This window comes from Lissotriton vulgaris, unplaced genomic scaffold (genome assembly GCF_964263255.1).
Source record: "Lissotriton vulgaris unplaced genomic scaffold, aLisVul1.2 SCAFFOLD_1202, whole genome shotgun sequence".
NCBI lineage: Eukaryota > Metazoa > Chordata > Amphibia > Caudata > Salamandridae > Lissotriton > Lissotriton vulgaris.
Genome location: NW_028251361.1, coordinates 514883 through 586971, shown reverse-complemented (window position 1 = coordinate 586971; position 72089 = coordinate 514883). Strand labels below are relative to the sequence as shown.

General features: G+C 45.4%; 1 protein-coding gene across 1 annotated transcript; it reads left to right on the top strand.

Moving 5' to 3' along the window:
• Nucleotides 1-37291: 37291 nt before the first annotated feature.
• LOC147662939 (transcription factor Sox-9-B-like) lies at nt 37292-46160 on the top strand. The gene is made up of 3 exons (XM_086950782.1): nt 37292-38205; nt 41247-41500; nt 43474-46160. The coding sequence occupies exons 1-3, from the start codon at nt 37772-37774 to the stop codon at nt 44223-44225; spliced, it is 1440 nt and encodes a 479-aa protein (XP_086806908.1). The 5' UTR covers nt 37292-37771; the 3' UTR covers nt 44226-46160.
• The last annotated feature ends 25929 nt before the right edge of the window (nt 46161-72089 follow it).

The window sequence follows — 72089 nt, the reverse complement described above, 5'->3', positions numbered from 1 at the left end:
TAATATGCATTACCAGGAACCGCTGTCACTGAGGTTCCTGGCAATGTTTTTATAAATGACCACCTGCTTGGCGGACATTTATAAATTGTGCCTTTGGTGTTGAAATGATTCTCATTGGTTCTCTGTAACTTTAGCAACCTTGATCCTTCTTCAATGCTCTATTTCTTAACCAGTATTTGAAGCTCTGAAAGGGTGTAATAAATGATATTGACATGAGTATGCCAATGACGCTCAGTTGTACCATGAGATTACCTGTCTTGAATCATGTCCTTTCTTTCAAAATGCCTAGAAAAAATTACACTGTGGTTGTTACTATAACATTAGAAAACTCAGCCTCAGTCTCCAAACATTAATTTTTACTAATAGCTTTTTCTTAGGATAACTCCAAGACAAAAGCTGCCTACTGGTCCACTCTCAGCTGAGATAATGACTAAACATAATGCTATTATCCTCTTCCAACTAGAACGTTACTAGAAACGATGGATGTTGGTTCACTGTAAACAAATATTCCACAGAAGGCTGGGGCAAAGGCTTGCAGAAATTACTTAGAAACTTCGAACTTTTTCACTGATACCGCAGAAAAGTGCATGGAATTCATCTTCACCCACAAGTATATCATGTTAAGAAATAACCCACACTACAAAATGCCTGGCACTGTTCATTTTCAACTATGTTCATAGCACAACTGGAGACCGAGCTCATTGTCACCTATTAGTACTAGGCCTGAATAAAATGTAAAATAAACTTGTAGGGTTTTTTTTTTTGGGCTACAATTTTGAATAATTGCACAAATCTGCATACCCTAGTTATTACAGAGGATTACGGTATTAGTACTACATTGATTATATTATCTTGATTTGGATTCATGTAGTTCCACTGAAGATTTAATTCATTTCAATCAACCATTGATCTTTAAACTTGTCTACTCTTCAGAAAAAGGGCATTTCCTGGACACCACCAACATAATAAAAGATAACTGGCTTCACACTACAATATATCATAAACTAACATTCCAAGCCAGATATCTGAGGAGCGACAGCTTTCACAAAAGCATAGAAAGCATTCCACAATGTTCAGCCTTGCTCTACGATACATTCAGACACATCAGTTGGGCGAGAAAATAGGGGTAAGTGGAAATCGCGGAGTTTCACTCGGTGGAATTCGGCGGAGTTACATGAAAACTTTGTGAGATTTTGTGAGGATCCGCGATCGGATGGAATTTGGCACGTGTCGCTGTTCGTGCTGATTTTTAGAGCTGGGAATTTCTTTCACGTCGTAAAATCTGGGCAAACTACGCCACGCGGTGCGCCAATGTTGGCTCCTTCTTTCTGCGACTCGGTTAGATTTACTATGGCAGGTCGCAAATGGTCGCAACACCCCGTGTTGAGAAATCTGGCTGGGAGGTGTTATAGCAACTGAAAATCATGATAGAGGATGCAAAATCTTGTTCATTAACTTAACATTGGCAATCAGTGCATGAGTTATGCCCGAACTCTGCATTACAAATGTTAGGCGTAGTGGGCAAAACACCAAAAATTTCTGCCCGCAGTGGAATTAATTTGCCCACCCCAATGAAAAACATAACACATTTGAGATTTGAATTCATAAATAGTGAGTACAGTCATAGTCACAGATAGCCAAATTCACAGAACAACCAGGATCCCCCTGAACAATATCTTAGAGTAGAAATTAAAAGACACTCAAGATAGTTCTCACTTGTCATCACATAAAATGCGCAGTTAAAAACTGATGCAAATTTACCAGGGAGTTACTACTCATTTAACAGAAAAAGGAAAAATTGCAGGAGATCTTCTAGGATATGCCCCTTTTTGCATTCCCTCAACCTCCCAATCTCATAAAATTGATAGTAAGAAGCAAATTACATGACTATGCAATGGCGAATAGAACAAAGTCATGTACAATTTAGAGGTGTCTAACCTATCAGCACATCCATACATGAAAAAAAACACGATCCTGGATACAGAGACATATTACAGAATAAAAGAGATTCACATATGTCTCAGAATTGTGACACACTTAATCATGTGCAGGAACTGCTCAGCAATCTCCATAAGCAGAGCCTCAAGACACCAGACAAGGAGAGTATTGTGTGTGAACATTTTTTGCATGGAACCACAGCATTCAAGATCTAAAGATTGCAATACCCAAAAGTAATTCCAAGACAGCTATGGAAAAGAAGGCTTATGAACATAAATGTATGCCGCTGTTCAATACACTCAGAGATGGGTTGAACAGGCATTGCAACTTTGAGTCACTACCCTGACTGGAAAATGTTCACCCTTTTCAGTCCCTCAAAGATGCACAGGTTGCAACATTCTGGCCTAACATCTCAAATCCTTCTCTGGAGCACTCATCTGACATGTGAATGCCCTTACTCCAGACACTACAACCAGAGGTGGCTCCTCTGTAATGGTGAAGGGGTATCGCTCCACAATCTAGCGCCAGCAGATGATAAATAAAATTATAATAACACAATGTTATTATCATTTTATTTATGCTGCCTGAGCCGGGCACTGGGAATTGGGTTGGGTGGAGATGGGCATTGCAGGATGGAGGAGTAGAGTGCACTAATAGGTGCTCATGTTGGTTTTGTCAACCATCCTAGGCCGGCCAAAGAGATATACGCACTTATGTTTCCCAACCCAGCTGTGCTGTAGAAATGCCACAGGCTCCAATGCACTGTCTGAGTGGCAAATGAGGCCGCTCAGACCAATCCTGATAGCATGAGAGCAGCATCTGGATTGGGTGGGGGAGCCTGTTCCCTAAGGGCCTATCCCTTTCCGGCCCGATGAGAGGAGCAGCGAAGCAGCTGGCTGCAGGAGAGGAGCGGCTGGTGAGTCTTTTTTATTTTATTATTTCTCCCCACTACCCACCCCACCACTGTGTCCACCATACCACTTTAGATAGGTGGCGGCCACCACTGACTACACCCCATGGTGGCACTGACCGTAAATGTAACTGGTGCCATCAAGCCCATCTTGCAGAGACTCCAGCTTCACATGCTACTGACTAATCCCAAGCTCGGTCAGCAATCCAAAAGCATTGAGCTGCCTTTCTGATAACTTTACACAAGTTCATCCCCCTTAGCTACACACACTTTGATCCCATATACTACTGACCCCCACTCTAGCTCCATCAACAATCACTTGTCAAAGGCTGGACCATACCTGACTATGTCTAGTCTTGATTAGCTCTTTGAGTCACCAATCTAACATGTTACTAACATTTACCTCGCTCTACCCTTTTCTCTGTAACATCAACTAGCTATTTGGATGACTGCATCCCATGTCTTATGCATCTAGAGAGGCAGTGGACTACCATATAATTGTGCCCCAGCCCTACTATGTTACTGACTTAGCTGTAGCCCCTCTGACCGCCCAGAGACACTCTCTCACCCTTGGACAAACCAGACTTACATGCGCCCACATACAAACGCTCCTGACACCCGGGACTCATAGGTGAACCTAGAATGCAACAAACTCTGTCCTATCCCTGCCTACCTTCCAGGGGAACTGATCAGTCTTGACTGGTTCCTCCTCAGACTTGCAAGCCTTTTTGGGGCCAAAAGTTCTGGCTTGTCACCTGACTGAAGGGGCACAAATTGTTGGGGTCCCTCTGAGACATCAGTTTGTAATGTTTTCTTTGATACAGACAGGATAGCTTCTTGGTAACCTGGAGGGATATGGATGACTTAACCCAATCTCTAAAAACGTAAAATTGCTACCTCTTAACTTCATGTCTCCACTTGAGTGTGGCAGACTTAGAGGACACTCAGCAGGTGTGTACAAAACATGAGTATGTTCATGCATGCGGGTATTTATTAATGTAACTCAAAGCTGGTGGTAGAACAGATGTTAAACTAGCTGTACAAACTCTCATTTGGGAACAGCCTACAGAAGTGCAATACTTTTAGGAAAGCTTGCAAATAAAATGACTTTTTAGCCTAAATAAGTTTTTTTTTTTTTTTACTTAGGGTGAATTCACTTTTTCTTCGATTGGCTAACACGAATCACAGAACTCCCAAACCACTTTCACAGCTTTTTACCTTTGTCAAGGGTATTAGGTTTATGCAGCCTGGAGGACTAAATTATTCGGCAAGGGTATCTCAGTTATGTGGCAACGTGAAATAAATGGCACTTTCTCTGGAAGTATTATTTTCATCCAGTTGAGCTACAAACATTTTTGTGAAATCAACAAATTACGTGGTAAAATATTTGAGAAATGGGATAAATCCATAATTATACTGTAAACACTGAGGCCATAGAATTGCATAAAATCACCCCCTCTCTTCATTATCCATTATTTTGCCAACGTTTATTCATAAAAGCTAAACATGACCTAAACATCCTGATCAGTGCCCATTGTTGGCTGCACTTTGAAAAAACTAACAATTTTTAAGCTAACTATTCCAAAGTAAATATGAAATATAAAAAATACATAATGGTTTCTGGTGACATTAACAAAGCCCTTGGCCTTTGGCCTCGTGGTTTATCATCACAAGAAATTCCTTATAGTTATATTGGACCATGTGTAAGGGTAACCCATTATGTACTCTGTGTGTGTGTATTTATGTAGAGAGATACAATGTATACATGTAAATGATATGCAATAAATTCGTTTCTGTCATAGGGAAGAAATTAATTAAAATGCAATATATTACACCTTTATATATGGATATTTGTGGCTCCAGTGCGCTCGGGCTAAATTCATGTTTATTATGCAGTGGCAGAAAAAGGTGAAATTGTAAAATAAATAAAACCAAAGTCAATAAACCCCCCACCTTTAGCAAACTCAAGTGATCCCAGAGCAAGCTTTTCTATTTTGCAAATAAACCACTGCTTCAAATTAACCCCGGTCTGGCAGATAGGGTTTCCAAGTGATTCAGCATTTGTGAGACATGGTCCTAGAATGGGAGGGGCTAGGGCATAACCCAAACAAACAATTTTACGAGTTCCAGAAGTTAACGTTTTTGTCTTTTTTTAATTCGGACAAGTGGGAGGGGGCTGTGCCCCCTGCCCGTAGGAAGCCATGAGGGGCCCAGGGGCATCTGCAAGGGATTAGCAGCAGATTGCAGGTAGCTCATTGGAACACGTGCTCTGTACAACTTCGCTTCTCCAAATAAACAAATCGGGCGCCTCGTGCAAACGCACGGCCCTGGAAAAACAGGCCCGAAGAATGGCACATTTATTTCAAGCTGAAACGAGGACGATTTCCTGCGCTCTTTTACTAGAGCAGTAATTCCAGCTCGTTCTTACAAAACATTAGCAAGCGGCTCAATGTTGCATTAATGAGAGGCTCTGTTTGTTACACCCACCTTTCTGATGAAATGGACCCGCCGAGAAAATGTCATAGGAAAGAAAGAAATGTGCATTTTCTTGTGTAGTGCACTCTACACACTGAATTACACCTTTGGGTCCAATATTTAAGGCAGACGAAGATACGGCCGTGGGGAAATATTGTCAAATGCCAGAGATCACTCGATTTGGTTGGGCCATGAGCCGGGATTAAAGTCTGCACTTTAACCACATGATCACGCCTGTCTCAAATCGCGTCTATGGAGCTTCCGTCAACGTTTTAGCAGTTTTAAAACAAACCTGTAAAAACGTGTTATTTTAAAGCAATCTAAATTATACTTGTTTAATCCACTGTGGTATAAAGAAAACCGGGGTCGTTCCTCCCGAAACTCGAACATGTGACCTGCAGATTCTGCTGAAATCCCCATTCTCTTAAGCTTCCCAGCACTGGTTTTGCATTTGTGCTGTCTGGTGCAATGTGGCAAAACGTTACCTCTTTAAAATGATAAACATGAAAACGGACAACTCGTCTTCATCAATGTCGATGCATTGAGGAGCAGCTGAACTCTTGTTTTTCACTCCTTAGTGGCATGGGTTTCTTCTCTGTAACTGGCAGTGCCACAGAAAATAAGCATAAAATAAAGCAGGTCTGACAGTACCAGTGGCTTCGAACACCAACATTACTTCCAGTTCTAATCTGCCATTTCTAATGAGATTTTTAGTTTCCAAGGGCTTCTTAGATGTGACAGATGCCAAAGCTTGGACTTGGGGTGGGGTCTGGTCTGGTCTGCCAGTCTGCTCACAAACCTCCCCTGCAGCTCCCCCGGGCCCCTCACAGGTGAACACTGACCCAGTGTGGGAAATGTATTGGAAGATGCCAACTGCCTCACAATTGCACAGCCATTCTCAAAAGCCCATCCAGCATGTCTCGAAGCAGATATCATGAAACCAGAACCCAACATTCAAAAATCCAGGCCCCGCTTCTAGACCCCTGAGGCTAGTGGTACCTGCTCCTAAGCAATACCAAGAAGGGCCTTGAGTCGGGCTCTGTCCCCACCACTCTATCCGTTAGGGCCACACCATCCTGCAAAAGGCCATGCCAGCCCTTGGAAATTGGGGCTGGTGTCTTATGGGAAGACCAGCTGTGCAGGTTTCCTTTTGTAAACTTGCCTTAATATCTCAAAAGAAATCAAAAACATCCTTTTGGCGTTGCTAATGCTTATTTTATTCTGTCACAGGTTTTTGTTGTGGAAGCTGCTAAAATTACTAAAACTAAAATAGTTTTTGACTACAAAAGCATACAATGCCATATTAGTCCCTGGTACTTAAGAGTGCTACTTTGTGTTGACGTGGTCCTTGTGAAAGGGAAGAATGCCATCACTCAAAGCGGTTAGCCAATGGCCGAAGTGGGCTGACTCGCTGCCTTATTCTGTATGCTATTGTGGGAGGAAGAAACATACGACTGGCACGATGACAGACCAATGGATGAAGAGGGCTTACTGAACGCTCCTGTAAGCAAGTTTACTCTCCATACAATTTTAGTAAAATCAAAAGGTCTTGGCTAAAGCCAGGCTTAAAAATTTAGAAAGGCAAGCAGAAGTGGGTATCGGAGGTAATGGTTCCTTGAAGTTGTTAAAAGCACATATGACGAACACTTCTTACACCCCTTACTTTCCCCACCATCCTCTGTTTAGTTGCTGCAATTTCATAAATTGTAATAATTTTTATGTATTTATTTGGTATCATTTTAAAAAATATATTATCTTTAAGGACCTGGAGCATCTGTGCACTTTACAGAGGAAAGGGAGTGCTCATACAAGACAACGATAGACACAAGGGGAACAATAGTAGGGCCAAAACAAAGCAATACAAGGAGAACACAAAATGTTTAATGTGTGGGGTGATGACATAATTCAAAACCAGAGTATTACAGTTGGCCCCAGAGTATAAGCAATGAGACTGTCTGGGCAACATGAAATCAAGGACAGAAACAAACCTGGCTCTTTATACTGGCAAAGACCGCATGAGTGAAGGAGGACTGACAGTGCAGATTCTGTTGGTTCGATGAAGAGTGGGGGAAATATTGATGATCAAGATAGTATAGTTGAATAGTGATTGGTAAAATCTGAAATGGATGCACCAGGAGCAAGAAGGAGGACGAAAATGGACTACCATTCGCAAACATGCTGGGTCATGCTGCTGCGCAGTCGGGTAGTAATGCTGATGGGTGAAAAATTACAATCAAGAGCTTCTTTTTTACTGGCAATTAAATGTGTTATATGAGTAAAAACACCTCTTTCAAATTCACAATTCAGTGACACTTTGAAATTAGTTTATTAAAATATACCCGAGGTTACCCCTGCCCTTCTCAGCCACAGAAGAGGTGTCCGAGGGTGGGATGGACAGTAAAAGAGTGAGTTATCTCACCTGTTGAGATTGATGGGTGCGGGGTGGGGAAATGGTGCTTTTCAAAAGGCAAGTATAGATGAAATGAGAAGTTTGCTTGGCTTTTTTTGGGGTGGGGATCCACTTTGCCAGTTCCTACGATTTCATGTTCTTTGTTCTCAGGTCAAGCGGACTGTTTCAGTTTCAGTGGTGGCTGCAGAAGTGGTGGGACTGACGTTCCCCAATGCATTCTGTGTGGGTAAATGGAAAAGTGGCTTGCATGGGTCTATCGATCTGAACTTTTGTAATTTGGGATGTAAATTTAGCAGCTAAAAAGTATTTCTGTGCAGTGGTGTGATTTCTTCCGGTGGTTGCAAGAATTTTAAGTAGAAAGTCATGACCAGTCATGAAGAGTCGTGAGTTGAGCCCTAGAAGAGTCCATGAGGGGTTTGTTGGGTCTACAATTTACCCCAAAATGTCACTGCTAATAGGATGACTCAATCCAGAGTATGTACAATGTTATGAGTTTAGCTCACCCTTGCAAGCCATCATGCCTCGTGGAGCTTTTTTCAAATATTAGCCCAGGGGAACCCCAGGCTGCTAGAAGCACAGCTGATGGGCATTCAGCCTCTATAGATTAAGTGGAGTTTTAACACAATTATTCAAACTTCAAAGTTTTCCTTTAAATTTTACTCATAAACGTTAGTCATAAGAAATACGTTTGCACATGTTTCAAAAACATTCATCATTAATGTCAAAAATATGAGCACATGAAAATATTAACAAAACATATTTTCAATACATGTCAAATAATGTAAATGATTCATCAGTATTTGAGGGTCAAAAAATAATAATAATAGTAGCCAACGTCCCAATGCATTTCGGGTTACAAACAGAACCCTTCTTCAGGGGATAAGTAATATACGGTGAAAAGTTCAATCTTCTTTAAGTGCTTGGTTTCTCAAAGTGCAAATTCGACAGGATCTAAAAAACAACAGCAAACCAAACTCTATTGAGTTGTCTCATATATACCATACTATATCAATAAAGAGCGTTCTGGAGTAAACACTGAGGAAAAAACCAAAGTACACGCCACCAAGAGGATGTCACCCATGTGTTGTAAGACATTTGGGAAGTGTGATATCAAGAATCACCAAACAGACCAGTTCATACAAAGAAATACAATTAAATGTGCTTCACTCTCGCAAGTGAAAAAACGAGACTCAAAAGTACCATAGTAAGCTCATGCACGTGATGAAAACACCAAAGGTCTTTCTAATGTTAGAGTGTCTGCCTTAATGCGCAAATACATACATCCGTTCCAACAGCTTCACGTTCTTCCGGTGTTGTATCCAACGTGAATAATCCCTTTTTTTGCGAGAGCCTACATGACAAAATGGTGAGAGCCTATTACTATTCCAGGCTAACGTGTGGTGAATGCCCTCAGCAGTATAACTTTAAAACGAGTCTTACCGCCTCTTTGGAGATGGGAAAGTGCGCTGCTCGCTCAGGTCGCCCAGCCAGAATCTATATATTAAAGAAAAACTCGTGTTGAGTTCGAATTCATCGGACGAGCCGTCCTGCCCAAAAGGAACAACTGTTCCCGTGCGGAATTACTAACCTGCCGCTTCCTGCTACGGAGTCCTGAATCAGTCCCTCGGAACGGGTCCGCCCTCGCGATCACGTGGTGCGGAACTCGCCCGAGACATATTGCGTTGATCGACACAGAAGAGGGACAGTGGTCACTCGACTGTGTGAGTCTCCTCTAATCATGGCGGCCGAAAAGCGCCGGCATCTTCGGCATAAACAACATTAGGTGCCTATGTGTAGAAAACCAGTTTAGAAGGTGCTTAAAGAATCTGGTTTTTGCTCCGTTGTCCCAGGAGGAGTTAAAGGGATAGGAATAAAAGAATTCGCTGGAATGTAATGTAGTACACGTATATAGCGTGAAACAGTCTAAAAGTTCACATATATCATCCTAACAAGAGCTATTTATATATTCCTTCACTTAGTGCAGTTTTTATAAAGGAAAAAATAAATAAAATAAAATGAGATAAAAGTAAGTGGAAAAAGTACAAACTGTCTTGTGACACACTAAAATGAGTTATGGAAGAATTAGAAAACAGAATAAGTTAAAGAAAAAGAAAAAGTGAATGTGAATACCAAGACTCAGTGTTCCCCCTTACAATCTAAGATACGTGATCATGTGAAGTTCAGAGAAAGCACAAAAGTTCATAATGATCATTTAAACCATTAGGATCAACAGTTCCTAAGAATTTTATCCAGTGTGTTTCCCTTCTTGCTAGAAGTGTGTGCAAATCCAATCCTGGGGAGCGTTCTATACGTTCTAGGACTGTGTACCTGAGTTGTGGAATTGTGTGATTGGCTTCTACCCAGTGTCTGGCCAATGGAGAAGTTGTAGTGTGATTCCTAATTCGACTTTTGTGCTCTATTATTCGAGTCTTTATTTTTCGACTAGTACGTCCCACGTAGACTAATCCACAGGGACACTTAATTGCATATACAACTCCTTCCGTGTTACAGTCAGCGTTATGTCTTAGTTTGATATTCACTCCTGAGTGTGGGTGAGTGAATTGATCACCGGTGATGACGTTCCCGCATTGTCCGCAGTTATAGCATTTCATCATACCCCTCTCTCTTTGTCTAGCTGTTTGCTTTTGAGGTTTTAGAAATTCCCTTAAGTTCTTAGTTCTGGTGTGTGCAAAAAGGGGACTACCTTGAAATACTGTTGTGAAATCAGGTTCACTTTCAATAAGTTCCCAACGTTTCCTGATTATTGTCTTGATCTGTGTGGCTTGTGTAGAGTTCTTGAGAACAAATACCTCACGGTGCGTGGGTGTTTTCTCTTTTGGTGTCAAGAGTTCATCACGGGTTTTTGTCGACGTGATCTGAGCAGCTTCTTTGAGTATTTGGTCTGGGTACCCTCGTTCTTTGTATTGTTGCATCTGTTTTGTGATTTCTTCTTGACTTCGCACATCATCTGATGTAATCCTCTTGATTCGCATCATCTGCGAAATAGGTAAATGTTTTTTTAAACTGTACGGATGTGCGCTCGTGAACAGTAATGCATTGTTAACATCTGTTGGCTTCCTATATACCGATGTAGATAGCCCGTGGGGAGTTTTACTTATTTCAATGTCTAAGAAATGAATCTTCTGTTTTTCAATATTATGGGTAAACTGGATGCGAGGGTTCTGTTCATTTAGTTTGCCAATACTCTCTTCCAATTCATCTCTGGTGCCTGTCCAGATGACTAGAATGTCATCAATGTACCTCAGGAACACAGCTGCATGTCTTATCCACATCATGTCTGACAGTATATGTTGATCCTCGAAACGAGCCATGTAGGTATTGGCGTATGATGGCGCTCCGGGAAAACCCATAGCTGTCCCCGTACGTTGTATGAAAAAATTGTCCTTCCACACAAAGTAATTGTTGTACAGAGCAAAATGTAGTAGTTCTAAAAGAAAAACTGCTTTATTGTGATCAATTTCTGACTGTAACAGTCGCCATTCTATTGCCTCTAGTCCTTCTTCATGTGCTATTGAGGTGTGTAGTGCGACTACATCAATTGTACATAGCCAGATGTCATTCAAGAAGAGATGTTTTTGTGATTCCAATTTCAGTAAACAGTCAGTGGTGTCTTTAACGTATGTCTTCCAGGATTGGACCAACGGTTGTAGATAGAAGTCAAGGTAGTATCCCAGAGACTCGTGGATCGATCCGCACCCTGCTACTATGGGCCGAAATGGTGGTTTGGTTTTGTGTTTATGCACCTTTGGTAGCATGTATAGGTTCGGAGTTTTAGGTGAGGAGTTGAAGAGGAATTTCTTTGTGTTCTCATCTATGATACCGGAGTCTAGGGCTTTAGTCAGAAATTCATCCAGTAGTCTCAGTAGTTCATTTGTTGGATCTTGTTCTAAAGGAAGGTAAGTGTCTCTATCTTGAATGTGTTCCATAACACTCTTGTTGTAAAAGTCGGTGTCAAGCACCACTAAAGCTCCTCCTTTATCTGCTGGATGAAATGTTACTGAGGAGTCTTGTCTCAGCTTGTTGAGAATGCGTCGTTCCTTAGGATTCAAGTTTTGATGTTGTATTGAACCGTATTTGATTGTCTCTAAGTCCTTTTTGACCAAAGACTCAAAGGTGTCAAGAGTCTTGTGCGAAATTGGTGATAAAAATTTGCTCTTAGGTTTGAATTTTTTCTGTTCCATCGTAAGTTCTTGTTGACTGGGGTTGATAGAAAAGAACCACCTTAACCTTAGTTTTCGCATGAATTTAAAAAAGGCTACCTCCGTCTCTAGTGCATTGGACGTATAGGATGGAACAAAAGAGGTTCCTTTGTTGAGTACCTTAATCTCTTCCGTGGTTAACTGTCTCGATGAGATGTTGATTACCAGTGAGTTTACTTCTTCACTGTTCTCTGTGGCCTTCCTTGCTCTTTTTGCACCTTTGGTTTTTCCGCGCCTTGTGTTTCGTCTTGTGGTGTCGACGTTTTGTCTGGTGGAATTTTGGTCAAGGGGCCCTCCCCTAAAAAAGGTCCACTGCTTGTTGAGGTGGTCGCTGTCGTTTCCAAATTAGGTGCTGTAAGATGTGTCACAGTGGCGGGAGGTCTCTGCATCGTTAAGTCCTCGTCTTGTACTATGCTCTCTTCCGACGATGCCGCATCTGGTTTTTTAAAGACCCTCTTTTGTGCATATTTTTCGGCCCAGGTATAAACTTCGTCCAGTTTATAATCGATCGTGTCCCTACGGAACTTTCGTATCTTCCTTTCATGTACTTCCTTTGCATGCGTGTCAAGGTTCTTGTTTATCTTCTCAAGTACTTGATTCCAGTACTCTTTCTCCATCTGATTACTTATTTCATTTTTTAATTTGTTGATGTCAAACAATAGTTCTCCTAGTAGTGACGAGATTTCTTCTATTATAAGCAAAATCAAATCGAGACTCAATAGAGTTTGGTTTGCTGTTGTTTTTTAGATCCTGTCGAATTTGCACTTTGAGAAACCAAGCACTTAAAGAAGATTGAACTTTTCACCGTATATTACTTATCCCCTGAAGAAGGGTTCTGTTTGTAACCCGAAATGCATTGGGACGTTGGCTACTATTATTATTATTTTTTGACCCTCAAATACTGATGAATCATTTACATTATTTGACATGTATTGAAAATATGTTTTGTTAATATTTTCATGTGCTCATATTTTTGACATTAATGATGAATGTTTTTGAAACATGTGCAAACGTATTTCTTATGACTAACGTTTATGAGTAAAATTTAAAGGAAAACTTTGAAGTTTGAATAATTGTGTTAAAACTCCACTTAATCTATAGAGGCTGAATGCCCATCAGCTGTGCTTCTAGCAGCCTGGGGTTCCCCTGGGCTAATATTTGAAAGACTGTTACTTAGGAGGGAGTTAGGCACAAAACCCTCACACTAGTAAGCACGCTAAGATTTTTCAAAAATCCACATATTCCAACTTTACAATTGACGACCGGTGTGCAGATCCACTCCACATAAGAAATTCTTTACCCACAGTGCCAACTTGTGGATCAGCACCCAAGAGCAACCATGTCCTGGCAGGACATTTCAAATTTGACTACGAATCAGGCTGAAACAAAAGTTTACTCACCAGAAGAAGCTGAAACCATTTACGCTTTAGTGAAGGGGGTGAGGGAATTCGGAACATCCACAGGAACTACGACGCAGCAACTCAAACAATTGGAATACTTAATGAGAAAAGAAGTGAATCAAAGACTACACGCAACCACGTTGATAGAATATCATAAAGTCAAGCGTATACCTCGAGGCTTAAGGGTCGCCCTACGCCCAATGCTTTTCAAATATAATAAATCTTTTATGGCCCGCTGGAATGCAATTTTGAATAAATGCTCGCTCGATTTGATTTTGCTTATAATAGAAGAAATCTCGTCACTACTAGGAGAACTATTGTTTGACATCAACAAATTAAAAAATGAAATAAGTAATCAGATGGAGAAAGAGTACTGGAATCAAGTACTTGAGAAGATAAACAAGAACCTTGACACGCATGCAAAGGAAGTACATGAAAGGAAGATACGAAAGTTCCGTAGGGACACGATCGATTATAAACTGGACGAAGTTTATACCTGGGCCGAAAAATATGCACAAAAGAGGGTCTTTAAAAAACCAGATGCGGCATCGTCGGAAGAGAGCATAGTACAAGACGAGGACTTAACGATGCAGAGACCTCCCGCCACTGTGACACATCTTACAGCACCTAATTTGGAAACGACAGCGACCACCTCAACAAGCAGTGGACCTTTTTTAGGGGAGGGCCCCTTGACCAAAATTCCACCAGACAAAACGTCGACACCACAAGACGAAACACAAGGCGCGGAAAAACCAAAGGTGCAAAAAGAGCAAGGAAGGCCACAGAGAACAGTGAAGAAGTAAACTCACTGGTAATCAACATCTCATCGAGACAGTTAACCACGGAAGAGATTAAGGTACTCAACAAAGGAACCTCTTTTGTTCCATCCTATACGTCCAATGCACTAGAGACGGAGGTAGCCTTTTTTAAATTCATGCGAAAACTAAGGTTAAGGTGGTTCTTTTCTATCAACCCCAGTCAACAAGAACTTACGATGGAACAGAAAAAATTCAAACCTAAGAGCAAATTTTTATCACCAATTTCGCACAAGACTCTTGACACCTTTGAGTCTTTGGTCAAAAAGGACTTAGAGACAATCAAATACGGTTCAATACAACATCAAAACTTGAATCCTAAGGAACGACGCATTCTCAACAAGCTGAGACAAGACTCCTCAGTAACATTTCATCCAGCAGATAAAGGAGGAGCTTTAGTGGTGCTTGACACCGACTTTTACAACAAGAGTGTTATGGAACACATTCAAGATAGAGACACTTACCTTCCTTTAGAACAAGATCCAACAAATGAACTACTGAGACTACTGGATGAATTTCTGACTAAAGCCCTAGACTCCGGTATCATAGATGAGAACACAAAGAAATTCCTCTTCAACTCCTCACCTAAAACTCCGAACCTATACATGCTACCAAAGGTGCATAAACACAAAACCAAACCACCATTTCGGCCCATAGTAGCAGGGTGCGGATCGATCCACGAGTCTCTGGGATACTACCTTGACTTCTATCTACAACCGTTGGTCCAATCCTGGAAGACATACGTTAAAGACACCACTGACTGTTTACTGAAATTGGAATCACAAAAACATCTCTTCTTGAATGACATCTGGCTATGTACAATTGATGTAGTCGCACTATACACCTCAATAGCACATGAAGAAGGACTAGAGGCAATAGAATGGCGACTGTTACAGTCAGAAATTGATCACAATAAAGCAGTTTTTCTTTTAGAACTACTACATTTTGCTCTGTACAACAATTACTTTGTGTGGAAGGACAATTTTTTCATACAACGTACGGGGACAGCTATGGGTTTTCCCGGAGCGCCATCATACGCCAATACCTACATGGCTCGTTTCGAGGATCAACATATACTGTCAGACATGATGTGGATAAGACATGCAGCTGTGTTCCTGAGGTACATTGATGACATTCTAGTCATCTGGACAGGCACCAGAGATGAATTGGAAGAGAGTATTGGCAAACTAAATGAACAGAACCCTCGCATCCAGTTTACCCATAATATTGAAAAACAGAAGATTCATTTCTTAGACATTGAAATAAGTAAAACTCCCCACGGGCTATCTACATCGGTATATAGGAAGCCAACAGATGTTAACAATGCATTACTGTTCACGAGCGCACATCCGTACAGTTTAAAAAAACATTTACCTATTTCGCAGATGATGCGAATCAAGAGGATTACATCAGATGATGTGCGAAGTCAAGAAGAAATCACAAAACAGATGCAACAATACAAAGAACGAGGGTACCCAGACCAAATACTCAAAGAAGCTGCTCAGATCACGTCGACAAAAACCCGTGATGAACTCTTGACACCAAAAGAGAAAACACCCACGCACCGTGAGGTATTTGTTCTCAAGAACTCTACACAAGCCACACAGATCAAGACAATAATCAGGAAACGTTGGGAACTTATTGAAAGTGAACCTGATTTCACAACAGTATTTCAAGGTAGTCCCCTTTTTGCACACACCAGAACTAAGAACTTAAGGGAATTTCTAAAACCTCAAAAGCAAACAGCTAGACAAAGAGAGAGGGGTATGATGAAATGCTATAACTGCGGACAATGCGGGAACGTCATCACCGGTGATCAATTTACTCACCCACACTCAGGAGTGAATATCAAACTAAGACATAACGCTGACTGTAACACGGAAGGAGTTGTATATGCAATTAAGTGTCCCTGTGGATTAGTCTACGTGGGACGTACTAGTCGAAAAATAAAGACTCGAATAATAGAGCACAAAAGTCGAATTAGGAATCACACTACAACTTCTCCATTGGCCAGACACTGGGTAGAAGCCAATCACACAATTCCACAACTCAGGTACACAGTCCTAGAACGTATAGAACGCTCCCCAGGATTGGATTTGCACACACTTCTAGCAAGAAGGGAAACACACTGGATAAAATTCTTAGGAACTGTTGATCCTAATGGTTTAAATGATCATTATGAACTTTTGTGCTTTCTCTGAACTTCACATGATCACGTATCTTAGATTGTAAGGGGGAACACTGAGTCTTGGTATTCACATTCACTTTTTCTTTTTCTTTAACTTATTCTGTTTTCTAATTCTTCCATAACTCATTTTAGTGTGTCACAAGACAGTTTGTACTTTTTCCACTTACTTTTATCTCATTTTATTTTATTTATTTTTTCCTTTATAAAAACTGCACTAAGTGAAGGAATATATAAATAGCTCTTGTTAGGATGATATATGTGAACTTTTAGACTGTTTCACGCTATATACGTGTACTACATTACATTCCAGCGAATTCTTTTATTCCTATCCCTTTAACTCCTCCTGGGACAACGGAGCAAAAACCAGATTCTTTAAGCACCTTCTAAACTGGTTTTCTACACATAGGCACCTAATGTTGTTTATGCCGAAGATGCCGGCGCTTTTCGGCCGCCATGATTAGAGGAGACTCACACAGTCGAGTGACCACTGTCCCTCTTCTGTGTCGATCAACGCAATATGTCTCGGGCGAGTTCCGCACCACGTGATCGCGAGGGCGGACCCGTTCCGAGGGACTGATTCAGGACTCCGTAGCAGGAAGCGGCAGGTTAGTAATTCCGCACGGGAACAGTTGTTCCTTTTGGGCAGGACGGCTCGTCCGATGAATTCGAACTCAACACGAGTTTTTCTTTAATATATAGATTCTGGCTGGGCGACCTGAGCGAGCAGCGCACTTTCCCATCTCCAAAGAGGCGGTAAGACTCGTTTTAAAGTTATACTGCTAAGGGCATTCACCACACGTTAGCCTGGAATAGTAATAGGCTCTCACCATTTTGTCATGTAGGCTCTCGCAAAAAAAGGGATTATTCACGTTGGATACAACACCGGAAGAACGTGAAGCTGTTGGAACGGATGTATGTATTTGCGCATTAAGGCAGACACTCTAACATTAGAAAGACCTTTGGTGTTTTCATCACGTGCATGAGCTTACTATGGTACTTTTGAGTCTCGTTTTTTCACTTGCGAGAGTGAAGCACATTTAATTGTATTTCTTTGTATGAACTGGTCTGTTTGGTGATTCTTGATATCACACTTCCCAAATGTCTTACAACACATGGGTGACATCCTCTTGGTGGCGTGTACTTTGGTTTTTTCCTCAGTGTTTACTCCAGAACGCTCTTTATTGATATAGTATGGTATATATGAGACAACTCAATAGAGTTTGGTTTGCTGTTGTTTTTTAGATCCTGTCGCATTTGCACTTTGAGAAACCAAGCACTTAAAGAAGATTGAACTTTTCACCGTATATTACTTATCCCCTGAAGAAGGGTTCTGTTTGTAACCCGAAATGCATTGGGACGTTGGCTACTATTATTATTATTTTTTGACCCTCAAATACTGATGAATCATTTACATTATTTGACATGTATTGAAAATATGTTTTGTTAATATTTTCATGTGCTCATATTTTTGACATTAATGATGAATGTTTTTGAAACATGTGCAAACGTATTTCTTATGACTAACGTTTATGAGTAAAATTTAAAGGAAAACTTTGAAGTTTGAATAATTGTGTTAAAACTCCACTTAATCTATAGAGGCTGAATGCCCATCAGCTGTGCTTCTAGCAGCCTGGGGTTCCCCTGGGCTAATATTTGAAAGACTGTTACTTAGGAGGGAGTTAGGCACAAAACCCTCACACTAGTAAGCACGCTAAGATTTTTCAAAAATCCACATATTCCAACTTTACAATTGACGACCGGTGTGCAGATCCACTCCACATAAGAAATTCTTTACCCACTCGTGGAGCTTTTTGGCAGACCAGTGGGTGTAAAGACTGCTAGGTTGAATCTCCGCCCACCACTCTTACACCCAGGCCTTCACATTTTTGCTGTTGATAGATACACAATTTGAATAGCTAAGCACTTCTACTCTACATACATTTCCTAAACCATATTTACACACTGTGACACATATGTGTTGCCATAGAAAACAAACCCATAAACATACTCATCAACTTATAAGTTATCTATATATCAACCAACTTATAGATGACGTGGATAGCTCTTCTCATGCCTCTACTCTGATTCATCCTAAACCTCTTTCAAACTATGTCCCTACCTTCACTCTACGGCTCATCCCAAACCTCTCATACTACTATGAACTCTTAAGTAACACTCTCCAAAGTGTTACCTCCTTTAGCCTATTCATCCAACCAACAGGCACACACAAACCCACCACTTCCAGTAACAATTTACATTTGCCTCCACCAGTCCACCAAAACAGTTTATCCCTTCTAAACTATACACGCATCACACGAAATGGCAATAAGTCATTACTTAACACAATTTTCATCTCTAAACCCAAAGAAGAAAAAACGTTTTACTAATCTACTAACGCCAAAACTCTAACCTTGCTTTCCAGAGTAGGGGCTTCTTGTGGAAAAGCACTTTGACGCCTCATCAGGGATAGAAAGCTCTATATAAATACAATGAAGAATTACCTGCACATGCTCCCAAACAGCAAGTGGAACACCTGGACCTGGAAGAAGAGACTGTTGCTAGACACCGAGGGTACAGGGCCAGACTGGCCATTGTGGACATGGGGCATTTCCCGGGAGACTGGAAGGGTGGGGGGCAATTTTGGAGCAATGGGGGGCAGTTTTGTTACTGGTGGCTGGTCTTGCAGCAGTGCTGCAATATCAGCCCCCAGTGACAAAACCAGCAGCCACGTGGGCTGGTTTAGTTAAGCAGCAGTGCTTCACATTTTATTTATTTATTTAATGTGATTTTATATAGCGCAAACATTACCCGAAGGTGTCAGAGTGCTTTACAAAAGAATCTGTTGTGTTACATAAGGATTTTGGATTACATGAGTTACATAAGAGATACAAACAGAAAACATTGCAAATGTACAAGTTGTAGTCACTCAAGGAAGAGATATAAACAGAGAAAAGTTGCAAATGTACAAGTTGTAAACTCACTCAAGGAAGAGGTATAAACTCTAAAAACACATGGGAATGACAGTAAGTACAAAGGTCTACTACATATACTAGTGGTTAGAGTACCATATATACAAATAGTAAATTCACTATTACACAGGAACATAAAAAACATTACACAGTTTCATGCCACAAGATAGGTGGGGTAAAGAGTGGGGTAGAGGGGGAAACTAAAAGGGTCGGATTGAGAAGCGGAGCAGGAGGAACAGGTAAGGGTGAAAAAAGAAACTTAAAGGGAAACCAAAAGTCGGGGTCAATATCAGAAAAACCGGTTGGGGACCCACAAACAAAAAGACCAAAGTCGGGTTCAGATTTTGCAATAAAATCATTATGGACAAGGAAAGGGTTAGAGGGGTGGGTGGGTACAAGGTGCATTCCAGGGTCACCATTGTCCAGTAAGTCCATTTAAGCCAGAAAGACCGTCAAGACAAAGGATCTCCACCCCCCCCCCCCCCCATCCCAACCCCCGCAGGTCCGATAGAAATGCCAGGGCTGCATTGTGCTCTCATCCAGCCCTGCAAGGGTACCAGAGTCAGACGGAGCAGCGGGGAGACTGGGAGGTTATCCCGCAAGATAGCACCTCTAGAGGCCAAGAGGGACGTTGTTGGCATCTCACACACGCCATTAACTCTTCGGTATATACCTCGCCGTCCTCTATCACTGACCGCTTTGGTAAACGTAGAGGACATCAATCTACAGCAGTGCCCAGAAATAGTGCGTGTTGCGTTTTGAAGCTGTAAAACGTTCTCTAATCACGCACTCGTTCCATTGAGTGCTTCAGTGTTGATTGTCGCACGCGCCTTCTAGCCGAGTAGTCTCTGGCGGCATTGAACCCTTTCACGCGCAAGTTGCACACAGATCTCTGCAGAATCAACCCATCCCAGAGAGGAACCTTCAGTGCTTTCCCTGCTTAAAAGGATGTGGCGCAGCGGGCAGAACTGCCGCATTTGGAGTTGGGGAATCAGGCATGACTCTCGGCGACGGCTCAATATCCTGTGATTCCGGGTAAATCGCTTAACCTCCCAGTGCTGACCAAAAATAAAATGGATGTGCCCTTAGGCAATGTAACTGGTGCTCGTGTAAAGCGCTGAAATACCTTCAGATCAAGTTCTCGCTACATTTACTGCACACAAAAAACAGAATAATACATAGGGAAGACAAGTCCACCCACGCACGCGTGATGAGCATACTTAGGTTTCTTATGGTGAAACAGTTTTAACGCTGACCTTAGAATTGACCTGTGTGCAAGTGAGAAAAGGAGAGGGCAGCCCGTGGGAAGGGGGATTACGGGGAGGTTGAGTGGGGGTCGCTTGGCGGCCCTTGTCTGTTTGCAATTTCTTCGTGAATCACGGGTTGGCAGTTGACATTTCTGTGAGGTACGCGCCCTGTTTAATCATTAGGAGCAGGTAGGACAGCTTAGTGGGTCAAGGCACGTCATGCAGACATCGCTGCGCTGATACCCGATACACAATGAACACATCGGGTCGGGTTAATAGTACGGCCTGTTAGCTGCAGTCAATGCCCGCATGGGCCGATGAAAACTGTCCTAGCAAGTTCGGTGCAAAATTGCAAAGATACAAAACGTAAGTAAATGTTAACTGCCATTTTTAATTTAATTTCTTATTTTACATTTAGCAAATCTGCGCAAAGGTACAGCATGAGACAATCGGCTTCGTAAAAGCAGTACAGCAAAGAGAGGGAGGGTGGCAGGTAGAAGCCACGTGAACGCACGGCTCGTTATGGGCTCGAAGTACCAGCAGGACCTAAGCTGAAGTAGAGCAGGCTTCAGGCTCGAGCCTGGCTCAAGCTTTCAGTGGCTCAGTCACCTCTAATTACTTCAAAGCTGTCTCCTCCTGCCACCAAAGACCCGCTTGCAGCAGAGCTCCTGCGTTTCCCATATTCTGTGGGAGGTTATCATCCAATCGAAGTTTGTATTCGCTGCATTCTAGAGCTCATAGTCCTTATTTCACACTGGGATCTACTTCAAATCCCAAAACGCGCAGGAAACACATTTTGAGACCTATTGGCTTTGCCACTGGCCTTGCTGAACAGAATCCCCAACTGAGCAGTATGGCTAAAGAAAACACACAAAAAGGCACTATCGAGTGGTGGCCAAGTCATTTTGAAGGCATGTGCACCACAAATGTATGTGGCTACAAAATGATGCAAGCACTTTTTTTTATTTACCAAGCTGGATCAATAAATAAAAAATAAGAAGTGCAAAATGTTTTTTTTAAGTGAGGGTAGGGCAGCAACACGGGGCGTGGGTGGGGAAACCATCACTAAGTATACGGGTAGGGGAAGGATCACAAAGGACATGGGTGGAGGAAACAAAACAGAGGGCGTGAGTGGTGGAAGCATCATGGAGGGATAAATGGGGGACATTCAGTGGGTGAGAGAGGGAAAACATGGAGTGGGCAGGAAAGAGCAGGCAAGCGGTGGGGAAGAAGCGAATATGTCGGAAAGCAAAAAAGGGTGGAAATTACACAAAGACAAGAGCAAGAAGGAGAAGGAAGCAGGAGAAGCACAAGTGCAACAGAGAGCAACACAGAGTCTGCCAGGAGGAGTGAAGTCCACAAGTGAGACAGCTGGAAAACATATGCACTGTCATGTAGTTCTGAACCCAAAAGAAATAATGCTTGAAAGGGAAACTGCCTTTTCAACGTGCGCAGAGCCACATGTGAGATTTCTCCACAAGCGCAATCATGCATGCCTTAAACACGCATATGCCTTAACCAGGCAGTGTGTGGTCTAAATACACAGATGGGCGGGCACAGGAAGAGGAAGGATCGGGAGAGAACGTGGACTGGTAAGTGTGGCAGGGGCCGGGTTTTGGGTGGATTGGGTCGTTTTTAAGAGTTGGGGTCGTTTTTAGATATCAGGGTTTCGGTGTCGTTTTTAGGGCTTTGGGGGTCGGGATTGTTTTTAGGGCTGGGGGGTCAGGTAGTGTTTGCCGCCGCCACATATCAGTGCTCACCGCATTACACTTTGTAGAAATAAGCAGGACACCCACTGGAATAGCCATGAGAGGTGCAGTGTTAGAGCTCGTGGACAACCGAGGTGCAGTGTTACAGCTCTTGGACAACCGAGGTGCAGTGCAAGAGCTCTTAGACAACCGAGGTGCTGTGTTAGAGCTCTTGGACAACCAAGGGGCAGTGTAAGAGCTCGTAGACAACCAAGGTGCAGTGTAAGAGCTCTTGGACAACCGAGGTGCAGTGCAAGAGCTCTTAGACAACTGAGGTGCAGTGCAAGAGCTTTTATACAACTGAGGTGCAGTGTTAGAGTTCTTGGACAATCGAGGTGCAGTTTAAGAGCTCTAGGACAACCGAGGTGCACTGTGTAAGAGCTCCTGGACAACCGAGATGCAGTTTAATAGCTCTAGGACAACCGAGGTGCACTGTGTAAGAGCTCCTGGACAACCGAGATGCAGTTTAAGATCTCTAGGACAACCGAGGTGCACTGTGTAAGAGCTCCTGGACAACCGAGGTGGAGTTTAAGAGCTCTAGGACAGCCAAGGTGCACTTTGTAAGAGCTCATAGACAACCGAGGTGCTGTGTAGGAGCTCCTGGACAACCGAGGTGCAGTGCAAGAGCTCTTAGACAACCGAGGGGCAGTGTTAGAGCTCTTGGACGGCTGAGGTGCAGTGCAAGAGCTTTTATAAACTGAGGTGCGGTGTTAGAGTTCTTGGACAATCGACGTGCAGTTTAAGAGCTCTAGGACAGCCAAGGTGAACTTTGTAAGAGCTCGTAGACAACCAAGGTGCTGTGTAGGAGCTCCTGGACAACCGAGGCGCAGTGTAAGAGCTCTTGGACAACCAAGGTGTAGTGTAAGAGCTTTTAGACAACCGAGGTGCAGTGTAAGAGCTCGTAGTCAACCGAGGTGCTGTGTAGGAGCTCCTGGACAACCGAGGTGTAGTGTAAGAGCTCTTGGATAACCCAGGTGCAGTGTAAGAGCTCTTGGACAACAAAGGTGCACTGTGTAAGAGCTCGTAAACAACCGCGGTACCGTGTAAGAGCTCCTGGACAACCGAGGTGCAGTTTAAGAGCTCATAGACAACTGAGGTGCACTGTGTAAGAGCTCGTAGACAACCGAGATGCTGTGCAGGAGCCCCCTGGACAACCGAGGTGCAGTGCAAGAGCTCTTGGAAAACCGAAATGCAGTGCAATCTTGGATAACCGAGGTGCAGTGAAAGAGCTCTTGGACAACCAAGGTGCACTGTGTAAGAGCTCGTAGACAACCGAGGTACACCATGTAAGAGGTCGTAGACAACCGAGGTGAAGTAAAAACTCTTAGACAATTGAGGTGCTGTGTAAGAGCTCCTGGACAACTGAGGTGTAGTTTAAGAGCTCATAGACAACTGAGATGCCGTGCAAGAGCTCTTAGAAAACCGAGGCGCAGTGTAAGAGCTCTTGGACAACCGAGGTGCAGTGCAAGAGCTCTTATACAACAGAGGTGCAGTGTAAGAGCTCTTGGACTACCGAGCTCTTAGACAACCGAGGCGTAGTATAACAGCTCTTAGATAACCGAGGTACAGTGCAAGAGCTCTTAGACAACCAAGCTGCCTTACAAGCGCTCTAAGATAACTGAAGTGCAGAGTAAGAGCTCTTCGACAACCGAGGTGCAGTGTAAGAGCTCTTAGACAACCGAGGCACAGAGTAAGAGCTCTTAGACCACTGAGGCACAGTGTAAGAGCTCTTAGACAACTGAGGTGCAGTGTAAGAGCTCTTAGACAACCGAGGTGCAGTTCAAGAGATCTTAGACAACAGAGGTGCAGTGTAAGAGCTCTTGGACTACCGAGCTCTTAGACAACCGAGGCGTAGTATAAGAGCTCTTAGACAACCAAGGCACAGTGCAAGAGCTCTTAGACAACCGAGCTGCAGTACAAGCGCTCTAAGATAACCGAAGTGCCGAGTAAGAGCTCTTGGACAACCGAGGTGCAGTGCAAGAGCTCTTAGACAACAGAGGTGCAGTGTAAGAGCTCTTAGACTACCGAGCTCTTAGACAACCGAGGCATAGTGTAAGAGCTCTTAGAAAACCGAGGCACAGTGCAAGAGCTCTTAGATAACCGACCTGCAGTACAAGCGCTCTAAGATAACCGAAGTGCAGAGTAAGAGCTCTTGGACAACCGAGGTGCAGTGTAAGAGCTCTTAGACAACCGAGGCACAGAGTAAGAGCTCTTAGACCACTGAGGTGCAGTGTAAGAGCTCTTGGCAACCGAGGTGCAGTTCAAGAACTCTTAGACAAACAAGGTGCAGTGTAAGAGCTCTTGGACTACTGTGGTACAGTGTACAAGATCTTAGACAAGTAAAGTGCAGTGCAAGAGCTCTTGGACGACTGAGGTGCAGTGTAAGATCTCTTGGACAACTGAGGTGGGGTGTAAGTACTCTTGGTCAACCGAGGTGCAGTTTAAGAGCTCTTGGACGACCGAGGTGCAGTGTACGCGCTTTTAGACAACTGAGGTGCAGTGTAAGCCCTTTTAGACAACTGAGGTGCCGTGTAAGAGCTCTTGGATGACAGAGGTGCAGTGTAAGCACTCTTAGACAGCCTGCGTCCATGTCCAGCCAGGGTCAGGTCATGGTGATTGGCTGCACTGCATTGATGCATCTTTTTACAGCCTCACAGATTGCAACATACAGTCACATTAGAGAGGAAAGCATTGTTTTACCTAAGCCTTACAACTCTAGGACATCTTAAGGGTTTTGGGGGGAGGGGGTTAGGTCAAACGTATTTTGGGGGCCCTGTTCAAACCAGTTTTTGAATTTATGAGCCATTTTCAGTTCTTTCATGCCCTCTTTAGCCAGGTCACTCACTGACAGTGCACTAACACACTCATCCAACTTCTAAATATATTTACGTCTAATATTCCGGGATAGTGATGTGTGCTTTCAATATTGTAGCACAGCAGCAGCTCACTAATATTACTGTAAATAATCTCTGTGACACCGTCCCATTTCTCATATGTGAGGTCCTGTTTTGATCAGTAAAAAACTTTTTTAATCGATGTTGCATAAAACATAAACACAACATTTCTCTGCAAAATGTCTGTAATCGACTTGCACGCCACCCAAATTAAAAATAAATTAAAGGAAAACAGTATTTAAAACAATCTGTATAAGAATTATTCAAGATCAACAGGGCAAGACTCTCTGCAGAGCAGAGCTGGCTCTTTCAGGGGGCCCCTTGAAAGGCTGAGGCCCTGGGCCAGAGCCCACTTTGTCCATGTCTTAAAGCCTCTCTGTTACAACTACTACATATGAAAAGCAGCACAGCGTTCTTCATAGACAGAGATACACCAAATGTAGCAGGCTGGTTATCACCATTGTCGAGGGAGGAGCGGGCTAACAGCATTTCCCTTTACTCTGTAGAAAGATACAGGACACCTACTGGAGTAACCATGAGATGCGCAATGTAAAAGCTCCTAGGTAACTTAGAACAGTGTCATGACGTTGGGGTGAACTTCATTGGTGAGTATTGTGAAATGTTATGTTATGTTATGTTATGTTATGTTATGTTAAAATGGGACTTTTATAGCGCAACGGCTACTCCAAAGGAGTGTCCCGGCGCTTTGTGCTCCAGACCAAAGAAAAAGCTGGAAAACATAACAGTAAAAGAACAGGGGCCTGAAAGAGGGGACGGACTATCCAGAAAACAGCCAAGTTTTTAAGTCTTTCCTGAAGACAAGCAGGTTCGCGGTATTCCGCAGAGACACCGGTAAGGAATTCCATAGCCGAGGAGCAAGGAATCTAAAGGACCGGCCGCCTATTCGAGCCCTTTTGATACGTGGTACCCGAGCCAGAGCCAATGTTTCTGACCTGAGGGATCGTGTAGGTCGGTAGAAATCCAACCTCTTCTGAAGATATTTAGCACCATTGCCATGCAAGGCCTTATGGGCAAGGGTCATGGCCTTGAACAGTATCCTCTTCCGCACCGGAAGCCAGTGGAGGGATACAAGGAGGTTAGAGGCACTGGTGCGGCGGTGCAGGCCAAAAATTGCACGAGCTGCAGCATTCTGGGTAACCTGCAGACGCTGGAGGAGATATTCTGGCAGACCCAGATATAGGACATTTGCATAGTCCAATCTGGATCCTATAAGTGCCTGAACAGTGATCCTCCTATGTTCCTCCGAGAGAAGGGGAAAGAACTTGCGTAGCATTCTGAGGATCCCAAAGCATGTTCCCGTGAGAGTCGAAACCTGGGATTTGAGCGAAAGCTCGTTGTCAATTTTAACTCCCAGGTTCTTAGCCCACTTAGAGGACTGAGTGGGAGGGAACATGTCAGCAGGCCACCATCCATGCCAATCTGGTTCCGATGGGCATCCGAAGAATAGTATTTCGGATTTGTCTGAGTTGCACTTGAGGCTGTTATGATGAAACCAATTAAAAACAGCCCCAAGGCACTCGCGGATCCTTTCTCCATCGAACTCTTCGCTCTTACGGCAAGTGAACAGAAGCTGGGTGTCGTCAGCATAAGAGACGATCCGGGCCCCATAGGACTCCGCCAGTGTCGCCAGAGGGGTCATAAGGATGTTAAATAGAGTAGGGCTCAGTACAGAGCCCTGAGGCACTCCGACTCCCAATGGCGGCATCTCGGCGGACCCAGGTGGGACCCAGACCGTCTGCCGGCGGTTGGCAAGAAAGGAACGAAACCAGTTGCGCACCGTCCCCCCTAGGCCGATGTCATGAAGTCTAGTGAGGAGATCCTCATGGGGGACGGTGTCAAACGCCGCCGACAGGTCTAACATGACTAACATCACCCTGCCCCCGGTATCCAGCACCTCCTTAACGATCTCAGAAACTTCCAGGAGCGCCGTCTCGGTGCTTAAGTTGGAACGAAAGCCCGATTGGGATTCATGAAGTAACTCATTAGACTCCAGGAAGTTAGAAAGCACGCTATGCACGTGTTTCTCCAGGATCTTGGTCAGTGCTGGAAGGAGCGAGATTGGCCTATAGTTGGAAGGCACCTCTGGGTCAAGATTAGGCTTTTTGATGAGGGGGATGACCATGGCCTGCTTCCAGGCCTGGGGCAGAAATCCCTGACTCAGGGAGAGATTAGGATGGGATTAGCTATGGGGTTAACGGCGTCTGCCATTCTCGCTAAGAATTTTGCTGGGCATGGATCTAACGGTGAGCCCGATTTAAGGTTCCTCATCAAGGCTAAGGATGCGACAACCGGAAGGGGCGGAAAGTCTAGCAGAACAGGGCCAGAAGGCGACAGGAGAGCTGTCTCAGTCGGCATAGTAGACAGGTTATCTATAGATCTCAAAGGGAAAGAATCCTGAATTTGCCTGATTTTGGTGGTGAAAAAATCAGCAATAGTGTTGGCCCAGGTCTCCACCGGAGCGTCCTGAGTAGAGATTGACCGGGGACTGGTGAATTCACGCACAATTGAAAAAATCTCCTTACAGGAGTTAGCCGCGTCTTCAATCCTTTTGGCAAAGTAACATTTCTTGCCCTGAAGAATTAAATCATGATATGACTTCATCATGATTTTATACCGTTGTTTAGCCTCAGGTTCATACTGGGCTCTCCAAGCCCGCTCTGCAACTTTACATTGCCTACGGGCATGGGCCAGTTCCTCCGTGAACCAGGGGGCAGAGACCCGTTGGGCAGCAGACCTGGGTGGCTGTAAAGGAGCGAGCTCATTTAATCTGGCAATAAGCCAGGATTGCAGGCTCTCCAGATCTTTCTCCAAGTCGCCCATACAAGACATGGGGTGATCTACGGAGTCACCCGATAGAGTGCCCTATAGCTGCTACCCTGCTGCCTCATGGCACTAGCCGGAGAAATCGTAATAGATGGTATTTCGAAATGGGCAAGATAATGATCAGACCATACGACTGGCAGAAGTGTTACAGCCATAATAGGTGAGGTGGAAAAAACCTGATCAAGTGTGTGGCCTTTGTCATGGGTCGGACCAGAGAGATAAGGGGAAAGGCCTAAAGTAGATGCAATATCCAGCAATTTGATGGCGTCCTGGTCTTGGTGGTCGTCCATGTGAAAGTTAAAATCTCCCGCCAATATACACCGCTCCGATCTAAGGACAAGGACCGACATAGCCTGCTGGAGATCATCAAAAAAGGATCCCACTGGGCCCGGAGGTCTGTAAACAATCAGACCCTTCAGCGCTTGTTGCGGCGATAGGGAGATGGTAAAGGCTAAGGAGTCAGCCCCAGCGATGGTATGTGCATGCGTGACCGTGCACGGAAGAGATTTTTTCACAACCAGGGCCACTCCTCCCCCCCTGCCCTTGTCTCTATCCTGTCGATGGATGGTATAGTCAATGGGGATGGCTGCCGCAATGTCCGGGTGGGAGGAATCATTGAGCCATGTCTCCGTGAGCATCAAACAGGTAGGACTGGTCGTCAAGAGGAGATCAAAAATCTCTTGAGTGTGTCGGTGCAACGACCTCGTATTAAGGAGGAGACAAAGGTGTTTTATGCTACAATCCTTAGTAGGGATAGGGGAAGGGAGGGAGCGTACAGGGTGCCATTGACAGGCAGGGCACTTATGTTTACCCCTATATCCTCCAGGAAAGACTGAGTGACAAGACGCATTCCAGTCACGCAGAGAGTAGAGCTCTTGAGCGGAATAGGAAAGCATAGGGCCAGAAGTACCTGCCACGCCGAACGCCGACGGGCGCAGACGGGCAGGACTCTGGCACGACTCCGGCGCAGATCCGGCGCGACCGCTGATCGCGTCCGCTGTGTGGAGGGAGGGGAGAGCTTTTATAGCGCTGCTAGAGCGCGAGGGCGAAGAGTTCTACCCCCAAGATGGCGGCCAAAATGAGATCCCAGCCCTCGGCGTCAACACTCAGCCGAGGGCGGTCTCACAGTCCCAGGCAAGGGAGGGGAGAATCAATCAATCAATCAGTGACACTTATAGAGCGCGCTACATACCCGTAGGGTCTCAAGGGCGAAGCGCTTACAAGCGCTGGGAAGTCTAATGGCAAGCAGCGCTGTGCTCAGACACGCTTATAACACAAGCGCGAGCACGAGCTGCACAAAGCAAAGAATTAAAAATAACAGCATGAAAGTCTGACACGCTAGGTTTAAAAGCCAAAGAATAGTGAGGAGATCTCCCGGCTTCCGCCTCAGGAGGGAAAAGGTAGGTAGCAGTTGGTAATCTGGTGTTTAAGACAATTGTGTTGTGTGCCTTTCAATAAAAATGAAAGTGGCAAAAGGAAGTATGTTTTTGGTACAAGAGCATGAATAAACATATGTTCACCCATTTATTATGTAATGCAAAGGGCATAGACTATGTTACCATCATAACACATTCAAGAGCATGCAAAACATGTTTTGCTTATAGCCTCACAGTGCGGCCCCCCTGGGGACAGCAGCACTAGGCTTCTGTTTAATCGACCGTTCACTTACATTAAAAAGATGCTAAATAAACAGGCAAACCTTTATTTAAAGGTTATTTGAAGCTAAAGAAAGGAAGGAACTAAGATGTCCTGCACTGCTTAACTGTAGGAACACTTTTTTTCTGTGAGTTTTATATAGCGCAAACTAGACCAAAAGGTATCAGAGCGCTTTACAAGAGCACCAGTTGTGTTACAGATGGACACATTCATTTCTATTAGTCATGGGGAGATTAAGTGATTTGCACAGATTCACAGGATGTTGAGCGTCCCTGCTGAGACTCGAACCAGGTTCCCCAGCTCCGAGATCGACCACTCTAGCCGTTAGGCCACATCCTTTCACCATAATATTTAAAGACCATTTGTGAAAAAAATGATGGTCTCTTCAAAGTTCAAAAAGTGTATTTCATTAACATGCAGAAGTGTTGAGCCTTAGTACATCAGTTTATAGCAGTGAATTTAGAAGTATTTTTAAAGTTATAGTTTGTAAACATGAGTTTAGGACCATTCATCCTTCCACTCACCCTGACAACAATGCCAATAGTAAATTAAGAGTCAAGTCTCTTGTTATCTGCACCCTTTGGGTGGCCTGGGTTACTATTTTAAATGAATGATATTATAGATTATTTAATCAAGCACAGGAGAAGGTTTTTTAAAGTGCACATCCTGAAGTCATGTATTTTGGAGCCACTTATATCTGATAATGAAAAAAAGGATGAAAGTGAAATAAAAACAACTGCAGAGGATCACACAATTTGGTTAAATGGCGAAGTTAGGATTGATCCCAGGTTTTTCTGGTTTCCTATGATGCAATTCAGCCACTGAACATAGATGCTTTGCTTCCCTGCACCCAGCTTAGCCAACACCCCACCCCAAACAACCAACCTGCTGGCATCAGTGTTGCCCTCGATCACCCCACAAACTAAAATGTTTGGCCCCTGTGAAAATATTTGTGTGTTCCCATGATCTAGACCTTGATACGGAGAATGAGGTGAATGATGATTCAGAGGAAAAGTTGATAGAATGCCGCGCTATTGTAGTAATGAGAGGAAACATGAGAACCTCCAAGAAAAGGTTTTTGCCTTGGCTAAGCTGAACTGTGTTAATACTATTACATTTGACCTGTCCACTGTAATAACACCAGTGTGAATCTCAGTGGTGTCACCAAGGTGGGGCCAACAGGAGCTCATGCTCCCGCTGGATTTGAACCTAGCCCCACTACCATCACCATATGCAAATTGGCCAAAGAATTTATAGGAAAAGCAGAAAGCAGAGCTTGCACTGTTTAGCAAGGTCTTACAGCAAACAAATGATGGACGGAATACCGACAATGCAAACATTCTCCCACAGTCAAAAGATTTGGGTTACATCCATCAGTTTTTTAGCTCACTTTGCCACCTCAGGTCAGACACAGCTATATGCAAATCAGTCTCGACCCTGTGCCTCATGGGAACAGTCCACTGAACTGCCAGGCCAGGTCCTCCCTGGACCGGAAACAAACATCCTCGAACCGGGTTCAGGGTATATCACCCATCTTCAGCCAGGCTAGCTTGAATCCAGTGGCACGGTCAGCAAGGGACCCACGTCTGGGCATACCCATCCCACTTAGGGCGAAGGTGTTACAGCAAGCAAATGATGGACGGAATGCTGACAATGCAAACATTCTCCCCCAGCTAAGAGATCTGGATTAAATCAATTGTTGTTTTGCCCACAACACCACCCCCGTTTGGACCCAGCCATATACAAATCAGTCTTGACCCTGTGCCTCATGGGAACAGTCCAGACCAAACTGCCAGGCCAGGTCCTCGCTGGACGAGAAACAAGACTTCTGGGACCGGTTTCAGGGTACGTCACCCTTCTTCGGCCAGGCTAGCTTGAATCCAGTGGCTCAGTGAACAAGAGACCCACGTCTGGGCAGACCCATCTTTTTGCTTTTTGCGTTTAGCAAGGGCTGCAGGAGGAGTCCAGGTTCAAGTGGAAGAACCAGAAGGAAAACATAAGATGTAAAGAAAGTGGAATTGTAATATTAATTAAAAATATGAGGAGGAATAGGAATAGAAATGACAGAAAAGAGAAATGAAAAAGACAAAGGGAAAGCAATAAGGAAGAATGAGTACATGAATAACTGGAAAGTAGTGTTAACATTTATCTAAATATGTGTGTTCGGAAGCTCTCCAGCGTGCCTCCCATAAGTGACTCTACCAGTTTTATCTGTGGGCCCTTTGTGACTCCTTAAACATGAGTACTGGGAATTCCACCGGTGAAACTGCCTTTATTGATACACATGTTCCAAATAACTTGTCTTAGTCACAATTATTTGTACAGGAAGGTACAGACGGGCCTGCAGATAAACAGGGCAGCTGCGCAAGCAGTTAGCCAGCCCGTAGGTAGGCATTTAGATGGACAAACTGTCAGGCAGACAGACAGATGATAGATAGATAGATAGATAGATAGATAGATAGATAGATAGATAGATAGATAGATAGATAGATAGATAGATAGATAGATAATCTTGAGTTTTTAGTTCATAAATACAAATGTCCCTCTTTCTTTAGTTAAGACATAAGTACCTAGTGGTTTTTTAATTGACCCCGCATAGCGCCACTCACCTGCATCTTTTACTTGGGCACTGCTTGCTCCCTGGCCTCGAAATACCTGAGCTAGCACGGGGGCAGCTGTAGCCTGGGCTCCCGACCCCTGTACACCACGGGAGCTGATACCACTTGGCTCCAATAAATATTAGCAGGCTCTGGGGGCGAGTGGTCCCGCTCCCTGCGCCTCAGTGGTCCTGCTCCCGGCGCTCACGGGCTTCCACCCTGCCGAGCCCTCCCCTCTGTGCTTTAGTGACTTTTTCCCGTTTTTTCAAGCTTTGTTTCTTAAGATATTGAGCGCCCAGGTGGGGATTTGCGTTTCTTCTCTGTTGGCAGGGCTTGGCAGCGATAATCCGTACTTTATCGCTCTGCATTAATTTTACTGCAGTGTAGTATTAAATGTGCTAAAAGACGCCGCTCTTTGCATTGTGACACAAACCGGCCAAGTGCATCCAAAGCAGAGAATGGAAAGTGCGTGCACGCGCGCGTGTGTTGTGAGGAACCGCGGTACGACCCGGTCCATGCTGGATTTTTTTAAAGCTCAGTAAGAAATTGTATATTGTAAGGTATTGTTTGCTTTCCTTTTAACTATCTTCTCGATCCTTAAATTAAAAATATGGAAAATTATTAAGAGGTACATTTTATATATAAACAAAAATAAACAACGTTGTACCTCGAATTTTAACCGAGAAATTGTATTATTTCTGGAAGATTTCACTAGTGTTTGAATTTGTTTAATGATGCTTGAAACTGCGAAAAGCAGGTACTGCACATGCCTGGCCTTTGTTTTATTAGCGCATTTAGAAAGTGCGGGATGCTACTTAAAAAAAGAATTCTGTTCAACTAGGATATGAAATAAATACATATTTAATATCTGTATAAATCATAAGAAACAACTAAACCTTCGAAGGAGCGGACGGCTGTCTTGTAACTAACTGTGCGAACGCAACGCACACTTGTTTTCGTTGGTTTAACGCGTGGACATTGTTTTGTTGTATTCCAATTTTGTAACAACTCGTGAAAATAAGTTGTTATAGTTCTTGCGGGGTCCGAGCATTTTTCCTGAAATAAATGTAGGTAGCGATAGAAAACCTGAGTACCGGTGTATAGCTGCCTCGCTGTGTTTTTTTAATCCCAAAACAGCGCAGTGCACAGGCATCGGTTTGCTATCTTTGAAAAAAAACGTTCTAGAGATGGAGAAAAGCAGAGGCACTCGCGAGGCGCGAGCGGATGAGCAAACAACTGTTTTGATACCTGGGAATCGGCGTGCGTTATCTAAGTTTATGAATACCCTTTAATTTCGATAGTGTAGTGTAAATAGCGAACGTAACGGACCAAAATAAATGGACACACCAATTGGCATCACGCCTTTGTCCTTAAAGGGGATTTAATCAAACAGTATTAAGTAAAATAAAGTGTCACAACATAGCATAATTCAACGAAATTTAAAAAAGAGGAAATATAACCATACGACCCACTAAACCATAAAATGACAGCATAATGCAATATAACAAAAAAAAGCAGACTTGTATTTTCTATATTTTTTATTTTATGAGTTTATGAGGAACACGTGGGCGTCCAGTGGAGGGATGGAGTTATATTATCCATCACTTCGATTATGTCCTGTCTAGGTTTTAAAGTTAACCAGTGTTTCGAAATTGTATCGGAACGAGAATGCGCACTTCTTCACTTGCTCCTGCTCAGGTGTTGCTGTGTTTTGAGGAGCGCTACAACCAACAAACACATCGAGCCTACAATGATTCAAACGTTACCTTACATCCAAATAACTATTTAATTTCGGAGTTGCTGTTTGCAGAGCTGGCGCGTGTGTAGGTCCTTCGATGCGCTTTATTTTAAAGAACGCGGGAAGAAAGCACGCAGGTCTGCACAGACTGCGGCAGCTCCTCACAGGCACGTACTGGATAAAAACAATCATCACACACTGAACATACAGACGACTTGTGACTCGGGGACCGCAGGACAGGCGGCAAAACGCACGATACAAACGTAAATAACAATTCTACAAAGGGGGCCATTGCTTTCTAATCATCGCGCCGCCCCACCAGCTGATAAGGGGCTGGGGCTCTGCGTGTGATTTGTCTGCCGACTGCCCGTGCTTTATTTTATACGGGCGTTGTATTCTCAAGCATGAGGTTGCTTCGTGTTTGTGTGAACAAGCCGAAAAGGGCGCTCTAAAAATTAGGCACAAAGGATCAAATATTAATATAGCAACGTATTCACTTGTGCTGAGATATATCCCGCATTTACAAACCCGACAAAAAGGTAGTTTCTGAAAGGTGTGTTTGTGGTTATCAATGCTGTAGCAGAAGTGTCACCATTTAACCGAAAAGCATTATCTGTTGCGCGGTAAATATTTATTTACCTCAACAGCTACATGGTCAGAACAATAGATCCTGTCTATGCACATAAATTCCATGAAAGTGACATTAAATTGCTTAAAACCTCATCACTTTTATTGAATATATTTTCTCACCATTTGAGCTAAAATAGCCTGGGAGCAAAGAAAAACTCTTCATTTTTGAGGAGAATGTTTAGTCTTCTAGCGCCCTCTCTGGACAAGTGGTGGTATTGCCCGTCGTGTATTTAGTTAGTGCACAGCACACAGATGTATGGTTGGTTTACAAATGATCTGATGCTTATAAAGCCCTGGATCTGCAGACTAGGACTCGCAACATAATAAATAGGCACAGATATTTTAGAAGAGCCGTTAATACAACAGATAGAAGAAAAGTTAGGTAGGGAACTAGGGCTCAACCAAGTGGCGGGAGAACAGTTCTTAAGACTTTCTTGAAAAAGTAGTTTATTTAGAAAGACCAGTCTCAATTTGAGGATTTAGAAAACAGAGAAACGCGCGTTCTCGCTTTCAATCGGTCCACGTGAAGCGATCGGTCCCGATGTTTATATATAGACTGTGCGGTGAAAGTTTTTTTCCCACAAGGTCTGTGTGCGTGGACTTTTTGCGCTCAGCTTCTGGCCTCCGCCGAATCCTTATCACGTCAGAATTAGAGCGGATTCCACTTCCTGACCCTGACTCTTAATGTCAATATAACATGGCAGGGTGTGGGATAGGTAGTTCTAAAGACATTTCAGGACTCTGTGAAGAATTGAGTAATAATATATAAAGCTCGTGATTTAATTCGAAGACGGAAGGACCTGCCTTTCGTCCTTCAGAAGACGATATATTGAGTAGCATACAGATGACTAACAGCAGCACTCGTTAACCACAGCGCCAGGAATCCCCAAAACTGACAGCAAGAAGGGTGTGACAATAAAATAGATTAAACATATATCGATGCTCGCCTCAGCGGCTGATGCCTGGGCTGTGATGTGTATCTATGCCCAGGATTGCCGTGTGTGAGTTGAGTAAGTCAACAACTCAAGCCGAGCTGTCCGACAGAGTGCGCGGCAGCATTCTTGCGGCAAGTGCAGCTGGGGATGCGGGTAGGTTGTCAATGAGTTCCACATTTTATCCCTGCAGGATGTGCACGCCGCACAGCTGTTCCTAATCGGGAAGTGTCGCTTTAATTCAAAATTCCTGACAGTCAGGGCTTCACGGCCGCTAAGGAATGTCTTCGAGTCAGGGCAGCAGTGGAAACACGCCCCCTGCTGTCAGTGTCACGGGAGGGTACGCTGCCCCAGTCACATCGGACGGGCCTTGAAAGAGGCGCGTGTTTTATGACACTGGCGGAGACACACGCACCTTCCCCGCCTCATTGCTCGGCGTGGTAGGTGGGTGGGGTGGGCGATAACCAGCCACTGGGTGCAGGAGCTCGCCGCCCAGAGGCAGAGCGTTACCAGCAGCGTCAGCGGCCTGCAGCCGCCTTCCTGGGTGGCTGGCAGTAGGGCAAGGCTGACAAACACCCGCGCGTGGTGTTTCGCAACCTAAATTGCGCCCTATTCAGCGAACACAAACAAAAATATGCATTGGTTACTTTATACGCAGGTATAAAAAGAGACGGCCGGGAAGCATAAATCTGTAATTCGGGCCAGGGCAGGAGATGCGTTCTTTGAACCCACACTGAAAGCCCTTCAATTTCAAGAGTTTTCATTTCACAACTTCTCTTCTTCCCATAATCTCTGTCGAATGTTGCTTCGGACGTACCATGTTACCTCGATATTCTATAGGTCAGCCTCCATCTATGGGTGCCCTTGATCAGACCCAAGGGGTTTGTCTGTGTATCCGTGAGTGTTTTATGCATCTGCATTTCCACCCCTCATGGCCCACCCTGTATCCACCTCAGTATCTCCATGCCCTTTGGGTTTTGTGTATTTATTTGGAAGGTTTTATATAGCGCGGACATTACCGAACTGTGATAGAGCGCTTTACATTAGAAATAAGACATCACTTTAGAATTATATATTACATCCCTCATAAACGTAAACCGGTAAAATGCTAAAGAAAGTATCACGCATTAATATCCATGTGCGCAGATGAGGCAGGCGCAGCCTCTGACAGGCCCGTATAAAGCAGTGGACAGCTCCTTGGAGCATGTAGTAAACACTTCGTGGAAGTGTCGTGTGCAAAGCCTGTCCCCGTGTACGAGCTGCCGCGAGGTGCTACCAGAGCCCCGGCCCCCTCCGTCTCCAGGGAGCGCTGCTGGCTGCAGCACCCGCAGGCAGGCACCTCTGTCTAGGGCAGCAGGGCCTCTGCAGCCGAAGGAGCTCGGTTCACTGCCCCCCGCCCCCCAGCTCTCACATCACCCCACCTCCGCTGCACTCCAGAGATCCTGGGCCTCCCACCACCCCACCTTCCCTCATTTCGTAGCTCCCGGTCCGCCTCCAGTCCCACCTCTCCTCGCAGAGCCCCAGCCCTCCTCCTACGACACCTCCCCTCTGCTCCAAGTCCCCCTCATCTCCGAAAGGAAACCCGCACCCAATGAGCAGCGTGCCAGCCTTCGAAGCCCTGCCCCGATTGGCCGAGAGCTCATTTTGGAGGCTTGATATAAGAAGCGGGTGCTGGCTGCAGAGGGAGAGCTGCGGAGCAGAACTTCTGAGGAGAGTCGGAGGAGCCAGAGGCACAGCCAGGGATTTCTGTCCTCAGCAGCTGCAGAAGTGACGCGCGCATCAAGTGGCCCTTTGCAGAACTTAGATAAGAGAAGGTGACAGCGGCGCTGGGGCCGACGGTGCGCTCTTGGTTGCTGATACTGCGCCCCCATCACGCCCCTGCACCCCTTCTCAACAGAGACTGCTGGGCGAAGACCTTTCACTGAGCTGAGCCCTCGCTATATTTAACTGGGGCCCAGGTCCCCCTCCTCTTGCGGTTCCTGAGCTCACCTGTGCTTGCACCCGTCTTCGCTGCCAGGCATTGCATCTGCATGCCTGTGCAGACCCTCGCCAGAGACTGTCGCGTGCAGAGGTTGTGCAGGGCAGAGCAGCGCTCCACTCTACTATAGACGCTTCTCGCCGCTGTTCCTGGGCGCACGCCGCTTTCCTCCTACCCCTCGCATGAATCTGCTCGACCCCTTCATGAACATGACCGAGGAGCAGGAGAAGTGTCTGTCCGGAGCCCCCAGCCCCTCCATGTCCGAGGACTCGGCGGGCTCGCCCTGCCCCTCGGGCTCCAGCTCGGACGCCGAGAACACCCGGCCCCTGGAGAACGGCTTCCCGAAGGGCGAGCTGCAGGAGCTGAAGAAGGAGAACGAGGAGGACAAGTTCCCCGTCTGCATCCGCGAGGCGGTCAGCCAGGTGCTGAAGGGCTACGACTGGACGCTGGTGCCCATGCCCGTGCGGGTGAACGGCTCCAGCAAGAACAAGCCGCACGTCAAGCGGCCCATGAACGCCTTCATGGTGTGGGCGCAGGCGGCGCGCAGGAAGCTGGCCGACCAGTACCCGCACCTGCACAACGCCGAGCTCAGCAAGACCCTGGGCAAGCTCTGGAGGTGAGCGCGCGAGCGAGCGGCTGTGTGTGCGTCACGCGCGCTGAGGCGGAGCGCTGTGGCTGGCTGTGCATCTGGGCGCGTGCGGAGCTGCTGGGCTCTCGAGATGCTTCTGTGCGCGTGCGGCTTCTGGGCGCGTAAGGAGCTTCTGTGCGCTCGCGGTGCTTCTGGGCGCTCGCGATGCTTCTGGGCGCTGTTCATCAGAGAGAAAAGTCTCGTGGAAGAGTTTGCATTGCATGGTTGAGTGTATCGAATCCCGGGACTGCTTTCCGAGGTGTTAGTGACAAACTAGCAGTAGACTGGAGCGCTGACTGCCCTAGAGCTCTGCAGAAAGGGGACTAGGCAGGGGGAAGTGATGCATAGAGCGTACTTCTGCGCAAGCGGTAGTCCCAAGGGTGGGCAAGGGGTTGTCCTTGACATGGCGCGCTGGCGAGAGGCGCTGGGGGCATGGGCATGGGTACACTGTGTCCTGCTGACTTGCCCTGGGCGGTAAATGCACGAGGAATGGGGGCAAGGATCAAGGGGCCGCCGCCCGGAGTACTTACCTCTGGCCAACGGGCTTAGGCTATGCTATGTGTTGCTGGTTATCACTGTGGGGCAAAGGTTTCAATTGAAGGTTTTGTCTACCTGAAGTGTGGGTTATCCGTGATCAGTGTGCATGTGTGATGTGGCGAACGCACTCAAGGGCATACGGAATTTTTAGTATAAGGTCGCACGGTATATTTCACCGTTGGTAAATGAGTTTTGTAAATGTTGCACGAAGACAGATAGATATGTATCACTTATCAGAGGTGTCCGGGAGTCAGAGCTGGGTGACAGTAACGATATTACACCAGACGGGTTGAATGGCTGAATACACACATGCATAGAGAAGGGGCGAGGACTTGGAAACGAGCTATACCAGACGTTCACTATGCTTGCATGGTTACTTGAAGAAAAGTGACGTCACGTAACCTCTGCTGGAAGCAGGGATTGTATTTTATGGGAAGGGGGTCTGGTTTCCAGAAAACCTCCAGTGCGGTTGGGTGAACTTGATTCTCACCCTCGCTGCTAGGCCAGTTTCTCGCAGGACTGGTTGGTGGTTACATCTGTTTCAGGGGAGGGTGGAATAAACTTCCTGCGGATTCTGGTCCCAGTAAAAGGCGGGGGACATTACTGCCGGGACGAGATGCAACCTCGCTTTCTAGGCTGCCTGGGGCAGTTGGTGATTGTGTTTAAAAGACTTTGTTTAGGTCACAATGATGACGTTTTTGTGCCACATGGTCACTGTCCCACGAAGTGCTATTCGGCACTAGCGAGCCCCTCTGCCACAGTCCGGTCAGCCCGTGAGGGCGCTGAAGCAGCGAGGTGGGAGGGGGTGCGTCCATGGAGGAGAGAGTCTGCCCCCTGGATTCTACTTGTGTCTTTGAGTTGGCGGGATATGTCGGGCCGCCGAGAGGCGCCCTCTCTCTCCCAGAGTGATTCTCACATGGTAAACGCGGGGCTGCTTCCGCGCTGCTGACGTGAGAATGCAGCTGGCAGGGCCCTGACGCGAAACTGCTGCCACAGGGCTCTCGTTTGTGCGCGCCTTACTTGTGCTTGCAGTGGAACCCCTTTGTATGTAATCTCATATGAGAGATACTCGGGTCACAAGCACAATGCAGTCACTTGCAGGCATTACAATGCAAAGCAATGCACACTGCCACCACACTTCTGTTGTCTGCGCTCAAGCCCACTCTGCAAACATATGTGTGGCGTGGGTTACTAATCACGTTCAATGCACCCAACCCCGTGCAAAGATGTCTTAACGTCACTGTACCAGCCCTCTCTGTGCCGCCCTGTCACTGCAAACCTCGTGTGTGCACTATGCGTGCTGCTGGTGCACACAAACCTCGTGTAGATATTACTGCAAGGTCAACACTGTGTGGGTGTCAGTCGTGCATATGTATGCATCCATACCGTCGTTTGTGTGTGTCTTGGTTAGTCCTGTCTGGTTTTTGCTGTCTGTGGGTGTCATGTGTGTTTCAGCCATGTATTTGCGTGCTAACTATGCATTTGTGTATGTATACCAGACGTGCATTTGTTTCAGTGCACTAGAGCTCCGGCAGTACCCCCGGGTTAAAGACAGCCGGAGTGACATCACTTTAGAGCTAGACTTGCTTCACTTTAGGGCAGAGTTTTGGAGTTTGCGTGTGGCTGTGTATGAGTCAGCTGCGCTTCTTTTTGGGGTATACCTGTTATACTCTCGGAACTGTGCGAGTGCGATACATGAGCAGCGGCACTGTAAAGGCAGACGCTCAGCCACAGCCAGGCATTGGCTCAGGCTCAGTGTGTAGGAGGGGGGGGGGGGGGGGGTCGTGGCGGAGGTAGGCAGTCCGCACTTCTCGTGCATATATTAATTAAGAACTCAGCACTAAGAATGGAAGAAGCGCACGCCCTGTCTTACGCTGCAGACTTGTATGTGACGAGGGTCTCCAGGGCGAGCGGAGACCGAGCGTAGTGCTTCGAAACCACACCTCCCGCTGCCAACCCCGCACTTGCGACTCAACGGCTTCCTCGTGGTTACTTTTATGGCATTGTTTTGAATGCCCCCTCCACTCCCTGCAAAGCGGTGGAGGCGCCGTTCAGCCTTTAAACGGGTTTTACGGCACCATTGCAAAATACTTCCCTGTGGAGTTTGAAAGATAAATACTAGAACGAAGTCGGCGCGCGTGCACGTGTGTGTCGGAAGGATTAAGGGGCATTTGTGTTCGAGGGTGCAGATAGAATTAAAATAACAAACACTGGGAACAAACAGCCTTCAAAAGTTACCCTTGTTTCATGTAAGTTAGCCGTGCAGCGCTGCATGCTGACGAGGCTGTTTCAAGGCGCCGGAGAACAGAGCATGTAATAATGTCTGTGTAACTATGGGCAAGCGGGCAGTGGGGGAGCATGTTCTAACTCGTCTGCGTTTGCTATCTGGAGTGTCCTTGGAGCTCTCGTACCACGGACAGTGATGCTTTGCTTGCTTTTGTAGCGCCCACCAGCGGTCAGCTGACCGGTCCGCTCTTCTTGTTTTCCCTCAGGTTACTGAATGAGGGGGAGAAGCGCCCCTTTGTGGAGGAAGCCGAGAGGCTTCGAGTCCAGCACAAGAAGGACCACCCGGACTACAAGTACCAACCCCGCAGGCGGAAGTCTGTCAAGAACGGCCAGTCGGAGCAGGAGGAGGGCTCCGAGCAGACGCACATCTCTCCCAACGCCATCTTCAAGGCGCTGCAGGCCGACTCGCCGCACTCCTCTTCCGGCATGAGCGAAGTGCACTCGCCCGGGGAGCATTCTGGTAAGGAAGACTCCTGCTTCATACATGTTCACGTCTCTTATGTGTCCCCACAGAGGTTCCCCATCGCTTCCAAGTCATTCACAAACTTAGACGCACCGCCCACCCTTCAGACGCTTCTCCTGAAAACGTCCTGACTATTTGAGTTCCAAGTTTGTTTTAGTCTTCCATCTTATTTTAAAGGGCATTCAACAATATTCCTTGTGCTTCCTGAATAGTTCCTTATTTCTAGCCACGCACCACTGCGTGAACAGTGGCTCAAACATCATAAAGAAAAGCCACAAAAGCTTCATTTGCATGCTTGTCGGCATTCGCCGTCGTTCTTTAAACATTGCTAACCCTTATCCTCCCTTCCCAAACGTTTTTCTAATTCCTCAGCTTATTATACGGTTGTCCAAGCTTTGACATTACTTCTCAATAGTTCCAAACGTTTCCCAAAAGTTTCCAAGCTTCTCCCATTTTTTTTCAAGCCTTCACAAGCTCATCCCAAATCCTCACAGCTGAAGTTGCTTTGGGTATTATTTTTAGGTCATATCTAAGGCCCATTAAAGTAGGCGTGGAGGTGCGTCCGTTTGTAGATGGCCTGGGGATCTCTGACACTTGTGGGGCCCTGAAAGCCGGGCTCCTCTGCACACCTTCAACCCCCTGTGGCGAAATAACAAATCGCCCTATTAACCCTTGACCCAGTTGATACCCGCCCTCTTGGACACCTCTGTCACTGAGCCCGATTTACATTCCAGCGAATGGGCCGCAGTGGTTTGATAACGCCTCGTTTCCAGAACGTGACTAGCTCACAGTTCACCTCGTGCAATTATGGTTTTCCAGATATTTCAGTGCCTTTTTAAAATTAATATGAAGGAGCACATCTGTTTTCGTATGCTTAATGGCATTGTATACCTTGCAGAGAGTGTGTTGTATATGTGGGGTGGGCAAAACCAATCGGAAGATCACGAAAGAACAGCTGTTGAATGTCTAAATTCTTGGCAGCTCACATCCCCTCCCTAGCCCCAGTAACACATCTACCCTCTCAACCCACCCTTACAGTGATTCCGCAGGTGGTACCCTTCTTCTCCACTCATCTCCATGATACACCCCGTGTCCCTCATCCTTTCGTCTCCCTTTACGTCCAACACTCTGCTTGTGTCCCCCAATGCCCTTTCATTGCCACCCGCCCGAGCCACACCACGCCGTTCCTCGTGGGTCCACCTCTACCTGCACACATTTGACTCCTGTCCCAACTTGTTGCCCCTTCTGCAAACACCTTTGTTTGCCTCCCCTCCACATTTTTAACCCCTCACCTCCCCCTACACCCCACTACTTCTCTTCTCATGTTTACTCCTATCCCTCGTGGTGCCCCTCCTCCCTCACATTTGTTTGCGCCCCCCTCCCCCCTGCGTCCCGCTAGCCCTCTCACCCGTTCTGCCTCCTCCACCATCTTGAGATCCACACCTCTCCATCATGTTCCCCACTTTCCACCTTTACTCCTGTCCCTCATCTACTTCAATCGCCCCTTTCGCCTCCCTTGCTCCTTTCCTACTCCCCTCATCACTGGATCGATACTTTTCCACTCCCCTCACCACTGGATCGATACACTAATTTCTCGACATGCCCACCTCCCCATGCCCTATCTTTAGTTCCACCCCTCTCTTTGTGCCCCCAAAGCTTCCTCTCGCCATCTTTAGGTCCACCCCTCTTGCCATACCCCTCACCACCCCCTTCACACCTCTGCCCCCGTCTTTCCTCCCGTGTCTCCCCCTACCTTCAGTGACTAAATGTGATCTCCATCCAGTACAGAAAAAAACAAAAAGGAAGAATTATTTTTAAAAAAATGTTCACAAATGAATATATATTTTCTCTTGGGGGCCGAGGCCATTATGTTAAAGTAGCAAAAACAATAATACGTACTGAAGCAAATTATTGTATTATAGAAATAAGCAGTCGTGCTTAATTATGTTTTTTGTTGTTGTTTCTCTTAGGCCAGTCCCAAGGCCCACCTACACCACCCACAACCCCAAAAACCGACGTGCAACCTGGGAAGCCAGACCTGAAGCGAGAAGGGCGCCCCCTCCAGGAGGAAGGGAGGCAGCCTCCCCACATTGACTTTGGGGATGTGGACATCTCGGTGCTGAGCAGTGACGTCATCTCCAACTTCACTCCCATCGACATCCAGGAGTTCGATCAATACCTTCCGCCCAACAGCCACCCAGGCGTGCCCGCGACTCACGGGCCGGCGGGACCAGGTACCTACACCAATAGCTATGGGGCTGGCAACACAGCTGCTCCCCAGCCTGGTGGTCCAGCCCATGCCTGGCTGGCCAAACAGCAACAGCAGCACACGTTGACCACACTGGGAAGCGAGCAGAGCCAGGCACAGCAGAGGACACACATCAAGACGGAACAACTCAGCCCCACACACTACAGCGAGCAGCAGCAGCACTCACCCCAGCAGCTGAGCTACAGCCCTTTCAACCTGCAGCACTACAACTCTACCTACCCTACTATTACACGTGCTCAGTATGACTACACCGACCACCAGAGCTCCAACACCTACTACAGCCATGCTGCTGGCCAGAGCTCCAATCTCTACTCCACCTTCTCCTACATGAACCCCACGCAGCGTCCTATGTATACCCCTATTGCTGACACCACAGGGGTCCCCTCCATTCCACAGACCCACAGCCCCCAGCACTGGGAGCAGCCAGTCTACACACAGCTCACCCGGCCTTAGATGCCTCAGACTCCTCCCAAGACTAATGAGACATGGAAGGGGCCATCGTGGTTGAGAACCATGTTGGAAGGTCCAAGAACTTGTCCTCTGCACTACAGCTTGGGCTCAGAAGAGTGGTCAGACGAGCATTCGAAGGGGATTGTTGCCCCCTCAGGATCAGGTGGACTTGGTACATTCCAAGGGACATCTCAGAAGTGAACTGTGACCTTTGGTCAGAAGAAGACTGGAACGGAAGAAAATGATGAGTTGGGATCAATAGCTCATTTTCAAGCGTTTTGTTGGCCTTATAGAACTTTTTTGTAATTATTTTTTATATAACAGCAACTAAGGAAATCAAAAGAGAAAATCCTCTGTGAGGAATAATTTCCATTTGAATGCCATGGGTGTAATTCTGCAGACAAAAGTCAAAACTGCTGCAGGAGAAAAGTATCAGGCTCTGTCTCTGAACCCAGCCTACTTGCAGCCTCAGGCCCAGCCTTGCTTCTGCTGAAACGGCCTTTGTGTGCAGAATTAAATCCACACATTGTAGTATATACTGTGTATGTTTCATCACTTTTTTTGTGAAGAATTCTACATTATTTTTGGGAAATTCTTTTAAAATGCTCTTATTGCTCTCCCTCAATACAGCTAAACTCTTTCCTCCTGGTGCTGTATACCCAGCTTTCATGCAATCGAAGGTATTTTGTACAACTCTTTGCATTACCTGAAAAAGCTAACCTTTGTTTTGTTTAGCTTTTGTTCATTCTGTATCTTGTGACGCTGAATGGGATATTGCCTTGAGAAAGAACTTTTGGATGTAGCTTGTTGGTTTCTGGCCAGCTCTGGCACAGTAAAGCCGCAAAGAGTATATAGCTATAGAAATATATTTTCTAAAAACAAATCTCTAAACACCAGTAGCCTTATGGGGGAAAGACGTGCTTTACATAACACTTAAGTGACCTTTGAAACTTTGGCACTGAAGGGTGGTCAGTGGACGTATCTAGGCGGGAGATGGCCAAACCTGCCATCTGGAGGCTTGGCACAGACCAGCGAGCCACCAGCTCACCACTCTGTGTGGGCACCATGTGCACAACAGATGGGGAAAGTGTCCTTATACTGTCAACACTCCCCTCCAAGTAAGACATCCCTGCTCACCCATGAAATATTCACCACATGTACATTATTTATTTTGTACTAAACCATATCGGTAACGTTTTTTTTCTGGAAATTTGCTAACAACGTGTCTTCAGATATCGACATGTTGCCGGAGGGTACTCTGTTTATTGTTAAATTATGACTCAGTTGTAAACTGTTTTTTTATTTATCTCCATTCTTCTTAAATGTGTCATTTGTTTGTTTTATTTGAACCTGCTTCCCTCTTTCTTTCTACAAACACTTTCCTCCTCTGTTGAAAAACGAGGTGTATTTTTGATGGGTGGAATTTAACGGATCCAGCACACCCCACTGTATTGCTTCGACTTCTCAATTGTTTCATCAAACTAGCATCTGCACAGAACACTCTCTCCACCCCATTTCCTCAAAACCATATGCTGCAATGCCCATGCAAAAGAAAACGAAATGGAAGCGTTCTTTTTTTTAATTAAGAATACAGATCGTGTGCTAGACTTGCTTCCCTGTAGCTGATCATTTCAATCACTGTTTTAAAAGAGATCAACATATATTTTTCTTTACAAAATGCACACTTGCGTTAACAGTGGTAGGGATTCGGCAAAATTGAACTTTAAAGCACTCTTTTATTGTGTCATTTTTCATTTCTAAGTTAAAGCGCCCTTTCTTTTATTTTAACGTATTTCTTTAACTTAAAAAAGGTTTAACTTTGAAACAATATTTCTCCTCCGTAGGCGAGGTTTTTTTTACAAAAAGATATTTTTGTGAAACTTACCACCTTTTGTGTATTAATGTTTTGCAATAAATATAAATTGTATCAAAATAAAATGGCAAACGTCTGATCTTTGAGTGAAAGCTGCAGCATTTGAGTTGGTGAAATGTTTGCTTTGATGATTTGATGTAAATTAATTTTTTCAGGTTTCCTAAACAACATATAAGCTGGTGCCCCCACAGTGCGGACCAACACTGAGGCACTGTAAGCCAGTTTAAATTGCTTTAGTAATGAAGTCAGACTGTTTTTATGAATTTCTTCACAAAGTTACATCTTAAAATAACCTGAGCTAGGCACGAGCAGCTGCGGTCGGTAGTGGGAGTACCTGCGGGGGGGGGGGGGGGGTGATGTGGGGAGGGGCAGGGTGGGGGGTAGTAAGCTATGGTTTACGTAGGTTTACAGGTAAGTAAACACATTAATAAATAAAACGAATTTCGTTGCTCGCACTGCATCGCAATTGGGGATGCAGTGCATGCAACAAAATTTGATTTATTTATTTATATGTTTACTTACGTGTAAACCTCCATAATCCATAGTTTACTACCCCCCACCTTCCCCTCCCCCTCCTCACGTCACCGCCCGGCAGGTACTCCCACTACAGACCGCGGCTGGGCACGAGTACCGTGCATTGAAGTGTAATACAAAAATTAAAAGGAAATTATCGCAGAAGAAACTAAGTAAAAAATAAAAGACTTACACATATGTAATTGTATTTATATAGCGTTTACTACCCCAGACAAGCCATTAAAGTACTTTTTGGCAAATAGGACACTACTCCGGAACCCAAAAAGGTTTACTGGGGAATTAGTATAGGAAATATAAATTAATTTGAGCAGTGGACATGTGAGTGTTAGTTGGATTGAAAAGGATAATGGGGGCTAGAAGACAGAAGAGTCTAGAAAGGGTTTATTGGGAGGTCTTAGTAGTAGGAGGTTTGGGATGAGTAAAGAGAGTTGGAGGAAGGAAGAGTCTGTCTCTAGAATTGGGTTAAGGAGGTCCTAGTCATAAAATTAAGTCTCAGATGAGTGTAAGGAGGGATGCACGACAGAAGAATTTAGAAAGGGCTGTTTGGGAGATCTTAGTAGTAAAATGAGGTTTGGGTTGATGCAAGGAGGGATAGAGGAGGAAGAGTTTAGAAAAAGTTATTTGGGAGATTATAGTAGTAGAATGGGTTATTTTGGAGAACAGAACAGAGTAGTAGAATGAGGTATGGGATGAGTCAGAGAATGGAGGTAGAGGATGTACTGAAAGATGTATAGGGCGAAACATAGGGTAGTGCATTGGAGAGACGCAATTTGTTTTTAACTGAGTAAAGTAATATATAAATACATAAGTACATGGAAGGTATACATGTATAAGGAAGGTAATATATTAAGATATACATTGTATTCAATAAACTCAAGACTTTCAAGTGTTGCTGTACTTTAAGTTAATTTATTTGTTTGGCTTTTTTTCAATAATTTAATAGTGAATCAATTTTAGATAAATAGTTATGATATAATTTACAAATTGTAATAGATAAACGGAGACCATAAGTATCTAATCAATTAACTTATATGAAAACTAAGCAATGACCTCTATACATGTTAAGCACAGAATAATATAACCATAAGTAATCTATAAATTTGTTAAACAGATTTAAAGAATATCTATATATTTATAAACTTTAATATTATACAAAGAAATACACATTTCTAGATACATATACAAATAATCATATAATCAAATTACACATGTATGTGCATTAAAGTAACAACAGAGATTTTGTAGTTAAGTGTCAGCAGCACTCTCCATTCAGAAGTGTTTGACTTCAGTTTTCATTCAGATCCATGTAGTGTAAAAAAAAGGTAACAAGCATGGGCAATGCTAACAGGTCTCATATGAATGCACTGTCAAGCCAGACCTGAAAATACAGGTAGGTTTATAACTGCCCTCCTCACTTCTTTGCTTCTGCCAGAGAAAACACCATCAATCTAGTTATCTAAGACACTTTAACAGCATTGCAGTGCCATGTGTGTGCCCCTGAAAGTTCAACCTTGAGCAGCTGGATAAATAAACAAAAAGCTCACATGTGTGAAGGCCAAGCACTTTTTTGTGGAGGCACACATTTTCAGCCCAATTGAAACATGTACTTCCAGCCCCCAGGGAAACAAAGCCCCTCTCTAGTGATGCTCACATAATGGTCTGGGACAGCTGCACTGTCAAGCCACCATAAAGTGGGCGAAAAAATATTAATTTCCCATTAAAGTTCCCTTGAAAAATGTTGCTCTCCACTAAGCCAAATCTGTTAAATTCACAACACTTGCCATGAAAAAATAATTAGCCAATAAAGCTTGCTTTTTAGGTTTGGCATATAGTGCAATTGTCACCCGACCTTATGTGATCAACCTGAAAAGGAGCTTTCAGGAATACCACAGAGTGGAACGTCTGCTCCACTCACATGTTGGTGAACAGGAGTACATGTTTTGAATGGGCAGAAGTTGTGTGCTTTCACAAAAACAGTGCTTACCCTCCAAAAGCTGAAATCATTAATTTATCTATCAAGTTATGTGAGCCAGAGCTGTTTATCAATTCTAGCTATTATGTTACAACAGAGCATGACTTTTAGGTCAAACTTGTCATTGCAATTCTATATATCTCCAAGATAATTGTGTTGTTTATTCTTTTCTGGCAGTAGAGCAGATGGGAGGGTGATAATTCATAGAAATGTGTTGCTGTATTAAAGTCCCAGCCACCTTCCCTTTCCATCATCAATGTCATACATACCTTAACATGGCACGTTTTGAGGGAATGTTTTTTTTCTTTTTAATTCCTAGTTTTAAGATTTAAGGGCTAGATAGACTTTACTTTGAATTCATTCTTTTAATTTGAAACATTACATTACCCATATCATATTTAGTTTACCTAAAATGTAGTACTTTTGTAAATTAAATTAATGTATTTATTTAATATACTATAATTTTAAATTACCCATCTCTTAATCCCCTAAACTCCTTATTCCTCTGTAATGATAACCTTTACTGAGTCCTTCACATTCTTTACTACAGCCTAAAGCCACCTTTCTCTGAACCCTAACACCACTTAACTACCGCTTAAAACTATTCAACTCTAAACACCTTCCTGCCCCTTACAGCTGCCCTTCATTTAACCATACATATTTTTACTACCCATTAACATCCCTGAAGCCCAAAACCCCCACTACTGCTTAACTCTAACCTTCTCAGAACTATACAAAATACTTACTATCCTTTGACATTGCACTTCCCGGAACCCTAAAAACCTAGTACTATACCTTAATACTACCAATTCTTGAACCCTATAAAGCTATTGGTAAGCTTTTCAGCTACGCTTCCATGAACCCTAAAAACCTATGCTACCCTTACCTGAACTGGATGAACTTACTGCCCCTTAATGCTATCCATCCACAGCCCCAAAATCCTCTTACTACTTCTTGCCATTACCATTCTTGGAACCTTAAAAACTCACAACTACCCCTTAATACTATACTTTCCAGATCTCTGCAAACTCCTTAACAATATCCTTCCCTGAACTCTGCAAACCATTTACTATCTCTTAATGTCCTCCTTCTCTGAAATCTGAAAACCCTAATTACCCCTTAACGCTATCTTCCTTTAACTCTAAAAATTCTTGCTCTTCCTTAATGATAAACAATTCTGAAACTTACAAACCATGACTACCCTTTAATGCTACCTATTTCTGAACCCCCTCACTAACACTCAACACTACTTTTCCCTGAACCCTAAAAATTGTACTACCTTTTAAAGCTAACCATCCATGAGCACTAGATAATGTTACTACCCCTCAACATTAACTTTCTGGGAACCATAAAAACCATCAGTTCCCCTTAACACTAGAGATCCTGAACCCTAAAAAACACCCCCCTTATAGCTATCCATTCCTAAACCCCAAACACCACTTGCTTTACCTTAATGCTACTCATCTTTAAGCCGTACAAATCCTCAGCTCTTCCCTTTACTGACCGCAGAAAACCTCTTAACGCAATCAGTCATTGAACCCTAAAACCCTTCATGCAATCCTTTGTTTGAATCCCAAAATCCCCTTAATGTCCCCTAATGGTAGCCATTCTTTACCTTAAAAAACATTACTGTCCGTTAAGCCTACCATTCCATCAGCCCTTAAACCTCTTACCACCCTTTAATGCCACCTTTCCAGGATGCCTAAAAACATAACACTACCCCTTAATATCTTCCCTGAACCCCAAAAAACCATGTCTATACCCCACAGCTACCATTCAGTGAGTCCTAAACCCCCATACTATCCCATGATGCTACCCTTTTCTACAATGGAAAACCTTACTAACCCTTAACACTACCCTTCTCTAACCCTAAAAACCCTACAATGCTATACTACTATCCTTCCCTTAAAAACTCATTACTAATCCATAATGCAGTCCTTTCCCACACTCCAATAATCTCTTAAAGCTATCCTTCCCTGAACACTAAAAACTCCTTTCTATTCCTTAATGCTACCCATCTCGAACTTTGAAAACTCTAATTATCTATTAATAATACTCTCCCTGAAAACCGTCACTACCCGTTAATGATACACATCCCAGAACCTTAACAATTCCTCCTCCTCTTAATAATATACATCCATGAACTTTAAAAACCCCTACTACCCTATAATGCTACACTTTTCAAAACCCTGAAACCATTTGTTAACTCTACTCTTCCCCGAAATCTGCAAACCCCTTAACACTATACTTCACTTAACCATAAAACCCCTTCATGTAACCCTTCCTGAATCCTAAAACACCTTACTGCCCCTTAATGACACCGTCCTTGAACCTTTAAACCACTTACTACCTGTTAGGCCAGGGGTACTCGCAAACATTTGCCCAGGGTCCGCAAAGTACGGTCCGTGATGTGACCCAGGGTGGCTGTGATGCCAGCAGGGTGTTGATAACGTGGTCTGGGTGGGTCAGGGAATGTGTAAAGAGCTCTATACAAATGTAAAATGAATGGGCAAGTATCTATTTGCAGTTTAATAAAAGCTTACTCGTTTATTTAACATTTGTTTCTGAATATAAGTGCTCAGGAACTAAACAGAAGCTTGTGCTGCTGTTCACCAGGGGGGCTGCAAGTAAAGATCAAGCAGGCCAAAAGCAGCCCCCAGGCCGTAGTTTGAGTATCACTGTCTTAAGCTAACCATTGATGACCCCTATAAAAATGTATTACTCCATAATTTTACTAATTCCTGAACTCTAACACGTTCATAACCATCCCTTGATTCTACTCTTTCCTGAACCCCTAAAAAACTATTGGTACCATTTCATTTTACCTTTACTTGAACGATTCAAACCTCCTAAAGCTACCCTTAACTGAACTCTAAAAAAGCTACCATTCCACAAACTTTAAAAAACTTTTTTTGCCTCTTAACGCTACCCTTTCCTGAACCCTAAAATACCTTAGTATTCATTAATGCTAGCCTTCTATCAGCTGGAAAACTTACTACCCCTAAAAGCATCCCATCCCTTGGATGGGATGCTTTTAGGGGTAGTTGGACGAGCACCACATTGTGCTGCTGGAAGGAGAGAGAGGGGCATGTTCCTTCCCCGCATTGGTGGCCATCTTGGAGTGTGTTCTTCCTATATATTACACTCATGGCCTGCTTTTTTACTCCATTTCCGCATTGTTGATGGTGAATATTCCCTATATGGCCTTGTATGAAACGACCTGCCTGAACGGACTACCGGCTGAGGTTTTTTGCATGAATCAGCCTGCCTGAACTGCCTTCCCTCTGAGGATTTATTGACACATATTGCCTCATTGGAGTTTGTTCTTCTGCATTTGTCCCACACATGGGACTGCTTAGTTTGCCCTATCACCGCATAGTTGGAGATGTCTCAGAGTGACGGTCCAGTGATGTTTTTGGAACGGATGACGCAAAATGGAGGATCACGAACTGAGCCACCATTTTATTGTTTCTTGTCCTCTTCCTCGGTCCGTCCGACTTCATCCTGCCGACTCTCAGACATTGTTCCTCAGCTGGACAGCCTTATCTCTTTCTCCCCCCCTAGACCCCCGTCTCTCCTGTCACCGATCTCCTCTCCCTCCCCTCCCTCTCTCTAACCCTTTGGATGTCTTATTTCTCCGTTCACTCTGTTGAAAAGTAATATACAATCGTTTTTAGCGTAATCGTTGTGAAAATGGAACCCTGAGTGAATTTTCTATTTTGCATAGTTACAACTCTAACCACTAGTATATGTAGTAGTTCTTTGTACTTAATATCACTAGTTTGTGATTCTGAGCTTTCCCATTTGCATCTCTCTCCTGAGTGACGCTACAATGTATACATTTCCTTTCAATTACCTGTATCTCTTCCTTGTTGTACTCTTTAATTCACGGACTCCCTCCCTTTGTCCTCCCTGACCCTTGCCTTTCGTGGATCCTGTCTTTTTCTGGATTGCTAATTTATCCTGGTATTGAATGTGTTTTCTTTCTGTAATTAATGCAATTTTCTTTTGCCGTTTGTTCCCCCTCTGTTGACCTGTCAGTTCCGACCCGCCTCCTAGCCCCCTGTCTCTTGTTGCCCTTTGACTTAGCACTCCTTCTCCCCTTGTTGGGGAAGGATCCAATAATCTTACTCTGGAGTCTCAGTGTTCCCTCTGAGAGAGTCCAAAGCGCTAAGGGAGCCACTCACAGTTGAGGCATGGTATGGCGCCCCTTACCAAAGCACTCCCTCTCCCCTTGTTGGGGAAGGATCCAGTAGGTAGACCTTGGAGTCTCAGAGACCCCTCTGAGAGAGTCAACTGCGAAAAGGGAGCCTCACGCAGTGGAGATGTGGGAATGATACCACTCGCACAGCACACCCTTTTCTGATCTCGAGTGTCACATCTATTAAGATTTTAAGCACGTTGTTATCCTTTCTATTATGATTTAGTCATGTTGAGTGATTATTTACTCACATTCAGTGATCGATTCTTATCCCATGTAAAGCACAAACACATTTTTCTTCATTTACAGAACATATCCCCAGATGAAGGCATGATTTGAATGCCGAAATGCATTGGGATGGTTGAGTGCAACAATGGAATTTGATGATGGAATACACTTGTGAATATAACAAGGAGTAAATAACATGAATAAATACTTGAATACCTTTCTTGACTAAAAGTGTTCTATTTACCTCTCAACTAACTACTCAAGAAACCTTCGTGTAAGGACATTTGAGGAACACAGAGGACATCTCTCAGAATTGAGAGTGCTACCCCCCCACAATGATACCACTTCCCCATGGATCACAGCTTACCCGATCTTGGATGTGGTTTTTACCCATTTACCTGTTTGTGTCCCCTTCACCCTCCCCCTTTCATGCTCTCTCACTCTCCCCTCCCGCTTGCCCTCTTTCATTCTTTGTCTAATTCCCCTGATCCTATCCCCTCCCCGCTTAATCTCTCCCCTTGCCTGCTATGCCGCCTAGCCCCCTGTCCCTTGTGCCCTTTAACTAAGCACTTCTTCTCCCCTTGTTGGGGAAATATCAAAATACTTATACTCTGAAGTCTCAATGATCCATCTGAGAGTCCACAGCACCAAGGGAGCCACTCACAGTTAAGGTTTGGTATGGTGCCCCTTGCCAAAGCACTCCCTCTCCCCTTTTTGGGGAAGGATCCAGTAGGTAAGCCTTGGAGTCTCAGAGACCCCTCTGAGAGAGTCCACTACGTAAAGGGAGCCTCTCGCAATGGAGTTGGGGGAATGATACCACTTCCCCTGGGATCACAGCTTACTGGACTTTTGACGCAGCTATTACTCATCTACCGGGTTGTGCCCCCGTCACTATACCCCTCTTTCTTCATGCTGTATCTCTCCCCCTCCCCCTCCTCTTTCTCTCCTTCGTTCGCTGTTTACTTCCCCTGAATCTCTCCACTTGCCTGCTCTTTCCCGTACGCATACTGTCCTTATTGCTTGTCTCGACCTAACATGTAACTATGTAGCTATGCTCTAATAACTGTGTAACCTTTGTAACAATGTAACCTGCAACTATGGTCTGATACGCATGTAAAGCATTCTGATACCTTCGGGTCTAGCCAGCGCTATATAAAACCTTTCAAATAAAAATAAATAAATGACTAAAATAAATCCCTGAACCCTAAAAACCTCATATTACTGCTTAAGGCTACATATCACTGAAGCCTGAAAACCAATTGCTACCCATTAAATCTACCATTACTTAACCCTACAAACTGATACTACCCTTAAAAGTTACCCATTCCTGAACCACGAACCCCTCCCTGAACCATGCAAATACCTTACTATCCCTTAAAGCTACCCATCAGTGAACACTAAAATCCCAATGTGCTTTAAAGCTTCTCTTCCCTGCACCCTAAAGGCACCTAATTACATATTTAAGCTACCCTCTCATGAACCCTATAAACACCTTCAAACTAAGTCTGGATGGTAAAATGTGCTCGGCATGCAGAGTACATGGAGTGTTCGCTACTCTGCGCTCTGTTTGGAGCACGGAGTTCGACAAACACGCTGCCAGCATTGCGCAGCTGACTTTACCAGCACGGCTCCCACCCAATATGGCCAAAGAAGGGCAGAAAACAGAGTGTGTGTATCGTTTGTGGTTTAATCACACATCCTCCTCTATTAGACATGCATGTGAGCCTGCTTAGATACTTATTATACATTATACAGTGTACACATATGGTACACACAGCTTGCTACTAAGCAAAATTAATGTGCCTGTCATTAATAACAAGGGAGAAGGGAGCAGCATGATTCCAGCTGTGGCTCCCCTCTGCTCTAATGAATATTTTCCACCCCCTTCACCTACTGCTTGAAGCCCCTGTGCTGAGTTACATCACCCAGCACCCAGTGATCACCTGAGTATACCACAGTGAGTCCTGCTGTGCCTACCTGTTGCTCTGGCATGCCAGCATGTGTTTAAATGTCAAGCACTCTGTGTTTTACGGCCAGATTCAGATTAATTCACTTAATTTTTCAACAGAGCATAGATCTTAGCTTGCTTTAATTACCATATTACTTTCGTTTCTATCTATTGTCACATTCTTTTTAAATATTGTTATTCCAAAATGTTATGAATTTACAACCTCAGGCTCGTCAGTCTCCTAAATGCAATGCTTTAAGGAAGTCTTCTTTGCAGACACTATATATTTGCTTATGAATCTGTCATCTTTTTAGGGGGGGTTGCTTTGTGAAGCGGCAACTGTGCCCATGGACTGCTGCAGAAAAGGATTATTTTTTCGTTAAGGGGGAAGTCAGGAAACACACTAGCCGATCTGTGGAGCGAACTGTGCTGTGCAATCATCCTAGTCTTTTATTCGATGTGGTGCACGGGTGCACTTTTACTATGACGGGGACATAGGTGTGGGGAACACTACACACTGCTGAGTGGATTAATGAGCTGTAATGAGGGGTACATTTTGAAACATCTCAGTGCCTTTATTTTATAAGGCTAACAGTGGTGCCATGGTCAGAGCTGAAGCATGAATCATATCGCCCCACCTGTAAACCCCCAGGCACACCCCGTGTCACCTGACGGCAGCCTGTCCTCCTCCCTGCTACTCTATTTCCTGGTGGTTCTCTTCTGTGGCACAGTAGACGTAAGTGGCAGTAATCTAGGGTCCAATGAGAAAGAGGTGACCCCGCTGCTTTGGAAGGTGGTGGACTGGGTCAATAGAAAGATAGGTGCCTGCTGCTTTCATTGTTTGGCTCAAATATAGAGAAGCCCACAAGAAAAGCATGCCCTTGGTCAAAGTAACTGGGGAGAGAGTTGCGGATCAACTGTATGTCGGGAATTTGCACTTCACTTTGGCATTTCTGGACTGGTGCCCCTCAGCTCACTTTCAGAAGGTAAACACCCTGGTGCATTAAAGACTGATACATGTAATAAAGCAAAGCTCCGAACCCTGCCCGCTTGCGGAACTCCGCAGAATCCCACAGAGTTTTTCGTGAACTCCGTGGAATTTGTCAGAATGAAATTCAGTGATCTCCACCCAGGCCTACTGACTACTCCTTAGCGCTCACTCACAGACCATGACTGCTGGAAAGTGGGGGAGTCTAAGGGTGACGTTTTGGGATTTACTAAAATACTGATTCCCCCCAGTAACTTCTTATTTCTAAGGTAACCCTCAGGGTCCAACTTGTAACCCCTGTTATTTCTATTTCCACTTCCCCCACCACAATTATTAATGCTTCTGGTATCAGAAATTGTCAGGAGGAGTTACTAGATTGTATCAGGTATATTGTTACAAGGCAATAATTGATATTAAGCATAATCGAAAATGTTACCTCATTAAATGTTAGAAGAACATTTTTAGGACATCAATTGAATTATTTTCCGGACTCTGACGAATACAATATGCTGTTTATGTACAGGAGAGCTGTGCTGTATTGCCATTTGAGAGAAATGATCACTGCTCCACTAATCGAGTCATTTGAAGAACATTTTAATGTTTTGCTGTGATACCATAATTCAGTAGTAGCCTTACTACAACCAGTTATTAGGACACATTTAGAGATACATGTGCAAGCATTGTTTATGTCTCTTTTCCTTCAGTTGTTGGTGTAAAATTAGCACCAGATTTTTGCCTGGGCTCTGGTATGAACAACACAGAATGCAGAACTTTTCTTATACATAATGAAAAAAGAGTATTATATGTTCTGAAAACCACAATGGATGCATTTAATCAGATTATGTATAGCTTCCCAAATAATCTCAATGACCCCAAAAAGAAGAATGTCCAGTAATAACTAAATATATCAAATATTGCTGCTGTGGTACGGCTTGCACCACTTCAGTAAAACTGTGCGTTTGTCAGACAACATAAATGTCAGGATTTTGCCAGACTAAATCCATTCACACCCTCGGATATGTTGGCCTGTCTCTCTGCTAGCCCACAGTGCACCATCTGCACTCCTAAACTTTCAGGGCAACAAATGTGTGTGCAACCTTAGAACATGACACCCCTTATCCTCCAAAGAAATCATGGCAACAGATCTAGAACCCTTTCGTTTGGTCTCTCATGTATATCTAGAGAAATACACAACAAATACTCAGCATGGCATTTCAACATTTATTGAGGCTTTGTGATTCTTGTATAAAATATGTGTGCTGCGATAACCAATAGAATGAAACGGATGAGAGTAATTTGTGTTACAAGAATAGTGAAAAAGATTAACATTTCCACAATTGTGCTAAAACAGTGAATATATGCGGGCATGTATGGATTGTATATAGTGTATCCCACCTAGCGTTCCCTAACCTGGTCTTGCCTAGGGTGGGTGATCTACCAAATCCCAGCCTAGGTGGTCTAACTCCCCATTACCTGTGGGTAAGTGTCATCAGGCTGCCCGTCTTGGTGTAGAGCTGGACATCCCTTGTGTTGGTACGCAGGAATCAGCTGAGCTGGAATTCAGACTTGCAGCGACCTCACAGTGTCAGCTGAGTGCTCCTCTTCCTAAACAAGGAAGTGGTTCTGTATATTAAGAATAGCTCCCATTTGGCCATGTTGCAACCCTTGTCGGGCCACAATTCTAGTCGGATAGCATCGTCACCTACCGGATTATGACATAAGTAACATTTGTGCAGTGAACTTTATCGTTTGTACTGAATGTTCAAGGTGCTATGATAGTGTGCCTGCGAAGTGGAAATGTAAGAACTACAGATTCAGAGGATGTTATCCTGAATGGTCACACACGCAAATGTATATTCAAAAGTGACAATGTGTAGAAAGGGAAGGCAATTTGGGAAGTGTGAGCATGTAAATGGCAGGTTTTGTATAACCAACCCTATCCTGACCAAGTGACAGTTCATGTCTAGGCTAACATTTTCTTAATAAGGGACTCCCCTCAATTGGCTGGTCGCAAAATGGACAGCATGTTGTGGCAGCCATTTCAGGACTCAGGGTCATGGACCCCATTGAAATACATTGTAGTGAATAGCAGGTTTTGAGGGTCACAAAAAGGAGCACCAATAAAGGTTGAAAACAGATTTTTGTCACAATAAAAATCCTTTGTTGTGATAGCGCAGCTGTCTGGGTGACATATTTTTATCAATAATTTAAAATAAGCATAGACATGGTTTGGGGTTTATTTAATCACTTCCTCAAACATAACCAACAGTCATTGATGGTTTTCAGAAAGCATCCAAATTTGAAAATTCCTGGTAACATATCTTGTCAGAATCAGAATCAGATAAGCTTTATTCGACTTTAGTTTAAAAATCATAAAAGCATCAACAATACATGAAAAAAACCATAACAATTCATAGACATCATAAAAGATCATTACAAAGTTAATAAAACAAGATTAAATAAGTGTAGCGAATCAGCTAATCAATATGCAAGGGTTTCATGCTCAGTGAAGCAACTCTAAAACAATATACTTATCAGTTACATCCTACCCTGTCAGTTTAGCTCAAACTTATGGGTGGCCTCTGAGTAGTGGGGTCTTAAAAATACAATTTTTGGACAAAAGTTCAAAACCTTTACAGGCTAGGAAATTGGTTCTATGTAATATGTGGAGAACTCGGGTAGAAATCGTACAAATCCCATATGCGAATAGTGCCATGTCTTGCTTTGGGGGGGGCAAAATCGTAAATAGGGGACGACATTCCTGTTTTTGAATTTAATTAGTACCAAATCCCCAGTGATGTCTTTGGGCAACGTGCCTAACCATCCCACCCTCCTGACACTCAAGATACCACCATCTAACTCAGGTGGCAAGGGTCTATTGTTTTGTATCCAGAAAATGACCTTATTTAGCAGGTCCTTTTGGGATTCATGTGTTCCCTGGCTGAGGGCAGGGACCCCAGAGAGGACAGACACATATGGGGCGGCTTCAGGAGGTAGGTTGATACGTGGCATTCTTACCATAGCGGGTCTAGCTACTTTATGAGTTTTTGACACTGGTTTTAAGATTACTTTGTGGCCTGTTGGGGTAGGTATACAGGGGGGCTGTATTTGAGTTACATCATGACAAATACCAGACTTATGTTTTTCGGGGCGATGGGGGGGTTAGGGCAGACGGATGTAGCCATTGTGTTTGTTGGAGTAGGATGCTTTCTGATTACTTCCTCGATGCTAGTCAGCCTTTCCCCCAAATCGTTGATTTTTTTAACCAAAGGTGAGATGACAGCTAACAACAGTTGCTCAATTTGGGCCAATAAAGTCAATTGGGGAGACAAGACAGGGTCATCTAATTTGTCCACAGCCGGGTCCTCCATTAATGCTGTTGGGTTAGGAGGAGATAATATTGCGCTGGTACACAAATTTTGTATACTTACATAGTTCCCATTGTCAATTTCGCTGTCGTGCTTCCGTCTAATGTTGGGTCCCGGGGGCGAAGTGTTTACTTGGCTATGGTCTCTATTTACGGGAGGAGCAAGGGCCCGTGGGGAGCCATTTAAGGTAACACAATAAGTACCCACAGTGGGGGAGGTTATTAAATCAGGGACGTACTTTGTGCCACACAGGGCATTGAGTTCTTCCCAAATGGACATAAGGTTTTATGGTGGTAATGATTTCGCCAAGTGGTCGATAGAAAAGGAGCATCACATTACCTCTTCCAGTGGTAGAAACAAATGAGGTGGCCCGTCCCGGCCTCCTCGTGCCTCAGAGGGCCCGCCCTTTGCCCGGGCTTAGCCCCGGGCGCCAACCTGCGTGCGATCCCGCAACGCGGCGGCTCGCGCTGTCCTTAAACGCACCTCCGGGGGCGGGACAGGAAACACGCCTTCCTAGGCGCTAGTGGTGCTGGGGGATGTAGTCCCCGATCTGCCGCCTCGCCGTGATTGTTGCGCAGCAGGGAGCCTGGTGGGTGTTGCAGCAGGGCAGCGCTGAGGCTGCGGTGGTCAGGAGCCCAGATGAATGATTCCTCCCAGTCAGTGTCGGCCCAAAGTCTCCCGCTCCCCCGGGGCTCGCGCTGTCCTTAAGCGCACCTCCGGGAGCGGGACAGGAAACACGCCTTCCTAGGCGCTAGTGGTGCTGGGGGATGTAGTCCCCGATTTGCCGCCTCGCCGTGATTGTTGCGCAGCAGGGAGCCTGGTGGGTGTTGCAGCAGGGCAGTGCTGAGGCTGCGGTGGTCAGGAGCCCAGATGAATGATTCCTCCCAGGTCAGTGTTGGCCCAAAGTCCCCCGCTCCCCCGGGGCTCGCGCTGTCCTTAAGCGCACCTCCGGGGGCGGGACAGGAAACACGCCTTCCTAGGCGCTAGTGGTGCTGGGGGATGTAGTCCCCGATCTGCCGCCTCGCCGTGATTGTTGCGCAGCAAGGAGCCTGGTGGGTGTTGCAGCAGGGCAGCGCTGAGGCTGCGGTGGTCAGGAGCCCAGATGAATGATTCCTCCCAGGTCAGTGTCGGCCCAAAGTCCCATATCTTGTCATTTCTGAAGCTACGGGTAAAAAAAAAAATCAAAAGAGGTTGGTCATTTATGGAGCCATTGTTTTCTTATAATCAATACAACAGTTAACCATAATGATTCCATCTATGGTTGAAGCCTAAAAGTGAAACAGTTTTTTTCCAAAAAATCCTGACCTAACCACTAGATAGCAGAATAATCACAGCACATGAATCTAAAATAATTTCAAGCAGTAAAGCTAGTGCTAGAAGCAAATAATCTCCCTTCTAGCATCTTTTAACCCCTCTCTACAACAGGGTCACATCAGGCATCCTCCCTTCGATTCTGTGGTGTTTTTGTCTCTTATTTTATATTTGGCATAGAGATTCTTTAGCAGTTGTGCGGCAAGAATATAACTTCAACCAGAGTTTCTTAACCTTCTGACTTCTGCAGACCCCCACTGAATCGTTATTGGAATCCGGGGATCCTCAAAGACTAATTTTTTTCATATTAGCACCTTAAAACAATACACAAAAATATAGAAATGAGAGTTCACCAATTAACTTCTCAAATATCGCAGTATTTTATTTAATTCATAGTCAAATATGGAAAAAGTTTCCAAATGTCCAGTTTTGCATATTAATTTCATACTTTCTTAATTGGTTAATACTTTATTGATTTTTAATTAATTAATTTTAATATTATTTAATTTTTTTTCAAAAAAACTGGCAGACCTCCTGAGAAGGCCTTATGGACCCCCACAGGTCCTCGGACCACAGGTTAAGAACCCCTGCCTTTACACTATGCACTGTGCCTCCAACATGAAGAATTTAGATTTTTCACAGCCTGGCGGGCAGTATATTTGGATTTTATTAAAGACACAGAGATTAGGCAAATATCCTTTTTTGCCAGCTCACAACAGCAACAATTGAAGAATGTAGAAAGTGAATGAACATTCCAAGACACTGTAAAGTCCTGCCAAATGCAGCCATCTTTCTTCTTACGCTGCTGCGAACAAGATAACTTCAACACATTTTTTTAAAACTTCTGTCGATAACAGTTTTCCAGTAGTAATTCCATGCAGAGGTAACTTCTTATTCTGAAAGAGAAACAAATTATCTTTAATGCCACTATGGTGGTTTACAATCTTATGTCGAGGGATAGTCTTAGCCTCTGTGTCTGTATTAAAATCCGGGTCTTCTGCCCACCTAGCTGTGAAAATTCTACATTTTATGGCATGACATGGAGGCTAACATTATGCAAGTTCAAATTATATCTAGTACATTATCAATCACGTTTGTGATTGATCTAAAATACCAGTTTTTAAGCATACTTTCATTTGACCAGTCTGCTGCCCTAAGGATATCTTGTAGACCTCCTCTTAAGATAAAGACTTTGTTGGTAACTGCTGCACCCCTAAGGGAATGTGCCCCAAAAACAGATGCATCCACACCACTCTCAATAAGTATTTCTTTCACCCATCTTGCTAGAGTAGGCGAAGAAACGGGTTTGCGAGGCCTTTTGTGTGAAATCAACAGTTGCACAGTGTTTACTCTCATACTCTCTGTTCGCTTCTCATATAGAAACAGGTTTGCAAGGCCTTTTGTGTGAAATCAACAGTTGCACAGCATTTCCTCTCATACTCTCAGTTCTCTTCTCGTATTCTTTCAAGCACTTTACCAAGCACCGTCTCTCATTCTGAGGAAAGTAAGGGTAGAAGATCGAGGATAACATTGGTTTGGTTAATCTTTTAAGATAAAAGCAGACTCCTTCGGGTTGATAAGCCCTGCTAGTGACATCTAAGGCCTTCACGTCTGAGGTCTGCCTAAAGGACACCAGGCAGAGTTATACTGTAAGTTTGTAGGAGATGTGTTTTTCAGCGATAAATTCTAGTTTTTGCCCCAACTAGCTAGGACCCGTAGCACGTCCCAAAGGTCCCATACGGTGGTGTATTTTGCAGTTGGGGTACTTAGCACCTGAATACTTTGTAGAAACACCATCTACTAGAGAATGACCTGCAGCTATAGCTGACCTGTAAACATTAACTGACCGAGTTAAATAATTCCCTCAGGTAATTGATTACATGTACTACATCATTTGAAGCGGGATCATAGTTTCTTCGAAAACACCAACAAACTCATTTTTCCAAGCCAGTCGATATGCTTTCCTTGTTCCGGATGCCCATGACTCAGATATGAGTCTGAAAGCATCTGTCAAAAGTACATAAGGAGCTCTTGTGAGGCAGGCGCGAGATTGCTGTTTGTTTTACTCCTGAGGCGGAAGCCAGGAGGTGTGCTGAGTGAACTGCTGAATTGTGTGTGGGTACCCTTATGTTGTGTTGTATTCACGGATTTTAAAGTGGCGCTCCCCATCTTTTAATTGAATTTCTTTTTATTCACTGCCAAATTGTCACTTTGCACTCTGCTCTTACCCAGGCAGTTTTAACCTTCATTTCCCCGCACCCACGGTTCTCAGCCGATTCAGGTGCTGAGTTCCTTGTTCCCGGGCTGCGCAAATCGGCAGCGCCCATCTTGGGTGGGACACCTCTCACTCGGCACTCTAGTCGTCAGTACATAGGGATACGGGCATGATTCCGTGCAGCGGACGCGATCAGCGGACGTGCCGCAATTGCGCCGGAGTCGAGCCAGAGTCCAGCCCGTCTGCGCCCGTCAGCACTGAGGATGCGCCAGGGAGGCTGTCTCTATACACACCCATGCCGATGCTGCAGCCCTTGACCTATCAAACACTTTGGCGGGTGCCGTTGAATCACTCGCACCGGCTAAGCAACACTACTCAGCCAGGAAACGGCCCCCTGCCCCTTGGTTCTCAGACTCCCTTAGGGTCCTCAGACAGGGGTGCAGGAAACAAGAAAGACTCTGGAGGCTACATCTGGACCCCATAGAGAAGGTCAAACACAAAAGCCTTCTTAAGGGCTACAAAGCAGCGGTTCTGGCAGAAAATAAGGTGCATTTCGCCAAACTGACTGCTTCACTCAGCTCCCCCAGGGACCTGTTTAAAATAGTTGACACCTTGTCCCTCCTTCAGTCACCTTACCCCATAGTTGCCTCCCATGAACTGTGTGATCAGATTTCCACCTATTTCCGTACCAAGATCATGGATATCTACACAGACTTGGAAGCTCTCAACCTTAACCCTGGGAGCCCCGTCTCGCTCGCTGCACCCCCTCTGGAAAGTCTGATGCCCGAACCCCATTTTCTGTTCACTCATTTTCCCCTCCTCACTCATGATCATCTGAGTCCGCTCCTGGACAAACTTAAGTCCGGATCCCCGCTTGACCCCTGTCCTTATAAAATTCTCAAATAATGCAGGGAGGTAATACTACCCCCCCCCTTGCTGAGGTTATGAATCTGGTAATCTCGGAAGGCGTCTATCCCCTATCTTGGAAATTGGCCATTGTCAAGCCCCTGCTGAAGAAGCCTACTCTGGACCCTGGGATCCTGAAAAACTTGCCCCCCATTTCTCTCCTCCCTGCCCCTGCTAAGATACTAGAGGCACACCTTAACCATCACTTGAGTGCCTTCCTGGATAGCTCCAGTACCCTGGATCCCTCACAGCACGGTTTCCGGAAGGCTCACGGCACTGAGTTGTCAACAGCATCCGCGCCAAGGTCGACAATGGCCAGACTGCCTTACTGGTGCTGTTAGACCTAACTGCAGCTTTCAACACCCTGTCCCCTTCCATCCTAGCTAGCCGCCTCAGTAAGCTGGGAGTAGCCGGTCCAGCACTTAGCCTCCTCACATCCTTCCTTGACCAGCGGAAGCAAAGGGTGAAGCTGGGAGATTTTCTCTCGCCATTCAAGCCTGTGAAGTGTGGGGTCCCCCAGGGCTCCTCCCTGAGCCCCACGCTTTTTAACATCTACGTGGCCCCACTTGCCAGGCTTGTAAGATCCTTTGGGCTGGAAGTTCTTTCCTACGCCGACGACACTCAGATTGTGGTCTCCATATCACAATCTGTGAAAATAGCGGCCCTAAACTTTAAAAACTGTATGGAGGCAGTCGCAGGCTGGATTGTTCAGAACTTCCTCAAGCTGAATGGGGAGAAAACGGAGGTTCTCATTTTCGGAGGCAAACACGAGACCTGGTCGATGGACTGGTGGCCCTCTGCCCTTGGCGCCTGTCCCACGCCCTCCACTTCGGCCCACAATCTGGGTGTTATCCTGGACACCACAGTTACCCTTGATAAATAGGTTAGCAGGACAGTTTCTACCTGCTGTGGTGCCCTAAGGATCTTAAGAAAAATCACCCACTATCTGTCCCTAGAAGCACGCAAACAGGTCGTGGTGGCTCTTGTAGCCGCACGGCTGGACTACTGCAATGCACTATATGTCAAATGTCAAATGTCAAAGGTTCTTATATAGCGCCTTTTCACCGAAAGGTCTCAAGGCGCTTGCTTTGGGAACCCATCCTGGCTTTTCCCTGTGAGATAACCCCTACTGGGCATCCCCAAGGTGAAAGCCAGGCACCCCGCTGCGGTGGGGCCGTAGTGGAGATTAAGCAAGCTATTGCCCAGAGTTGCAGAGTGTGAACCCGTGATTCGAGTAGGCACCGAAGCGAGAATTATCGAGTCCGTGGACACTTGGGCTCAGACCCTGCCGCGTCGGGAATTGAACCCTGGTCCCGGGTCTGACCTCTGCTTCAGGGTCTGCCTCATCTAACCAGTGAGCCACATATCTAGGTATTAACAACGACTTGGTCCAACGCCTTCAGATCGTGCAAAATGCAGCGGCCCGATTTGTCGTAGATGCCCCAAAGCGCTTGTCAGGCTCTGCCATCAGGAGGAACCTGCACTGGCTCCCCATGCAGGCCAGGATTAACTTTAAGGCCCTCTGCCTTACGCACCGCGCCCTTAACGCGACTGGGCCGGAAGACATTTGTTCCTTTGTATCCCATTATGTCCCCGGCAGGGCTCTTCGTTCTGCCAACAAAAATCTGCTGACCGTCCCTGAGTCTTCAAGGCCATATGGGGTGGAAGGGTCTTCCGTTCCCTCGCACCCATACTGTGGAACACACTCCCTGATGACCTCAAGGGTCTTGCTTCTCATGCCCTCTTCCGCAAAGCACTTAAGACCTGGCTCTTCCGAGAAGCCTACCTGTGATCTGCCCACCTCTGCTCAAACAGTTGTACCATCTTTTAGCGCCTTGATGCCTATGGGTTTAGTTGCGCTTTGCAAATTCATAAAAAAAAAAATGGCTTGAGATCTGCCACTGTCTCCTGAAATCTTCCAAGCCATCAAAACTAGTTGTCCCTGCTCCATGAGAGGGTGTATTGACTTCCCTCAACATTGGTATTAGGATAGGGAAGTCTACAGTAATTTCTAGCGTGATTGGAAACCAGGCTTGTGATCTCCAAAGTGGGGTTATTTCCACTGCGGCTTCCTTGATACATCGTACATAAAAAAGTTGTTTGGTTAGCATTAAGTATGGGCGAATTTTGCGGATTTGCGGTCCGCAATTCATTGCAAAAAAAAATCAGCGAGTTCGCAAAAAAAATCACGAACCCGCGGATTTGCACAAATAGACTGTTTCCCACTGTCTACTGGCTAATCAGTAAGTGCTACCTCGTTGGGTAAATGTATAGTGCTTTTCCTACACTACAGCTGCGTAAAGTGCCAGAAGAGGTGTCTCCAGTGACCATGTGTGTGTTACTATGCCATCGCTCCGAAGGGCGCAGGGGTCCCTTGAGTGAGCTGTCCATCATAGTGAGTAAATGGCGGGAAGACGGTGCACACCGCTAGTGTGTGGGCGGGGCCAACCGGGCGGGCCTTCTATGCGAGTTCACATGCCTCTTGTGTGTATAAAAGGTCAGAGACCGATCAGAGCAGCAGATGAGGAGAAAGAAGCTCCTGGTCACAGGAACTGCACGAGGATTGCGCTCGTGATAGTGAAGGATGCAAAGGCCTCTATCCAGCATCACAGCTAATTTTCGACTGTACATATTGGGAGAAAGCACACCTGCCCAGCCTCGACAAAGCTCACAATTGTTTTTGGGCTGATGAATGCGTTACTGAACTTGAGCTTTAACTCGAGCATCTGCTTTAAAATTATTTGTATCTGTAAGTGCTTCCTGTTGAGGTTTACTTTTTGTGACAGGAGCATTGTGCCAGAATGAACCCTGCTCTTCATATTTATCCAAGAAGACGCCACCGGTATGTGCAATACCTCTACTCAACTGCCCAAAATCCACCCACGAGCGGATTTGTGAATTTGTCGACAATTTCGCAAGATTCGCGGATCGCGAAATTGCCGAAAATCAGCAAAATCCGCGAGCGGAACGGATTTTGCTCCAACGCTTAGTTAGCATGGCAGATGGAGGGAAGCTAAAGGTGCCAGACCACTCCAATACTGAATGAAGGCATCTATCCCCTCCGCTTGAGGGTCTGGTCTCCAGCTGAAGAATTTTGTTAGTTGTGTGGTCAGTCTGCTTGCAAAGATGTCTATCCCGAAAGATGCAATTTCTCTTAAATAGTCAAGAATATGTACCTGTGTATTCTCCAGCTGCTGAAATCTTTGAAATTCCTTAAAAAAAACTTCCGCCTCCCCATTGCTCAATCTTGGGATGTGTTCCGCTATCACTATTTTCCCTTTGCTCAAGCAGTAAGCCTGTTGTTTTCTGGCCATTCCTGCTGCTGATTTGTATTGACCTGCTGCCCCTTTGACTTCCGTCGTGTGTGAGAGAAACCTCGCCGGACCCGCTACGCGGGTCCCGCAGCGCCGCACTTGGAGTCTGTGCCATTCCTGGGAGAGGAGCTGTCATCTTGGGCGTGAGGAGCTGCCGGCAGGGCTGCGAGCTTGGAAGCAGGGACTCGCCTTACCAGGAGTCCCTGCGAGCCCTATTCGCAACACCTGGGCTGCTCTCCCTGCTGGCCCCGCCCACCCGCCCACGGAGTGAAAAGCGGGAGAGGAACTTGCCTTCACGGGATCCTCAAGCCTGTTGTTTTCTGGCCATTCCTGCTGCTGATTTGTATTGACCTGCTGCCCCTTTGACTTCCGTCGTGTGTGAGAGAAACCTCGCCGGACCCGCTACGCGGGTCCCGCAGCGCCGCACTTGGAGTCTGTGCCATTCCTGGGAGAGGAGCTGTCATCTTGGGCGTGAGGAGCTGCCGGCAGGGCTGCGAGCTTGGAAGCAGGGACTCGCCTTACCAGGAGTCCCTGCGAGCCCTATTCGCAACACCTGGGCTGCTCTCCCTGCTGGCCCCGCCCACCCGCCCACGGAGTGAAAAGCGGGAGAGGAACTTGCCTTCACGGGATCCTCAAGCCTGTTGTTTTCTGGCCATTCCTGCTGCTGATTTGTATTGACCTGCTGCCCCTTTGACTTCCGTCGTGTGTGAGAGAAACCTTGCCGGACCCGCTACGCGGGTCCCGCAGCGCCGCACTTGGAGTCTGTGCCATTCCTGGGAGAGGAGCTGTCATCTTGGGCGTGAGGAGCTGCCGGCAGGGCTGCGAGCTTGGAAGCAGGGACTCGCCTTACCAGGAGTCCCTGCGAGCCCTATTCGCAACACCTGGGCTGCTCTCCCTGCTGGCCCCGCCCACCCGCCCACGGAGTGAAAAGCGGGAGAGGAACTTGCCTTCACGGGATCCTCAAGCCTGTTGTTTTCTGGCCATTCCTGCTGCTGATTTGTATTGACCTGCTGCCCCTTTGACTTCCGTCGTGTGTGAGAGAAACCTCGCCGGACCCGCTACGCGGGTCCCGCAGCGCCGCACTTGGAGTCTGTGCCATTCCTGGGAGAGGAGCTGTCATCTTGGGCGTGAGGAGCTGCCGGCAGGGCTGCGAGCTTGGAAGCAGGGACTCGCCTTACCAGGAGTCCCTGCGAGCCCTATTCGCAACACCTGGGCTGCTCTCCCTGCTGGCCCCGCCCACCCGCCCACGGAGTGAAAAGCGGGAGAGGAACTTGCCTTCACGGGATCCTCAAGCCTGTTGTTTTCTGGCCATTCCTGCTGCTGATTTGTATTGACCTGCTGCCCCTTTGACTTCCGTCGTGTGTGAGAGAAACCTCGCCGGACCCGCTACGCGGGTCCCGCAGCGCCGCACTTGGAGTCTGTGCCATTCCTGGGAGAGGAGCTGTCATCTTGGGCGTGAGGAGCTGCCGGCAGGGCTGCGAGCTTGGAAGCAGGGACTCGCCTTACCAGGAGTCCCTGCGAGCCCTATTCGCAACACCTGGGCTGCTCTCCCTGCTGGCCCCGCCCACCCCGCCCATAAACTCTCCCCATCATTATAAAAGGAGCTATACGTGCCGCTGCGCGGGAGCGCGCGGGAGGGCGCCGGGTGAAGCCCGGGCCAAGGGCGGGCCCGTTTAAGCCCGTTCAAGACCGGGTAAGACTGGACTGGGCCACCCCCTTGATAGCGTATTCTCTGTGCTGTTATTGTTGTACTTGTATTGTAAACCCCGACTTCCCGGTTAATTACCCTAGCGCTATACTTATTAATTTCGTATCATGTCACCTAGGCTTACTAGAAACACCAAGCCTACCCATGCTGCACAGGTCAAAGGGCCTATAGATCAATTCATTGCTAAAGCAAACGATGCCATAAATCAAGGTGTTCTTTTACTTGAAAGGAGAGTCTCCCAGGATTTGGCCGCAGCCAGACGCTCCTCTCTGGGACTACTGGCGGCAGCCAAAACTCCGCAACGCTCTGTAGACGCTGGTTTACAACCGGAGACTCATACGGTCCCTGGAATAGTGGATTTATCAGTATCCATCGATCTCTCCACTACTCACATTTCACCCTCTTCTGCACCACATACTCCCCCGTCACTCGAGAGAACTCCACTTCTCTTTACTATCCCTCCCGAGGTGGATTCTCCTTCTTCTCCCTCCTTAAATGCAAGGGGCCAGAGGGAGGGGGCCATTCCGAAAAAGAGGAAAGTGAAAAAGGGAGCAAAAAAAACCTCCCACAATAATGTCATTATACAACAGGATCCCCTGATACCCCCCTCAGATCACCCCCTTCCTTCAGCCTTATCCCCATCTTACCCAGCATTGTTTCAACAGTCAACGCTTACCACAGCGCCTGAAATAATAAATCTTTCGTCAGACACACTTAACCAAATCCCAAGTGGCAATTCACATAGCGGACTGACTCCCAGTATACATGAGACCTTCTCTTTGGTGTCCATAGAGGCTTTAATCAAGTTACATCTGAAACCCATTGAGCTAATACTTTCGAAAATTCTAAAATCTCTAGCCTCATTAACAAATGACTTAAATGTTCAGAAAAGTTTGACCATAATTCCAACACCCTCACTCCCAGTGCCACAACCTCAAAATTCAAAACCTAAAAATGCAGGTAAAACCAACTCTCTGCAAACATCCAAACCACAGAAAGTGGCGACCACTACAGCGGTGGTTCACCAGAATTCCACCAAATCACCTAGCAAACTAGCGCAGCAAATACCAACTAATATCGCAGCTAAAAACACTTCCATCTCTTCACGTCCTGCTCCTTCTGTAGCAAAGGGCCAACCCGTCACAATAACCACAACAACCCCGGCAAAATCCTCGACAAAAACCCCAGCTCCAAAAAACGTCCCTTATAACACAAGACGCAACGGAGCTCGGCCTGCTCATCTTCCCCCAGAAGCGACCCCGTACATTATCATTATGACCGGGGTCCCAGTTTTGCGCACCAATTCTGAAGAACCGGGATGGTCCCTAAAAAACAAAATAATCCACTGGTTGTCACTGAATCGCCCACTTCCTCCATATTCCAATAACAGAATTGTTTCGGTACGCAGAGTCCCGTGGATCGGGAGGGAGCGAAAAACGATCCCAGGAGATTGCATAATCATAAACTTTGAGGATCCCCAAACTGTCGAGTTGATCTCCTCTTGGGGTCCCCAAACATCCCCTGAGGGAATCGGCACCAAAAGACTAGCCTTTTTCTATCCCCCAGCTAAACCCATGCAACCAAGTCCCGAGTGGAACTGGACCCAGGTAGGCAACTGGAATAGTAACTCGGATTGGTCAAATTGGGCAGGACAAGGAGGTAGAGATAACATGCCATACCTAGATTGGGGGGGCGTCCCTACTTATAATAGGTTTGACTGCCTAGAAATGGTGGATTGACCACCACCCTCCACCGTCTTGGAAGACAGGAATATATCCCCCTCCAGCCCTCCATCCTTGTCGCCTGTAAGTTCTTTCCAACTCCCAAGTCCATTGACTCAAATAAAGTCACCATTAACCACAATAACTACAAGTGCCACAGATGATATAAACCTCTGTCAAAGCGCTGATATTCAGCCTAGTCCCGCTATCATATGTAACACGCAAGGTGACATCCTGTCTCTCTCTCCAAATTTCGATCCTTGCGCAATAACTAAGACTCCTTCGCATATAGGATGCCCAGCGTATGGTACTGAAACCCCGTCGTTCCACCTAGTTTCAATAATATTCTGGAACGTTGCAGGTCTCCGATCCAAGATTGTACTGGCACCTTGGTTAGACTTTGTTATCACGCATCAGATAATTTGCCTGCAAGAGACCTGGACAATTAACCCACTGCATATACAAGGATACATAACACTTCACTCCCCAGCCAGTCCAACAACACACGGTAGACCCATGGGGGGCCTTGTGGTTTATATTTCTAACACTTTAGCAGCAAAGAAAACCATAACTCTACGTACTACACCAAATTATCAAATTATTTTGCTCACTTTTAAAAATGGTACATCTTACACTCTTATAAACTTTTACAACAATTTAACACCAGCAGAATGTGCAAAGACTGTGTCTGATATTTCTTTGTATATAACTGAACAACGTGTTAAGTATCCATTAGCTATGAGCAATGTAATATGGGGAGGGGATTTTAATGTACAATTGTGCCCTAACTATAAGAAAACTGTCTGTGGCCTCTTAGATGAACATGATTCCCCGTTGACCCACTTTACCCACACCCTTGTAGGAGACTCTTTTAATGATAGCCTAATGTCCCTAGAAGTGATGTTCGCAAATGAACTCGTAAACCCACCTGTGGAATTTAGACCTACCTTTCATGGCAGGGGCTGTCGTAGCACCATAGATTTTATACTATGTTCTTATCCTGTAATGGGTACGCTTCACCAATTTACTACAGGCTCAGAAATAGCCGGCGATCATTTTCCTAACAGTATTAAGATCAAGTTACCTACGACTGCTCCCAATACACCGAAGAAGAGTTTGCTGACCCAAAAAGCACTGACTATGGATAAAACAAATGGTTACTCTGTGAAATGGTCAAGTGTTGACCCATCAGTTACCTCAAGTAAGGTTATAGCTAAGGCTCTCCCCTGGATTTCCACCTGTCTCGATGAGGACTCCTCCCATGAGCAGATTATTACTAGCTTTGGAGAAATCCTCAATACCATCCAGAAGGTATTAACCCGAAAGCCCAATCCAGGTAATCACTCTGAGCCTCGATGGTTCAACACGGCTTGTCGGAAAGCCCTAACCGCTTTAAAAAAAGAGCTTCATAACCCAAATAGAGATAAAGATACTGTAGCTAAATTAAGAACAGAATACAAGCAGGCCCAAACGAGCTGCAAAAAAGATCATAAAAATAAACTGTGGGCCCAATTACATGAGAGCTGCCAGAGTAAGGACAGCATTCAGTTCTGGCAGATTGTTAAATCCCCATTCCTGCT

Bases quoted from the DNA above. Each gene is read 5' to 3' on its own strand.
- LOC147662939 (XM_086950782.1), top strand. From the start codon at position 37,772: ATGAATCTGCTCGACCCCTTCATGAACATGACCGAGGAGCAGGAGAAG. The intron at 38,206-41,246 runs GTGAGCGCGCGA...GTTTTCCCTCAG, and splicing joins ACCCTGGGCAAGCTCTGGAG to GTTACTGAATGAGGGGGAGA. The intron at 41,501-43,473 runs GTAAGGAAGACT...TGTTTCTCTTAG, and splicing joins CTCGCCCGGGGAGCATTCTG to GCCAGTCCCAAGGCCCACCT.